At 45.7% G+C, this 72,089-nt stretch overlaps 2 protein-coding genes across 5 annotated transcripts; one reads left to right on the forward strand and one right to left on the reverse strand.

Moving 5' to 3' along the window:
- Nucleotides 1-13,007: 13,007 nt before the first annotated feature.
- LOC109748054 (uncharacterized) lies at nt 13,008-23,876 on the forward strand. Of its 4 annotated transcripts, XM_073511319.1 has the most exons (5): nt 13,008-13,574; nt 13,752-13,856; nt 19,011-23,296; nt 23,523-23,662; nt 23,739-23,876. In XM_073511319.1, exons 1-3 carry the CDS (start codon nt 13,224-13,226, stop codon nt 19,620-19,622), a joined length of 1,068 nt encoding a protein of 355 aa, XP_073367420.1. In that variant the 5' UTR covers nt 13,008-13,223; the 3' UTR covers nt 19,623-23,296; nt 23,523-23,662; nt 23,739-23,876. The 4 variants fall into 4 exon arrangements, with proteins under 4 accessions (XP_073367420.1, XP_073367419.1, XP_073367418.1 ...); XM_073511318.1 differs by having other exon boundaries at nt 23,523-23,876; XM_073511317.1 differs by lacking the exons at nt 13,008-13,574; nt 13,752-13,856 and having other exon boundaries at nt 18,204-23,296.
- A 1,406-nt stretch (nt 23,877-25,282) lies between these two features.
- LOC109748055 (small ribosomal subunit protein eS10z) lies at nt 25,283-27,652 on the reverse strand. The gene is made up of 5 exons (XM_020307111.3): nt 27,526-27,652; nt 27,388-27,436; nt 26,695-26,977; nt 26,071-26,206; nt 25,283-25,595 (listed from the first exon to the last, which is right to left on the reverse strand). Exons 1-5 carry the CDS (start codon nt 27,526-27,528, stop codon nt 25,518-25,520), a joined length of 549 nt encoding a protein of 182 aa, XP_020162700.1. The 5' UTR covers nt 27,529-27,652; the 3' UTR covers nt 25,283-25,517.
- Between the last annotated feature and the right edge of the window lie 44,437 nt (nt 27,653-72,089).

Genomic DNA, 72,089 nt, shown 5'->3' on the forward strand with positions numbered 1-72,089 from the left:
CTTATACAAATCCCCCCTGAAGCAACCTTCCATTGCAACCCGATTCCAGCTAGCTATGCTCGTGTCATGGTTGATGAAGTGGTGGCACGATATTCAGGGCTAGAGCTTGACATTCCTTGAGGTGACGACAAGCACACACTGGGAGAGGCCATACATCGTATCATTCTATGGATAAAGGATTGCATCATCTTTCCAAGGCCTCCGACACCGCGTCAGCCGACTCCTCCTCCAAGTCCGCCACCGCATCAAGAGACTGTCGCTCCTCCTAGTCATCAACCATCGCCTCAGCAGAGTCCTGCTCCTTCAAGTCCCCCAACGCGTCAGGCCACTCCTCCTTCTCCAAGTCCGGCACCGCGTCAGCCCACTCCTCCTCCTCCAAGTCCGGCAACACGTCAGCCCACTCCTCCTCCTCCAAGTCAGGCACCGTGTCAGCCGTCTCCGCCGCCTCAGCGGGCTACGCCGCCTAAGCAACAATGGAAGAGAGTCGCCGCAGCTATGGTGGCTAGCAGTACAAGTACAGGTACAGGAGGCAAGAGATTCCAATTTGGTCCAAGCCTAACGCCTCTTCCGAAGAGGCCTTACGACATGACCAACGAGGAAAACGAAGCCGAATGCAGGGCCCAATTGGACGCCCATTTTGGACCGAAACCACCACCGCCGCCAAAGGAGAAAGTGCCTGAGCATGTCGTTGACCACTTTATTCGTATGGCTAAAGCACCAGCTCCCAAGCCTATTGACTCAGACTATGAGCGCCAAATCAGGAAGGCATATAAAGCACAACAAAAGAAGGAGTCGAGCTCGAGCTCCAGCCAAGCAGCTGCCAAAAAAGCGGGAAAACTGTTCCCCAGCTGGGAGAACAGGCGGTGCAATCGACCCCCCCCGCTCATTGTACCAACACATGCGAGTACCGGCGCCGATCAGTTGGTAATAACCGACGATCATAGAAGGCAGGATGCAGAGATCGGTATCACTGTTTATCAACTCCTAGAGATCGAGCCCATGGATACGAATAGAGAGGAGGACATAAAACAGAAATATGCCCGCGGCGAACCTATGGTCAAGCCTGAGGAGGTCAAGAAGCTCCAACGAGAATGTATGAATTGATTCAATGGTACATGAAAATTGCCAAAACTACCAATCGAGAGTCCCTCATGGTGAAAGTCAAGCCAGAGTATTACTACCATGGGAATGATCTGTATGTTGAGTTTACAGAACTAGTTCAGTTATTCAATCAAGACGCACTCGACAAATCTATCGTCAGTTGCTATTGTCTGTAAGTGATTTCTTTCTGTAATTTAAGTCTCAAGCTGCTAGCGGTAGTGCTCGTTGATCATTACCTATAATTATCCTCACTATATTCTTTTCTGTGGTATTATGCAGGATGAAGATGTATGAAATGAAAAAAGCTGGACGCTATGGCATTGGGTTCATTGACCCAAATACCATTAATCAAGAGACATGGACGCATCCATGGGAACAAAAAGACACAGAGAAAAGCTTGCTAGAGTTCTTGAAGCTCCTAAATACCAATCGAGATATAATACTTCCTTACAACTTCGGGTGAGTCTCACACTGTCTTGTAGTACAAATTCTGTTTTTGCTTACGAGCTAGATGTTAATAAGTGTATAGGGTTTAGGATAGTTAATGAGTGTTAGTCACATGTCCGCTTAATTTATACATGCAAACGTGTGCGCATGCAGTTTCCACTGGATCTTGTTAAATATTCAAGTTGAAGATGAAAAAGTTGAAGTACTGGACTCACTACTTAAACCAGTTACTGAGTACAAAATCATGAAGGGGATAGTCAACAGGTAATTTCAATCATTATCAAACTATATATGTTGGCCTATTTAGTTCGTCATTTCCTGATATCAACTAATTAATAACTCATTTATTCATTTTCTTTGCCGGCGGGCAGGGCTTCGGAAAAGTTCATCAAACAGATTCCAGGCCAATGAAAACAACAGCTAAAATAATGTCGACCGAAGGTAATTAATTAAGTAGTACTAGCTAGCTACCATCTCTTTAATTCTAGTTTCAATACCATTAATTATCATGCTTGATTAATTATTATCTGATTGAATTCTATTCTCGTAAAGGCCCTGAAGCAGGCTCCGGGGACTGATTTATGTGCATACTACGTTTGCGAGAACATTCGCATGATGACGTCCGAAAGGAGTATATCTGATAGACAGCTATGGGTACGTTTGCCAGAACACTATTCACAATTTTTACATCATTATTGATATCTAATATATATACACACAACTAATACATGCATATTTGATCTCCTTCTTTAAAGTTCAACGAGATGCGGGATAAACTCCTACCAACGGATCGCGTACGAGCAATTCAAGAGGAAATAGCGGGGTTTTTGCTCGACCAGGTCATAGATCCCAAAGGAGAATTTCATTACCCGCTACTGCAGTAATGCCTCCATGTTGGAGAAATTGTATATACCAAATTTCATATGGTCGGTTCTACGAGAAATTCTATATATGCATAACGTGTACAATATGTAGTATCGTAAAATAGCAGCAAATGAAAGATAATTAAATGGAAAACACAAAATTAAAAAAATAAATCATAAACCCAAAAAACCCTAAACCTTTTAGTACCGGTTGGTGTTACCAACCGGTACTAAAGGTCTCCCATCCCTCGGCGCGGGCTCGTGCCACGTGGTGGACCTTTAGTGACGGACTGACGGTTCGTGTTGAACCGGAACTAAAGGGGGGCCCTTTAGTCCTCACCCTTTAGTGCCGGTTACAGAACTAGCACTAAAGGTCCTTTCGAACCGGGATTAAATCTCAGTTTTCTACTAGCACTAGTAGAAAACAGGGCTTTGGTTCGGGCAGGGCAAGCCCATTAGTCCCGGTTCAGTCATGAACTGGGACCCATGGGGGCATTCGTCCCGGTTCGTTAGCCCGGGGGGGGGGGCGGCCGGGGCCTTGTGGGCATTGGTCCCGGTTCGTGGGGATCCATTTGTCCCGGTTCTAGGCACGAACCGGGACCAATGTGCCTTGCTCCTGGCCCACAACCATTGGTCCTGGTTCTTGGCTTGAACCGGGACAGATGGCTGGGCTTTAGTCCCGGTTTCAGCCACGAACCGGGACAAATGAGCTTCCTATATATACCCCATCGCCACAGCAGAGCACTCCACAGTGCTCTGTTTTTTCTGGCCGGCGAGGGGAGGGCATTTGGGTGCTCTAGCTCACCTCCTATGCAAATGAGGTGTTCGATGAAATGTCTGAGCCACACTAGTTAATATTTCTCCTCTCGAAACTCGACCTCCGAGCTCCATTTTCCCCGAGATTTGTCCAGGTTTAGCGGTCTGTCACGTCCCGTCCCCGTCTTCACCGCCGTCGATCGCCCACGCCGATCTCGTCGCCGACACCACCGTGGTGAGCCTCTTGTTCTTATCTTCTTTCTGAAAGAAAAAAATTCTTACTTCAGATAGATACTTGTCTAATTTTCTTACTTTTATTATTCCTTGTTATTATATAGTGCGATGTTTTTGGTATCCGCCCCCGTCGGCCCTCGTCCTGTCTATGATTCGGATGTGGTATATATTATCTTTTTATAACTATTTGGTTCATTTATTGTTTATGACAATTATGCCGACCAACGTGACATATATTTTATTTATCTAGGAGGTGGTTGAACTGGAAATTCCAACCGACCCTATTGTCGAGAGGTTAAATTTAGTTGAAGAAGAAAACAATTACTTGAAGGAAAAAATAAAAAAATGAGGAGGAGAAGATGATATTGGAGTTGCATGTTGCGAATGTCGTCGATGATCACAAGATCAAGATGGATGCAATGCTGTTGAAGATTAGAAAGATTAGAAAATATGCCATTCATACCGAGGCTTGGTATCATTATGCAGTTCGATCAATTGTTACCTTGGTTGCGATTATGATCGCATTTCTTGTTGCATTGAAATGTTTTACATAATTTCAATGTATGGTTTAATTAGATGCTCCGGAGAGCTATATATGTTGTTCAATGAGAACTATGTATGTACTTTGGTTTTAATGTGATGATGAACTTCTATTAATTTGGTCACTTATCAATTTCAGGGTCTTGCAGCTCAAACTAATCAGTAAATGCATGAAAAATAACAAATGAAGTCAGAAAGGGTTGAAAATTATTGATGTGGCTTTGAATGGTGCATTTTGAACACAGAAAAACTCTGGAGTTCAAATAAATTAAAAAAATGAAATCCCTTTGTAACAGATGAGTTTCTGTATGAAACCCTCATACTTCGAAAGAGATTGTCCATTTTGTACACGAAGTGCATCCAGTTTTTGCCGTAACCCTATCTACTTTCTTGCACATGCTATGTGGGTCAAATGATGATACCATGCCAACTTTCAACCTTTTCAGAGTTCATTTGAAATGCTTTTCAATTTCAGGGTCTTATAGCTCAAAATAATCAGTAAATACATGAAAAATAACAAATGAAGTCAGAAAGGGTTGAAAATTGATGATGTGGCTTTGAATGGTGCATTTTGAATACAGAAAAACTATGGAGTTCAAATAAGTTCAAAAAAATGAAATCCCTTTGTAACAGACGAGTTTCCGTATGAAACCCTGATACTTCGAAAGAGATTGCCCGTTTTGTACACGAAGTGCATCCAGTTTTTGCCGTAACCCTCTCAACTTTCTTGCACATGCTATGTGGGTCAAATGATGATACCATGCCAACTTTCAACCTTTTAAGAGTTCATTTGAAATGCTTTTCAATTTCAGGGTCTTATAGCTCAAAATAATCAGTAAATGCATGAAAAATAACAAATGAAGTCAGAAAGGGTTGAAAATTGATGATGTGGCTTTGAATGGTGCATTTTGAACACACAAAAAGTCAGGAGTTCAAATAAGTTTTAAAAAATGAAATCCCTTTGTAACAGACGAGTTTCGTATGAAATCCTGATACTTCGAAAGAGATTGTCCGTTTTGTACACGAAGTGCATCCAGTTTTTGCCGTAACCCTCTCAACTTTCTTGCACATGCTATGTGGATGAAATGATGATATCATGCCAACTTTCAACCTTTTCAGAGTTCATTTAAAATGCTTTTCAATTTCAGAGACTTATAGCTCAAAATAATCAGTAAATGCATGAAAAATGGTGCATGAAAAATAACAAATAAAATAAATAAGTAATTAGAAACAAAATAATATAAACTTTAATAAAATATATAAGTAGAAACAAAATAAAATAAACTTTAATAACATTAATAAAATTTATGAAACTAAAATTATCAAAGTATTTTCTGTTCAAAACATTATAAGCAACCTCTAGTATTATTGAAACTAAAATTTTATAAAATTGATGCAACTAAAATTATCGAAGTATTTTCTATTCAAAATCATTAAAAGCAAAAAGAATTTTCATAAAGAACTTTTTTGTTAGAAACTTTAATAGTAAAAAATTTATCATAAAGTAAAATAAAAAATAATTAGAAACAAAACGAAAGAAAATAAATAAGTTTTTTGTTGTAAGTAGAAACAAAACAAAATTAATAAAGCAAAAAAGAAAACAAAAAAACAGGCAAAAATATAAAATATGCCACCTACTAGGCCACCACGGCCTGAATACAACTAGAAACCCATCGATGGGCCAGGATTCAGGCCCGCAGAAGGCCCAATAGGCCCATCAGGCATAGAAGTGACAATTAGGCCCGTAAGCCTGCAATGAGAGGAGCTCGAGAGGGGTGCGGCAGTGGGGCTTATAAACCACTGCGCGCCCCTCTCAACTAGCGAGGTGGGACTAAACTTTCGACGCGGGCATAGCAGCACAGGGCCTTTGGTCCCGGTTTGTGGCACCAACCGAGACTAAAGGGGTGCATTGGTACCGGTTCGTAGCACCAACCGGTACCAATGCCCCCCCTTAGTCCCGGTTCGTGCCACCGACCGGGACCAAAGGCCGCCGCTTCCCGCCCTTTAGGCTGCCGAGAACTGACTTTGGTCTCGGTTGGTGGCACCAACCGGGACTAAAGGGGGCATTGGTCCCGGTTGGTGGGACGAACCGGGACCAATGCTCTTGGTATATAAGTAGCACTTTGCAATTTTGCAGAGTTCATCCCCACAGTTGCCCCCGACGACGCCGAGCACATCGACGCCGCCAGGCTGCCCCGACGCTGCCCGCCGCCCCCGCCGTCGCCCGTGCCCGTCGGCGCCGTCGCCCGCGCCATCGCCATCGCCGTCGCCGAGCCGCGCGCCGTTCCTGCCCCGACGCGCGCCGCCCCTGCCCCGACACGCCGCCCCTGCCCCGCCGCACGCCGCTCCTGCCCCGACGCCGTCGCCGCGCCACTCCCCGCGCCCCTGCTCGCCCCGACGCCGCGCGCTCCTCCCTCTGTGAGCACCGCGCCTCTGCCGGCCCCGCCGCCGCCGTGCTATTTTTTTACATGTTTTTAGATTTTCATATATGTATGTATGTATTTTTTAGATATATGTATTTTTTTATGTATGTTCATATATGTATGTATTTTTTACATGTTTTTTGTATGTATGTATGTATTTTTTTTTCAATTGTAATGATGTTTTAAAAATACATACATGCAAAAGTTAGATTTTTAGTAAAGTTTTATCTATATATATGTTCTCTGATTTAGTACATTTTAGGTTAGTTTCATTTTTAGAAATTTTTTATATATTTAGGAAGAAGGAATAGAAGGAAGGAGAAGGAAGAAGAAAAAGTTATATATATGCAAAAGTTACATTTTTAGAACAGTTTTATATATCTAGCTAGGAAAGGAAGAAGAAGAAAAAGAATGAGAGGAAAAAGGAAAATAAGAAGAGGAAGAAAGGAGAAGAAGAGGAGAAATAAATAAGAAGAGGAAAAAAGAAGAAAAAGAAGAGGAGAAGAAGAAAGGAATAGAGGAGAAGAAGAGAAAATAGAAAAAAAAATCTATTTTCTCTTCTTCTCCTCTTTTTGTTTCTTCTTTTTTTCTTCGATCTTCTCCTCTATTACTTTCTTCTTCTCCTCTTTTTATTTCTTCTTCGTCTTCTTATTTTTTTATCGGGTATGTCGTTGTCGATATACCCCCTCCCGATAACTTCAACACGAGGGGGGGGGTCGATATACCCCCTCCCCGATAATATTATTTTCCCATGTATGTATGTCGTCGTATGTCGTCGTTGTCGATATAACCCCCTCTCGACCGTGATAACTTATACCACGGGAGCACCCCCCCAGCCCTCTCGCTCGACCAAAACTCTCGAGGATGTCCGTCTCCTACCCCCTCCCGCCGCGCCCCTACCCGACAAACTCTCTCGAGGCCACCCAAATTTACCAAGTGAAAAGAGCGTTGTCGTTGAGGCCACCCCAAACCCTTGAAGCGTTGTCGAGGCCACCCCAAACCCTTGAAGCGTTGTCGAGGCCACCCCAAACCCTTGAAGCGTTGCCGAGGCCACCCCAAACCCTAGAGAAGCAGCGTCGAGGCAACTAATATGATTCCTTATTGTGATTAGCTAGCTAGTTCTACGTTTGCCACTAATATATCCGTCTGTCATGTTTGAATAATAATTGCCATGTTGTAAATATTTGCAGAAACTATGGAGCACCCCCGAGACGAAGCAACAGAAGACGTGTTGGGGGACATAATTGCACAAGGAAGTTATGCCGTCTTGTCGTTTCTCAACAACACCGATGGTCTGGAAGGACAGGGTGAAGAAGCAGGCTACGGTGATCGAACAATTGAGGAGGAAGGACATGACTATGATGGCTCCGGTGACCCAATGCCGGTGCAAGGAGACCGTGATGACGGCTCCGGTGACCGAACCGAGTCCGGCCAGGTATATATATTAGTTAAGCATGTGCTGACTAGCTAATTGATGCATTCATTGTTTTGGTATGTACACATATTAATTAACTCTCGTCTTTCTTCTTTTTTCTAGCCCTCCGGATCGAGCACAACTTCGGTAAAGAGACGAGGCCCGAAGAAAAAGTTGCGCTCGGATGAAAGGTTTGAGATCACAGCAATCGCGCGCGATGGCATGCCGATTGAACCCATCCGGACGAAGGATGCATTTGCTGCTCAGTGCGGGGTTCTTGTTAGGGACAAGATCCCGATAAGCATCCACAAATGGTGTAAGCCTAAGAAGGAAGACCCAGAGGTGTCTTATGTCGATGATATGCAGAAAGATGATCTTTGGACCGCGCTGAAGGCAAATTTCACCCTACCGCCAGAGGAGGATCCGGAGAAGCCAGTTAAAGAGCAATTGATCAAGTCTCATGCTCTTAAGAAGATGGCAGAACTATTCAGGAGGTGGAAGAATGAGCTGAAAACATCGTTTGTCGACAAAGAAAAGACACCAGAATTCACCGGCCGGTATGAGAAGATCAGAGATCGCTAGCCTGCATTTGTGGCCCACAAGACATCGGACAAGAATAAGAAGATGTCAGCGACAAACAAGAAAAATGCTGCGAAGAAGAAGCTTCACCATCGCACGGGGTCAGGTGGCTACCTCAAAGCCCGACCGTTGTGGGCCAAGGCTGAGAGGGGCCTGCTTGATAAAGGGGTCCAACCAGAGACATTGAACTGGCCAGACCGTTGCCGGACTTGGTTCTTCGGGGCTGGCGGAACCTTGGACCCTATATCAGGGAAGTGCGTTTGGACGAACGAGCAACTGCAAATACCTGTCACAAAGCTTCAGCACTATATCGATGTTGCGCAGCAAGGGACGTTCGTTCCAGACAGAGTGAACGACGAGCTCACAATGGCCCTCGGGAATCCTGAGCACCCTGGACGGACACGAGGCACGCCAGGCTCCGTTCCGTGGAAGGCTGGGTTTCCGGACGCAGGCGGTTACAAATGCCATGAGAGGAGGAAGAAAGTGCAGCAGACCCAACTGGAGGCGCTGCACGCAAGGGTACAAGCGATAGAGGAACGAGAAGCAGTTCGCAGCAAGCGACCTGCCGAAGCTACCCCCGAAGCTACCCCACCATCTCAGCGGAGAAGCAGCGTGGCTTCCACCGAGCTGCTTCAGCAAGAGCCTGTCTTCACGGCTCCTGCTAGCTACCCCGTGGATGCTATCACGGAGTCTCAACATTGGCACCTTATGACGCAATGGCAGAACTTCAAAGTCAAGGCGGCTGTCGGCTCTGTTCAACCTCCTAAACCCGACGCAACTTTTCGCTGCCGTCCAATTCCAGAAGGATATGCTAGGGTGACAGTGGACGAAATAACGGAGAGATTTGAGGACCTCGAGCTTGACCACCCTACCGGTGAAGGGGAGACTCGGCTGGGTTCTTCTCTGAAGACTCTATGCCTATGGCGGAAGGAGCTCATCAACCTTCCGAACTGGACGCCTCCGCCTCCTCCTCCTCCTCCTCCGGCGAGTCCGGGCACTCCGCCTCCTCCTCCGCCTCCTCCTCCGGTGAGTGATCAGCCTCCTTCTCCGGCGCGTGGCGGCACTCCGCCTCCTTCTCCGCCTGCGCCGGCGCGCCCGAGCAGCCAGCCTCCTCCTTCTCCGCCTCGTCAGCAAGGGCGGAAGAGACCCGCCGCCGCTCCGACTGCTCCGGCGCGTCGTAGTCCTTCTCCTCCGCCTCGTAAGCAAGGAAAGAAGACAGCCGCAGCCGCTCCGTCTGCTCCGGCGTCTAGCAGTACAGGCAGAGGCGGGAGGCAACAATACAGATTCGGTCCATCTCTCAAGGCTGTAGAGAAGTTACCATATGAGAGGACCGTGGAGGAAAACGTGCCGATCGTTGAAGCCTATGTGAAGGACTTCTTTGAAACGCAAAGAGCTAAGAAACATCCACCTCCGTTGGAGAAGATAGATCCGGTGAAAGCGAAGCGCACTATAGATGCCCTAAAGAAACAACCGAAGTCTCCGCCGAAAGGCAACTATGAGCGCATTATTGAAAGATCATATATCGAAGCGGAGCGGTCGGGAAGTATTGTCAGTGATCAAAGGTTAGCAGAACGACGAGCTGGGAAAAAAATTGCCCAGCTCGGCGAACAAGAGAACCAATCGTGCACCCCGCTCAAGGTGTCTACCGATATCGTCACTAATCATCCGGAGATTTTGCCTGGTACCAATCGTGGAGATTACCTGCCCGACGATGTACATTATGATTTCTTGGAGGTGGAGGATTTCAGATACCATTATGGGAAGCCTCTCGTCAAAGATGGAACTATTCTAACAACGATGATGCGAAGATTGCATGATTGGTACATGAAAACCTGCAGAGAGTCTGGGAAAAGGATACTTTGACGCTGAGAGTTAAAGAGGAGCACGACCTCGTTGGAATTGAACTGTTGAGTCTTCCATTTGAGGAGATCTTCCAGTTATTCAATCAAAAGGCACTCGATAAATTAACGATCACTTGCTACTGTCTGTAAGTACTATACTTCTGTCATTAAGTCTCTATATATAGCTCAGCTCTTTCATTGCATGTATATATAATTATCCTCACTATATTATGCAGATTGAAGATCGTCGAATGCAAGAAAAGACAAGTCGGTGATATTGGGTTCATCAACACAAATCTCATAGATGAATTTATGGTTAAATATAATGCCAAAGAAACCGAGGCCAACTTGCTACGATCGTTGGTAAAAGATCAAAACAAAGCTATAATACTCTTTCCTTACAACTTCAAGTGAGTGTTACTGTCTTGTGCATATTCGGTTTCCCTTATTACTCGAGGTTAAGTATAGTAATGTAATTGATGAGTTATGCATATGCGTGCGCAGCTTCCACTATATTCTCCTAGAGATTAAGCTTGAGCGGGGACTAGTAACTGTCTTAGACTCGACACGAAAAAACCCCGAGGAATATGCGGACATGACTAACATGCTCCAAAAGTAAGTTCAATCGATCATTATCGCACCATGCATATCGGCAACTTTGTTCATTTCCTGATATCAAGTAATTGTTTTCTTTGTCTGGCAGGATTTGGAAAAAGTTCACCGCACAAACTCCGGGACTGCCGGGGGAGCTGCGATTTATCCACCCGAAATTAAGTACTATTAGCTAGTTCCGTGCATCTCCAGTGATTCTAGTGCTAATTTCATCAATACCATTTAGCATGCTTGCTTATCAGTTTGATTGACTTCTGTTTCTTGTAAAGTGGTTGTGGCAGGAACCCGGGACTAATTACTGTGGATACTACGTTTGCGAGTCCATCCGCCACACGACCTGTGAGCGGGGCTACTCTAAAAACAATATGAAGTGCGTAAGCAATAATATTCACAATTTTCTTTTATTACCATCATTTGTGTTGAGTTTCATTCATATATATGTATATTGACCCCCTTCTTGAAATTAGATGTGGCAGATGCGGGATGAACTCCTACCACAAGATCGCATGAAAGCAATTCAAGAGGAATTGGCGGGGTTCTTTCTTGACCATGTCATCGATAAAGCCGGAGAATACTATGTGGAATATGAGTTCAGAGGTTAATTAGGGGATTGTAATAGATCTTATATTGTATATATGTAGCCACTAGTAGCATCGGATAGATATACGAAAACTTGTTGTTCGACCAATCTCTCGGAGAAGGAGAGGTATATCACTTATCTCTGTATGCATATGTTCATGACGATCTTCTGTACTTAATGGTTTACTTCATTTGCTTACTAGCTAGCATGTCGAGTCCTCTCTATATGTATAGTACGTAGCGTCGACCAAGCACGGAGATAAGAGAGGACACTTCTCTCTATTAGCTAGCTAACACACCCTAAATTACCCCCTAAACCACCCCTTTCAGAAAAAAAAACCTCAGCTGCTGCTAGCAGCTGACGCGTGGATGCCTATTGGTCCCGGTTGGTGCCACCAACCGGGACCAAAGGCCCCCCTGCCTGGGCTCGCCGCACCGGCCACATGGAGGCCCATCTGTCCCGGTTCCTGTAAGAACCGGAACTAAAGGCCTAGGGCTTTAGTAACGACTCTTTAGTCTCGGTTCAAAAACCGGGACAAATGAGCCTTACGAACTGGGACAATAGGCCCTTTTTCTACTAGTGTAGTGTTGGTTAGGTGTCGCTTGGGAGACTCCGACAAGATTGTGGAGTTGAACCAAGAAGTTTGTAAGGGCAAGGAGATCGCCTACTTCGTGAAGACATACCCGAGTGAGGCAAGTCCTTCGTGGCGATGGCCATGGTGGGATAGACAAGGTTGTTTTTTCGTGGACCCTTCTTTGGTAGAGCCCTCCGTGGACTCGCGCAACTGTTACCCTTCGTGGGTTGAAGTCTCCATCAACGTGGATGTACGATAGCACCACCTATCGAAACCACGCCAAAAAAGTGTGTCATCATTGCGTTTGCACTCTCCAAACCCTTTGCTTTACCTTCATATGCAATGTTTTATTTTCCGCTGCTAAACTCTTAAAATTGCATGTGTAGCTTGATTGCTTGACTTGTGCTAATTGCTAAATTCTGCCCACAACTAAAATTGAAAAAAAAAGTTAATTTTTTTTATTTGATCAAGTAGTCTAATCATCCCCTCTAAACCTACTTTTGTTCCTACGCAGGTCTACATCAGGTTGCATCGCGAGAGCCACTAGATGCCTCTGTTGCATCGCTCGAGTCTGACTGGTTAGAAATAATTGATTTGAATGTTTCTATCGGGATTGGCTGAGCAATGCTTTAAACTTCATGCAGACCAATAACTAGATGCAGGCCAAGCAATCAAAAGAAGGATTTTTGCACTGCACGGGTCTGATTGGGCTAGAGCCTATCAAACATATCCTACGTATCCACCAGATGTGTCAACCATGGTTGCACATCCACACATTGGTTTTTCTCACACACAAAAAAGGAAAAAACCACAATGGTGTGCAACCCCAGTTGCACTTCTTCCGGCTGTGCGCAACTGCTCCTCCACCGTCCGCCCGTAAATGTAGTTACGTGTCTGGCAACCATGCAAAACTACTTTTACCTGGCATTTTAACCTCGATTGAAAAGTTGACAAAAAGTATTCAGGTGTTAGAAAATGTAAATCAAGGAAAAAAAGGTTTAAGAAAATAACATATAAATGAGAAAGGAACGTGTTCGGCATCCCTCTGCTCCTGGAGCGGCCGGAGCGGAGCGGAGCAGCCCGTGGCGCATTTTCCTAGAGTTGTAAAACTGGCGCTCCATCCGTTCCCGTATTATACAGAGCTGGAGAGCTGCCGAACAGGGCCTTAGCCACAACCATATACTCCCTCTCTAAACAAATATAAGAAGGTTTAGGTTTGAATCACTACTTTACAGAGGGAGTACAACTAATAGAGCCATATGAAACCCACGAGTTACAATATTGTAGCACTTCCCTTAGCTTCCGTCTCCTCTTTTCCTGCCCACGCTAGCTGCACCATGAACGATGAGATGGTTGACGTTACGAGTTCGAGCGCCGAAGGCGATCTGCAGCAGTGGGCGACTGGGTGGGGTATTGGGCGCGAGGCGGCCAAGCTTAACCATGTCCGGCGACACCTCAATTCGGTGCTCACCGAGGCGGAGGGGAAGGAGATCCATAACGCGCAGCTGGCGCGATCTCTCAAGGAAGCCCGTCATATGGCTTCGCACGGCGAGGACCTCTGGAGCGGGCTGGACTACTACCGCATCCAGGAACACCACCACGACGGCGCGGTGAGTGCCTTCTTCAATCTACTATCACTGTTTATAGGTAACTGATGAAGCAAGAGATTCACGTGATGGAAAAACCATGCATACAGGAGTATAGATTTTTCAATCGATCGGTGTAGATCCAGCTGTTGATTTTGCCCGATCGATCTTGATTTGTTTCCTGTGGTCTGCACCCGGCAGGAAGGTCGTCGGGTGGATGGATGGCATGGGGGAGAAGAGCCTCAAGATCTCTTGGCTGAGGAAGGTGGGGAATCGGGGACCGCAGTTGTCCACGACATGCAACAGGTGAGAGTGTCCTTGTGTCCTGTCCATCGCTGCTTTGTCGGCAAACCTGCCCCAGCCTATTATCTCCACTGGGTATTTTAGTTCCTTCATTAACATAATACTAATAATATAATAAAAAAATCCAAAGCATGCTTTGCATGTATCATGGTCTCTCTTTTTTTTTGCGGATGCCCGTATCATGGTCTCTCTCTCTTTTTTTTTGCGGATGCCCGTATCATGCTCATCTCCCCATATTGCAAGTACAACAGCTTTTCCCCTAAAAAAAGTACAACAACTTTTGGAGTAAATTTTCTCCCATGAGGTTCATGCAAGATCCAAGTTAAGGGCCTCTTTGCTTCGCAGGATTTTAAACCGTGGGATAGAAAAAAGATAGGATTGGAATGTCATGCTCATTTTAATCCTACATGATTTTGGGTTATTTGATTGCATCATAGAAAAACAAAAGGAGTATTTCAAAAAGGTTTGAGTGGATACTAGAAATCCTATAGGAAGTAGTTAAAAAATTCCTTAGGAAAAAAACACTATGGAACTCAATCTTATGAATTAAACAACCAACTAGAAAAAAATTCTAAGGACTCTAATCCTCCAAAATCACTATAAAAATCCTTTGAATCAAAGGAGCCCCAAGGAAAATTTGGACAGTAATTCGGGCTGAATTATGGGGAGGTCAGCATCATCTAGGTCATAAATCGTGGGGTCAGCTCAGCTGCCATGTAATCATAGGCCATTGTATTTAATTAAAGGAGGTGAGAGGGGAAGTTGTATGTTAGACTAGCTACAATGGAGAGTAACATACACTAGTAACATACACATATCCCTAGACTATATTACTACTTTCATAGTGGGTAGTAACATAAGACTACCCATAGTGGGAGTAACATAGGTAGTAACATCACACATATCTAGATAAAGTAGATGATGTGGCAAGCAATAAATGAAGAAAGAGAGGGGAGTGGTAACATAACTAGTTACTAGTAGTATGAGTAACATCATACATATCAAGGCAAGATGTGTCTATAGCCTAATAAATAAAGTGTTACATGTTACCACACATATGTTACTCCCCACTATAGAGGTAGTAACATAGACTAGTAACATGCACCATGTTACTAGTCTATCTTACTACCCATTGTGGCTAGTCTAAGTGTGGTGCCATGCAAAACTTCGTTTATTAGGTTATAGACTCATATTGCATTGGGACATGTAATGTTACGGTAACTAGCTAAGTTACTCAAACTACCTCTCTCCTCATTAACTCATTGCCACGTAAGCAAATTTGTTGAGTTGGACTCGATGTTACCGTTGAAGTTAATCCCACTTCTAAGCTCGCTTTTCTATGACGTGTAATCAATACCCTGATCCTCTGTAGCTTATTTTCCTAGTGTTCCTCTCCTTCCCATCTCGGTACAATTAGGTCACAATGTTACAAACATGATCGGATGATCCCTAAGAGCAACTAGTAGACTCGCCATATGGCCCCAATTACCATAATAACCATTCAATATGGCGATTTTGGGACAAAAACACACTCTAGCAGAGTCACCATACGGGCCTCGGTCGCCATAGTTTATGGAGGGCCGTCCATATCCAGCCGCAAGACTCCATATTTGAAGGCTGGGGGCATTGGTTTGAAGCATGCTCCATCCACCAATGGCTCGCACGGGAAGGCCTATTACCCCCCCCCCCCCCCCCACACACACACACCCCCACCCCCTGCTCATAACTAGAAAAAGACATGCTTCCCATCTAGCAACCCACACCCTCTACTTTCCTTCTAGTTGCCCTCAGCCTGCACAATCACCGCCGCCGAACTGGGTGATGTTCTTGGAGTGAATTCGATGTCGATTTTTGAATACGTGAGAAGCATGGAATCCATAGAGATTTCATGCTTCTCACATATTTAATCATCGTCGTCAGAATCAAATCGCCGCCATCAAAATTGAGTCACCCTCGCCGCGCGAATATCGATGATGTTGTATGAAACTATGATAAGCATTAGGTGGGACATCCGCGTGGATGTCTATTATAATGCTTATTATGATTTCGAGCATCGCCGTCGAATAGAGTCGCCGTTGCCGTAATCGGCACCCGAAGCTGAAATCGCCGCCGGATCGGTACCTGAAGCCAAACCACTGTCGGAATAGGTACCCGGTCGAAATCTTCCTATCCCTCGCCGCCCTGCTCATGGTCATCTAAGCCCTCGTCGTCGTGCTCGGGATTTAACTGAATGTTGTTGGTTTTTAAATAAATATGTATTGCAGATTGGAGGAAAAAATAATGTTACACTGACGAGTGGGTCCCTAGACATGGAGACCGCATTATAGCAACTCTATGTTTGCTCACAGCCGCCGCGGCGCTCCATATCATGGATGTTAATTGCCTAAACTTGATAAGAACGAGCAAGAAATCATAAGTTTTAACGACTGAAACTAAAGCGTATTGTGCTCTCGTACAAGATTCAACTACTTCACAATCACGAGGCAATCGAGCAGCCCAACAAGGCTTGGCAGGTGCGTGTGCCCGGGCACCTACATGCCCCTGCGAATTTCCGCCGGCACCCCATCAGGACCAGGCGCTTTGAGCTCTTCAATACAAACCAAAGCGTCTTCACTTGTTCCTCGGTCTATTGGCCACGCAACATTTTCTCCTCTTGGAATGATAGCTTGTAGGATGCCTTCATTATTTTGTCCAGCTCTAGAGGTGAAAAGGTTGTAAAAGTAGCATGCAATATGCTCTTTCGTTGGCTTACTTTTCTTAGGGCATCTTCAATGCTGACTCGTAAATTTGCTCTAGTATCCCTCCGCGGTGGGGAAACTAGTCCGCAAATACGGATGCAGAAGCCGTCCATCTAACATTGTTCGCATACATTTCAACCCTTGTTTCAACTAACCAGATGAAATTCATGCAAACACGACGGATTTCATTCAACTTCGGTCATAATTTACATTAAAAAAGTCGATATTTCGACCGTTTAACTAAGAACTAGAAGAAGAAGAAATCTAAACCCTATAACGGATGACCACCTCGTACGCGTCGCCGTCCTGCCATGCCGCACCGCCATCGTCGTCCCTGCCGTTGTCATCGTCATCATCATCGTCCCCGTACGTGGTCCCTCAAGCGGCGGAAAGGCGCTGAGGGCCGTGGGAGCCTTATCTGGTGGTGCCCGTCGCTCGGTAAGGAGCCACCCCGCCTCCTTCAGTGCAATGCGGAGGGTCAGTGCGGCCACTGCTGATGTAGCCTTTGGAGCCTTGGCGGCGGCCTTGTCACGACCGGAGTTGCCGGAGCAGCCGCTAAGCGACTGCACCTCGCTGATCTTGGCAAGCTCGCCGTCAAGGTAGCGGCGATGCCTGGCGGTTGCCTCCACAGTGGTGACGGAGCAATCGAGTGCCCACGCGACGGCCAAGTAGGGGGTCTTTGAGGGCCCAATCCGGCATGGTGTCTCTTTTGGCGAACGCAGAGCGGCTGTCGCACCGCGCCTGCTGCCTCGTCGCGCGCTCCTCGTCAGAGACGACGACCTCGGGGCCCAAGGGCCCGCCGACACTGCCTCCTAGGAGGTAGTGGAGAATGCAGCCCTGCACCTTCGCGATCACGGGCGGCAGCTCCACCTTGACGGTGCGGCGGTGGTCGCGGAAGCTAGGCAAGCCCGTCATTGCGGGCGTATCGACTATGCGGGGGGCGGGGGGGGGGGGGGGTGTGTGTTGGCGACGTTGGCTCGTCCTTGACACGATGTCCGATCTGGACGCTGCGGTAGTGCGGGGGCAATGCCGACTCTTCCTTGACTTGGCGTCCGATCTAGACGCCATGGTTGCGCTCGGACGATGTCGGCTCGTCCTTGACCAACCGGAGCTGGGACGCCGAGGATGGTGGCTCCTCCTTGACGCGAGCTGGCGATGGTGGTGACGTGCCCATGTAACGAAGTGAACGCTTCGTCAATAACTCGATCTAACGGATGAATTCTTCGTCCGTCACAGCGGCCTCCGAGAGGAGGCGGGGCCTATGCTACGACAGTTGTTGCTGCGGCATCTAGTCCTATGGCCAGAGGAGATGACGATCTCCTCCTTGCCGGAGGAGCCGGACAGCGTGTGCCGAGATGCAGACGTGGTCCTGGACGGACACGATGTCGTGCACGCTAAAGTTCATCTCGGTGCCGCCCTCATGGATGGTTGCCGAGGCATGGTCGCCGTCCCCGCCATGGGAGGAGGTCGTGCAGGCGCCTCCGGCCATGCAGCCACCGCAGGGGGCGCCTGCCCACTCTCAGAGGCGAATCCAGGATTTCTCAAAGCCTGGGGCTAAAACTAAGCGGCTATAAATAACGGTTCCGGGAAGATGGTGGCCAGGTCGGCGGCGGCGGGAAAAACGGCTCCTTCAGTTTTACAGTAGGATTTTCGGCGAGTGGCGGCGCGAGCGTCGGCGGCGGTGTAGGGGCATCCTCTCGTTGGCTGGAGATCTGAGGCACGCCTCCAACCTCCCTCCCAGCGTCGACCAGATCCAGCGGCCGCCGGATGTGGCGCTTCTGCCCCTTGTTGCCTCTTCCTCCCTTGGGTGGCCGGAGCGGCATCGGCAGTGGTTCTGGGCCTTCTCCTTCTTCGGCTCCAGCAGATCTAGGTGCGCCTCCGACCTTCCTCGGCCGCCTCAGTACCGTCGGCCGTTGTCCTCCTCTCTGGTGCGGCGGTGTCTCTTTGTGCGTGCGGCCATGTCCTTGCTAGTGCTCTGCTCGTGCAAGTGGTGTTGGCTCGACGCTCTGGTGGCTGGTGTCGTCTCTGCGCTGCTCGTTCTACTTCATTCTGTGTCGTCGTCGTCCTCGTGATTTACAATGGCGTCACGAGTTCATGCCCTGGATAGTTCTTGCTGTCTGTGTGTGTGTGTCTGTTTTTTTTTAGAAAACAGGCATTTTGGCCGGCCTTAAATTAACAATGGCAGAGTCGATTACACATCAAAGAAAAAGAAAAGGAGCCTGCCAGCAAGGCCTAGTCCTAATCCGCTGGAAGCGGCGCATCATCCGCCCTGCTATTTTCAAACCAATAAAAGTTGCACAATTTTGGTACAAGTACATGCCATACCTACGAATTATAGGGGGGATGTTTTTTTATTAAGTGTGATTTGCAACATTCCAAGACAGACATGTGCTTACTGGTTGTTATTGTATCTGCTCAGGTTGCCAAAGACACCACAGAAGAACATTCATCTTCAGCACTGGCTGCTCTTCAAATTGTGCCCTATGCCAATGTTTCCAACCCAATAGTCCCGTCCACCAGCAGCAACACTCGCCCGGAATGGCATCTTGGCGTATCACGTGAGATAGATGAACACGTTAAGGCCTGCATCAGGATGACCAGCAATCTGCAAGAGGCCCTTGTGTTAGAACATCTGGATGACCGTTATGTTATTGCGCAGAGCACAGGGGCGACTGATCCTCGGGAGACGTCATCTTGTCCCACCAAACCCAAAGTTTATGGTAGGGACCAAGATCGGGACCTTGTAATAAGCAAGTTAACAAGCAAGGAATCTGCTGCTGAGAAAAACCTCTCCGTCCTTGCCATAATCGGTTACGGAGGAATTGGGAAGACTACCCTGGCTAATGTGGTTTTCAATGACTCTGCTGTGTCAAATCATTTTGACGCGCGGTTATGGGTCTATGTTTCTGGCTATTTTGACCAAGCTAAGATTATGCACAGAATGCTCGAGTCCTTGACTGGGGACGACAGGCATGAAAACATCAAGGGTTTGAAGGAGCTGCAGGGCACCCTTGAATCTGCACTGAAATAAAAAAGGGTGCTACTTGTGTTGGATGACATGTGGGAAGATAGGCAACAGCAAAAATGGGATGAGCTGCTAACTCCACTGCTTTCCAGTGATGTTCCGGGGAATAAAATTCTCGTGACAACTCGAAAGCCATCTGTTGCAAAATTGATTAAAGCTACAGATCAGATTAGTCTGAATGGTATAAATGAAGACGACTTCTGGGATTTTTTTAAAGAATGTGCCTTTGGAGATGAGAACTACAAAGTTGAACCAAGGCTGAAGAAAATTGGAAAGGACATACTTGTCCAGTTAAAAGGTAATCCTTTAGCAGCAAAAAGTGTTGCCAAATTATTGAGAAAGAATCATACTGTTGATTTCTGGAGGAGAATTCTGAAAGATAGTGAATGGAAACAACAAGCAGATGACTACGATATCATGCCGGCCCTGATGATCAGCTACAAATATTTACCGGTGCACCTCCAGCGGTGCTTCTCATACTGTGCTGTTTTCCCAAAGTATTATAAGTATGAGAAAGAATGTTTGGTCAATATGTGGATAGCCCAAGGTTTGATATGTTCCACTGACAACATGCATAAACGAACGGAGGACATTGGAATTGAATTTTTCAGTGACCTAGTTGAATGGGGATTTCTTCAAAAGGAATTTGAACTTATGACCACACATATCATGCATGATCTCATTCATGATTTGGCACAGAAGGTTTCATCTCATGAAACCTTCACCATAGGGGACACTGAGTCTAGAAAGGCACCACAGCTTGTTCGTCATGTCAGTATAATTGCTGAGTGGGTGTATAAGACAGAAATAGATGGCACCGTGCATCCTAATGAGACTTTCCTCCGTGGATTTTTTAAATCATTTGGTGAGCTGCAACAAACTAGTAGTAACTTGAGCACATTGTTGCTGTTTGGTCCACATGACTTTGAATTTGCACACTCATTCCGCCAAGAATTCACTGAGGTGAAGTCAGTCCGTGTGTTGAAATTAGACATGGTGCTCTCTGATCTGGATTTAATGATCGGAAACATTTCCTCATTTATTAATCTTCGCTATCTGGAGTTGGGCTGCTTTTATAAGGGCCCCAGGTTGGAACTGCCAGAGGCTATATGTGTGCTTTATCATTTGGAAGTACTTGATATAAAGAAAAACTGGGGAAATAGCACAGTTTTACCAAGAGACATGAACAAGTTTGTTAAGTTACGCCATTTTATTGCCAGGGATGAGTTGCATGCAAAAATAGCGGGTGTTGGGGAGATGGTTTCCCTTCAAGAGCTCAAGGCATTTGATGTCCGAAAGGCAAGTGAGTTCAGCATAATGCAGTTCAGAAGATTGAATCAGCTCAGAGGATCAATTAGGATTTGCAATCTTGGTGATGTAGGAAGCAAAGACGAGGCCATCAACGCAAGAATCTCTGAGAAGGTCCACCTCACTGGTTTGCATTTATCGTGGAACACTGTGTCTGAGGATAGAGTTCATACTGAAAGTAATGTTGATATCCTCGAGGATCTGAAACCACATGCCGGACTTATAGATCTGGGAATCATAGCATACCGTCATCCTGTACCTTCATGGCTCAGCAACAATATTCACCTCACCTCATTGCGGTCACTTCATCTGGATAGCTGCTCTTACTGGAAAACGATTCCAACACCCCACCAATTGCCTCTGCTCCGTGAGTTGAGGTTGAGTAATATGGTTCGTGTTTCCAAAATAGAGATTGGCTGTTTGGAGATATTGGAACTACGCACTTTGCACCGTTTAACACAGTGCATAGTTTTGGACAAGGAGCAGTTATCTGTGAATCTGCGAGTTCTTGAGATAGATGACTGCATTAGATTGAAGGAATTCCCCTTGCTGTCTATCTCTAAAGATACGCTAATAAGTGATTGTCAGTTTACTCATCTTCACAGGCTTTGGGTTCGCGGTTGCTTTGTTCACATGAGCATCTCACAACTTCTGCACATGGATTCTTTATTGTATATAGATTTGTTCTTGAGGCCAAGTTTGGAGCAATTTCGACTTGTACCGATTGGCCAATCAGATGGGCTGCGCATGGAAATCAAAGGAACTGCGGAAGTTAAGAGCAAAGATGAAAAATTGTTCCCATTCAACAAACTCAGGGACTTGGAGGAGCTTGAAATAACAGATTATCCAGGTCTGATGTGCCTGCCATGGGAAGGCCTTCAAAAGTTGGCATCATTGAAAAAATTTAAGATGAGTAACTTCGGCAAACTATTTTCTTGCATATCTGGGCTCTATCTGCCTCCATCAGTCCAAGAACTTGAGTTTAATCGGTGCAACATCACAATGAAACAACTGTCGCATGTCCTGCTGAGCCTTCCGTTGCTCAAGAAATTCAGTTTAACTAGTTGTGAAGAGGTGACATCTTTACCTATAGGTCTGTTTACAGATGAACACAACCAAACAGTGGAAGGCTCCTGGCATATCCCTCCCAGCTTCTTGGCGACTCTGGAAAGCTTGGAGATCTCATTCAGAATGAGAGCGCATGCCAAAGAAAGCTCAGTGATGCAATTTTGGAGCAAGCAATGCTTGGGGAAGTTCACCTCTCTTAAGAAAGTTGTCATTGAATATTGCCCTGCTCTCCTATCTACTGTGATTTCAGGAGGAATGTCCCATATACCTCCATCTTCTCTGGCAACACTCCGTGTGGATTGCATCACAGACCGCCGTCTGCAATTATCAGAACTCTCTTCCCTCACCGATTTACATGTCATTGATTGCTCATCTTTGACATGTGTCAACTTGGATGGTTGCACTGCATTACGAGAGCTGTATATTTCAGGATGCGGCATGTTATCATCGCTTGAAGGTATGCAGTCATGTGAGGCATTGCGGCAGTTTAGCATCTATGATTGCAAGGCGCTTCGTTCGCTCAGAGTATCGCTCGGCAGCCTCGCAACACTGAGCATAGAGAGCAATCCCAATTTGGCATATGTAGACCTGAATTCTTGTACGGCGCTGCAGAAACTGTGCATCAAAGGCTGCGCTACAACAGCGTCGTGGGATGGTCTTAAATCCCTTGGTGCTCTCGGGGACTTGAAAGTTGAAAATTCTCCAGGCTTCACAAGGTCATGGCAATTAGCATCGGCAGAAGTTGAGAGCAAGCATAGCAGCTACTTCCCGCGAAGACTGCAAGTGCTTGATATTGATGACATTGGTGTCCTATGTGTGCCCATTTGCAGTCAGTTAACCTCTCTGAAGACACTCACCATTCATGGATCTATTTATTGTCGGCGTGACTATGTGGACGCTTTGACGGATGACCATGAGAGAGCACTGCTACTTGTCACCTCCTTGAGAGACCTCGAATTTGATCAGTTTAAGCATCTCCGGTCACTGCCTGCAGGGCTTGAATGCCTTACAACGCTGCAGAGGCTAACTGTTAGCAGATGTGAACTTATCACGTCCCTACCAGCGGGGGGTATCCCGGCATCGCTCAGGGACATGGAAATCCATGGTTGCAGCGAAGAGCTAACTGCACAATGCCGAGCAATGTGCAGAGATCGAAAGATATATTTTGGCGTTGGTGCTTATACCGTTGGCTCGATAGAAACAGATTAGCCTGAGTATCTGTATGTATCAAGATGCTGCCATATATAGCTCCACTTTCTGGCTCCAAATCTGGTTTGATCCTTGAGAGCTTCAGAATCAATCAGGTAGGGAATCATGTTTCAAATTTAAAAGTTGTCAGATTTCTGTTTATGCGATGTATTCCTCTGACTGACTGACTGATGTGCTAAAGCTCAGTCAGGAAGTTGTAATGTAGGAAAACATTAGGTAAAGTCTTGTTTTCCATGGCTTATTCCTCCATGGAATTTGTAGTGGGCTTCACGCTGATCTGTTTCTAGAATGTACTGACCAGACTTGTTTCAATTTTGACAGGATGTAACCGGTTCTTGCTGCTACAATCTTAATTGCCAAGAGTATTGAGAGAAGAGAACCTGTGTGTATTAAATGCATGTACATCAGGGTTCAGGTTCGAAACGACGGATGAAGAGATTTGCTAGATTTATCCTATCCAGGTAAAGGGATTTTGAGCACACTTAACAAATTCCAATTTACGGATTCGCCGATAGAAATGATCAGGCTGTTTTTTAGGGACTTGAAGAAAAAGACTGGAGAGCTGGAGGGATTTAAATCATTTGTTTTTATCTTATGATGATGCAGTTCACAGACTTATTGTTTTACTCTCCTTTTTCCACAATTGATAGTATCAATTCATTCAAGGCAATTCAATAGTGAGTCTACTAGTAGAATAATCCATGTAAATGAACTAAACCTTATATAGAATCTAAATAGAATTTAAGAAGCAGTCAAAATAACCAAATTCCTACAATTTACAAGTTCCACGACGTTAAGTTGTTGCAGAGCTCTTAACTGTAAAGGGTATTCACTTGGAAACCGTCAAAATCCATACAATTTTCATGCTACTACTGCATTGATTTGAGTAAATTACGTAAAATCACCACTTTAAGGGCTAGGTTTGTAGAAAACACTACGTTACATTTTTTTTCAGAAAACACCATGTCTACCGTAAACATTTTGCAAATTATATTGATCGGCAGATTTGGATCAGTTAAACATGTTTATGACAGTTGGGCCCTTTTTTGCTTACCTGGCCTAACATTTTTGTGTCAGATCAAATTTAATCTAGATTTACAAACCAGTCCTTAGATTTTACATAGAGACCCTGAATCAAAACGTAAAAAAGCAATTAGACACACGTGCATCCCACACCACTGGTTGGTGCGGTCAACGCTGGCGGCGCTGGGCATCTCCTTCGCGCAGCGGCGCAACCACGCACGAGCCACACCGGGGCAGCGGCGCGACATCCCTCTCCAGATCCGTATGGCACCCCATGCCTGCTCGTCTTGCGTGGCGGCTGACAGCCACGAACTCATCCCGCCGGACGGAGGGCCATTGGATCTGCGCTACGCGAGGGCCGCCGCGACCGAGGGCCACTGGATTTGTGCTGCGCGGCGCCGGCTGGGGCGGTCAACGTCGGCGGCACTGGGCATCTCTTTCGTGTAGGAGGCCAAACCGGGGCGGGCGGCGTGGTATCCCTCGCCGATTCCGGGTGAGGTGGCGGTGCTCAGGTCAGATCCGGGGCGCGTGAGGTGCTTGGGGCTCACCGACCAGAAGTTGAGGAGGTCAAGCGGCGGCGCGGCTCCTGCAGGGAAAACGCGACAGGCGAGGTCCAGGGGTTGGAGCTCCGGTGAACTCGGGCGGCTGCGCGGGCAAGGCTGACCAGGTGGCTGGACAAAGTCCAAGGACACAAGGGGCTTCGGCGGCACGATGAAGAATGTTGGGGCGTTTTCGCTTTTTGACCCATCTAGCGCTGACGTTAGCAAAACGTTAACTGAGCCAAATCCGTCCATAGACATACATGGTGACTTCTGCAAAAAAAAATGTAACATAGTGTTTTCTGCAAACCTAGCCCTCAAAGTAGTGATTTTATGCAATTTACTCAATTGATTTCTAACGTAAATAGAACTGTAAATAGTATCCCTTTGTATTCACCATTTCGTTGAGCAAGAGCTCTAGACTAATCTGGGACATTCCAGAAATCAAAAGGAAATGGAAGATGTTCCCAAGCCAGAAGCAACATCAAGCAACTCTTAAACACAGCACAGGAAACAAGATTAAATAGCAAGTTGACCATCTTTAGATTCTCAGTCGACCAACAGCTGTCTTAATATCAAAGAGCTCATTCTAACACAAACGAACCCATAAACCATGGTCTTAAGCTACAATCTCGATAAACAAAATCATCGCAGTGTTTGCAGAATTCAAACATCAACAGAGAGGACAGCACCCCACGCGCGCATTGGATCTGAAGACCTATTGGGTGCTCCCACTTGCTGAAGAGTCGCTTCTTCACTCCATGGTAGCTCCAGAACCAAAAGTGCCGCCGCCGCCTCCACGGCCAAAGGGCCTGGCAGCACCACCAGCACCCTGGAGAAACAATTATACATTGTACCAAATTAGATAACCATAAGTATGGAGTTATATATGTCCAATGAAGGAATGTTTTACATAGTACTCCCTCTGTCCCAAAATAAGTGACTCAACTTTGTACTAACTTTACACTAAAGTTAGTACAAAGTTTGGTCGCTTAATTTGGGACGGAGAGAGTACCAACACAAGAATTGAGCACTGTTTAACGTAGTACAAAAAACAGAACTGAGCACTGCCAAGCTAAGATCAAGCCTCATAGGAAACCGGAGCTGAATACTACTATCAATGATCAAGCAAAAAAGCAAACACAGTATCACAGTAGAACAGTTCAACATACAATGTGAGAAACAGAGTCTAGTTACCAACACTTGTTCAAATGCTAGACGCTAGAAACATAATCATGCCATGAAAGCAGACCTCAGTCGATGACAACAATCATATGGAATTTAACAACAGTAAGTGCAGCCCTTACCCTGAAAGCTGGCTGGTACTCAGCAGGAGCTCCACCCTTCTCACCAGCAAAATCCCCTGGAGCACCACGTGGGCCTCCTCTGTAACCATCCCTGTCACCATACCTGGGCCTGTCACCCTCAAAACGAGGAGGACCCCTGCCAAATTTAACAAAACCAATTAGTGAATAGGAATACATCAGTGTTCTTGATATATGAATGTAACATTAACAGAAAAGCTGGATACCATGGAACAATTGCATTTCATACTTTGCCAAATGTAACTACTTATGACTTTAACTACACAGCATTCCAGGGAGGAATTGCAAGTTCAATGATAGAATATATAAAGAATGCAAGCCTAATTCCCCTGTGTTCCCACAACTAAATCACATGGCGATATAACAGAAATGGAACAAGATTATTATTGAGCATTACTGTGGCATGGCAAGGTTCATCAAATAATTTAATCTTTGCTAAACAAATGTTGGATCAGGACTAAAATTATACTCATTCCAAGTCAACAGGCACCAAGACTGGACAGACTAATAAATATCCAGAGTATAACTACATGATCAATGAGGCACATCCTCACAAGATCTTATGCCCAAAACAGACAGACAGAATGATGAAGATACTTAGCTCACCTGGGGCGGTCACCCGGTGGGCCAGAGCCGAAGGGACGGGACGGGGGCTTGGCGGACTTCTTGAGGGTGTTGGGCACAATCTCAGACGGCAGGTTGAGGAAGGTGCGGAGGAACTCAATGCCGTCGTTGGTCAGGTACCAGTAGTAGTGCTGCCACGAGAAGGTCTCCCTGACGTACTCCTTGGACTTGAAGCTCTGCATGAGCTTGATGACCTCCAGGTTCGAGGCATCGACCTGGGGGTGCTTGGCCAGGTTGTAGTCCTTCTTGGCGTACAAGACTCCCTCTGCACACACACGCATCACAATAAATTCAGTCAAATCGTTCAGTCCGTCCAAAGGAGTAACATTCTTGCACACATCAAAAGTTGAAATTCGCAGCAAGGAATTCAGTTAAGATGCTCAGACTACTGTAATAGTCAGTAGAATTCTTCAAGATTGCAGCTTGCGCATGAACAAGATTCTTCGGTCAGGATGTCAGTGATATATTAACTGTCTATGCTCGAACCTTGCAGCAACCGCGCGTAAGAGCGAACTCGCCGCGGTCAATGGGTGCCAAGAACACTGACGGAGCAACCTGGCTAAAACCCTAGACTTGAATCGAACCCTACGGAAGAAGACTAACGAGATGGCATCTGGATCCTAACCACAGCCGGCAAGGTGCGAAAAATGGGCGAGGGAGGGGGGAGGGGCTCACCCTGGAAGAGGTACTTGCAGATCTCGCGGCGGTTCTTCTTGGAGATGATCTGCGGAGGGAGACAAGGGAGGTCAGATTAGGGAGTTCTACGACCGGAGCGACCAACGCGGAGAGCGGACTCGGCTGGGGGATGCTTACCATGGTGACGGGCGGCGGCGGGGACGGAGACGGCGTGCAGGGGAGCGGGAGGCGGAGCGCGGCTGCTGCGAGGGATGGATGGAGGGAGAAACCCTAGCCGTCTGGGGGGTCGGTATATGTAGGGAGCCGCCTGGGCCGCGAGGTGGGGGTGAGATGGGATGGGCTGGTGTGGTGGGCTTGCATCTGGGCTTGTTGTTCCTGGGGCAGGCTTTGCCACTTTGCTGTGTGGTTCTGTGCAGGCCCGGTCGAGAAGACACACGGTGGCCCACTCAGGTGCTCTTGGTAAACATTGAGATGACATGGGCTTGTGCTTCCCCTCTTCTCTTTTCAATTTTTCACACTCGCTTGAATTCCATGTTCGTTCAGACGTGCAAGCTTACTGGTTTCAGATAATGTTAACCATGTATATGAAATATGTTAAACCTGTATAAAAGATGTTTTGGATGTGCAATGTGTATGAATACAATAGGCATCAAAACATATGTTTCAAGAATTATGTTAATCGTATGTTTGAAGCAATGTTGAACATGCATTAAAATATGTTTTGGAACTGTGAGGAAAAAATGTACGATGTGTCTGAAAAAAAGTGGACATCAAAACATACACTGGAAAAAATGTGAATCATGTATATGAAAAATGCTAAACTTGTATAAACAAGTGTTTTAGATGTATACCAAAGATGTACAATGGGTATGAAAACAATAGACCTAAAAACATACATTTCAAAAAGAAAATCTTAATCAATTATTTGAGAAATTTTAAGTATTAAAAAATGTTTTAGTTACCAAAAATTAACAATATGTATGAAAAAAATTTACATCATAACCTATATTTGAAACAAATATTAATCATGTATTTGGAAAATGTTAAACGGGTATGAAAAAATATTATTGACGTATACAAAAAATGTACAACGTGTAACAAAAAATTTAGGGATATATTGAAAAAAGGAACAAACACAGAAAACCAAACAAAGAAAGCAGAAGAGAAAAAAAGAAATGAAAAAACAAAAGGAAAACTAGTGAAAAAATAAAAAGAAACAAAGAAAACAAGAAACCCGAGAAAGAAACAAAAAAACAAAGAAAACCGCCTCCAATCCAACTATGGGAGCAACTGAGCATGTGCACGAACCCAAAAAAAATGATTGTAAAGTCATGCAGTCCACACGACTGTGCCAGAAAACAAACAAAAACTGGTACACCGGGCCATCCGGTCCCATTTTTGGACACGTGTAAGCGAGTGCAATGCAGTTTTTGCAGTAACCAATATATAAATAAGTTTTTTTATAAATAAATAAATATATATATATATAATATATATATATATATATATATTCATATATATATATTTATATATATATAACTAAGCGAGTGCGCTCGTGCACAGGATGAGCACAACCGAGTACGTTCGTGGGCCACGGCCCAAGGTAATCACGTTCAGGCGTTTGGCGGAAAGAAAACAGAGTTGAAGAAACAACCATTCTCTCTCTCAATTTATTTTTGAAGAAACAACTAAATACAGATGCATGTCGTCTGACGGAAGATTGGGAATTACACGGGAGTCCACACTCACCTGAATGTTGTTCCACGGGTCTAAAAAAACCTGTCGTGATGCCAAAGTTGTTTGCTTCAGATCACACCTAGGATTCAGAACTAAGAATTTAGATGGGACCAACATGGCTCGGCTACACAAAATTCAGCTGACCAACATCGAGACCTCTCACGTATCTTTTATAAAAGATAAAAGCGCGCCAAATTTGAAGATGAGCTCAATCTCCAAATCTCCATGCCATATAGAGCTTGCTAAAACAAACGAATCTAAGCTCACCCAGAAAAAATCCTTCACAATTTGATCCAAGGATGGGGGCCAATGCCCCCCCATACAATTATCAGCATCCCACACTTTTTCATAGTACCGATAATTCTGCTTGAACTGCTCCATAGATCCAGTACTTTCGCTCTCTTCCTAAGCAGAATATCTTAAGCAGGCATCTCTTGAAAGTCAAACACGCACATGACCCAGGAACTAATGTTTAGGAGAAAAGAGCGCATAAGTGTAATGCTGCACAGGTACGCAAATGCACTGGACGTGGCATAACTGGCACAAGGTTCGTTCTCGCATAGGTCAAAACCGATGATGAACCAAGAAATGCACCTCACATGCTCGCTGAACTGACAAGAGCTGCTCCTATAACCTGTAAAAAACAATACCATGATGAGGAACAATAGAGAGAATGAAAATAAAAATAAAATAATCAAATCCATTTGACTACTTATAAATACTTCTATTCTACTCCCTCCATACCAAAATATAGGACATTTTTGCAGTGCAACAATGTCCTATATTTTGGTACAAAGATAGTAGTCTATTATTTGTTTGTCTTTAGCTACTGTTTATCAAAAAATATAAACAACTCACTGACTGCAAAAGGAGGCTGAAATCATTCCAAGTTCGTGATAAGGTGATGGTATATCCCCGAAAAGAGAGATTGTCTTTAGGTATAAAAGAAAAGCTTAGCAGCGAAGGTAAGTGCCCTTCTCTATTCAGAGGAAAATAAATGATAATGCGTATGTAATAGATCTTCCAAGCAACATATCTTTCTACCACCCAAGCAACATATCTTTCTACCACCTAGAATAAGTGCTCTATGAAGATAACTCATGGTCCAAGTTTAAACAACCAAGGGAGAATTATGAGCAACAACAGATAGAGAAAAATAAAATCAAAAATCAAATCCATCTGATTACTTCCAGATACTTATAGTCTAATCAACTAGTATTTCTTTGTCTTCTTAGCTTTAGCTACTGTTTTCTAGAGTCTTCTAGCTATGAGTAGAATGTTAAATCTTAAGTAACGGTTTCTAAAGTGTTCTAGCTATAAGTAGAAGTTAGGGTGTTAAGGCTTACCCAAAGCTCTATGTATAGATATAGGTCCACACCTCTAGTTTGCAACAAGATTTTGTACCCCACTGCCTATGATAGAACTTGGTGTTCTTATCTAAGATCATAAATTAGATCTTGTGCTCTATGAGTTTTGGACTGAACTCATGTTGCTGTATCGGCCTATATTCGCCTCTAGAGCGATATCTAGCACGGCATGTTGAAGTAGTTCCTTCAACACTACACATTGTAGCAACAAGTTGGAGTTGTTCCTCCACAACCTTGTGCCGCCTCACACCACTAACTCAAATACATTACTATGAGAAAAGAAACATTGAGAAGATTAGAATGCACACTTCCGCGATAGCAAGAGCCTGACTAAGCAAAGCATGATGTAGATGCGGCTTGACAAGCAGTGCGTACACATCCAGAAAAGCCAACAGCAGACTCCACAGACACATCACGCCAGAAGCAGCAAGAATAAAGCTGACCAAATGAATACCTCGTTAGTTTGATATCCAAAAGGAGCTAGGAGCAACGTGATTATTAGAATACAAGTAAAAAAATCTGACCTAGAGAAGGGAACATACGTGAAGCTGGTGCTGGCCATATGTCTGCTAGCCCACTGGCTCCACTGCCCCCCTCCACCTCCATTGGGATTTGGATTCATTAAGGATTTGGGTATGAACTAACTATTGTATGCATCGGTAGAGATTGTTAAACAAATAGAATATAAGCTCACCCCAAAAAAATCCTTTACAATTTGATCCAAGGGTGGGGGCCAATGCCCCCCCCCCCCGCCCCCAACTCGGTATGTGCGTAGCTCTACCTCCGATTCTATGTACAGTATCACACTGGCTCGCAAATTAGAACACTCAAAAGATAAAAAGTAGGGAACCAAAATATCACACCACATATAATAGCTACATAAAACTATAGGGAGAATACTACCGGTTGAATGAAAATGTAAAACCCCTTTCACATGTTTCTAACAAAGTAGTCAAACGAACAACTTTGTAGTTTCATGGTCAGCTTGATTACATCTTCCAGGGAAAAAAATGACATGTTGATTTCTTCAGTTATACAAGTAGAATTGAGCGAAACGTCCTTCCATGAACTAGTTCACGGTATGGGAAAAATTAACAGAAGTGGCATGTTGATTTCTTCAGATATACAAGTACAATTGAGCAAAACGTTCTTCCATGAACTAGCTCACATAATTAGGGCTCGATAAGACTTGCATAGAGGGAGAGGATGTGATATTGTACCAATATTTTGAACAACATTTATCGGCTTGGCACTGCTGGCTGTAGGCGTGAGGACCACAAGAGCGATGAGAATCCATTTTTTGTTTTCTTCTTGTTGCACCGGAATTTCTTCTCTCAACTTGTCTCCGAATGGAACTTGTCCTTTTCAGGGCTCTTCGGCTTAGTAGCGGTGTCGTGTGCCGTGCTTGATGGTACATTTTGGTTGAATCAAAATAGTTACTTCTTTTAAGTTCAATTTCTATGAGAGAACAATATGAATGTTATACATTGTTCTGTTAAAACACTCATTTTTTTGGTATAACTATAAACTTTTACATGGCTCCTTTTGTTTAGTGTCTCCTATTTTTTTTGGTTTATTAACCTTTTGTTTTCTTCTATCGGTATTCTGCTATTTTGCTATATAAGGGGCAGTAGGATTTATTGTATCTGAATCTACCACTTCAAGCACTACAAAGGAGCAGCGGAGAGAACTGCTACGAAGATAGCATCACAAATATTCACAAGTCTAAGTCTGAACCACTTCATACAGGTAGAAGTAGAATGTTCAACAAAACATATGTTTCAAAAGCTGACTTGTGCTACTAAAATACACAATGCACGAATTGGAAGTTCTACCCTCTTATATAAGCTCTACCAGCAGCATATGTTGATTATCTGACCACCTTGTTATCTCGGCAGTTGTAGGAAGCTCCAGAATTCAAATGACAAGGTTTTTTTGGTTGGGGTGTCACCCTATAAATATAGACAATGGAGCAAATCCTCGTTCATTTATCTAACGACATTTAGGTTCTCTTAGCGTCGTAGAGATCAATCTGCTCGATTGTATGAGAGCTTCCTCGTCAGGGCTTATTCTTGTTGTCTTCTATTGACTAAAACTGACACTTTTTTTAATAGTTGTCTGGTCATTGTGTGGACATTTAAACACAGTAGATGTTATCTATATGTGTAATGCATCTTGTGACTAGATATATAACTCACTGCCACTCCCCTAAGTTTTACTGGTTTAATGGATTCGCCCTGCCTTACTGTCATTTATTCAGAATTTTTTACTGGTTTGTTGATGTACAAAGTGTTGATCCAGTTCTTCTCATTTGATCAGAATATGCGTACACCATGATGGTCACTAAGAAATCTGACATACAGTTATGGCGTTGTGCTGTTGGAGCTGCTAGTAGGTAGTGCACCTGTGCAACAAATATAACTGGGAGGTGATCTCATAACATGGGCCAAAAATTACATCAGGGACAATTCTCTGGGCCCAGGGATCCTCGACACCAATCTGGATTTGGAAGATAAAGCCGCCGTCAATCATTGAGTTCTTGAAAATTGCTCTGCTATGTAGTTACCTGTCGCTGTGTGAGAGTCTGTTGATGCGGCATGTTGTATTTGTGTTAAGCGAGTCGAAAGGTCGGGCATGGGCGAGCTCCGCATCCTTGTCTGCTTCGGATCATTCTTCCAAGAAGGATAGCTCATGATGTATATTTATATAAGTTCAGTTAGTGAAGGCAATACCCCTTGTTCCATTTACCTTGTTATTACTTATGGTGGGGATTTGGGGAGCCTGCACTCATTCTTTCTATATTTTCTCACTTTAGCTATACTTTAGCTATACGTAAGTCGCCTGAAAATTACTTTTGGGTCAGTCACTTTTTTTCTAGTCTGGTCTATGTATTGTTTTGGGTTTTTTTTTTGACTGACCATATATTTGGGTCAGTTGATTCCTTAATGGGCCGAACCCATTACATGTGTGACCCAGCGTTCCCTTTTCTCCCTTTATTTCTCTGTTTTCTTTTATTATGCATTTTTGCTTTTGTTTTTTGTTTTTCTTTATTAGTTGGTTTTCAGTTTTTTCCTTTTGCGGCTATTTTGAGATGTTCGGTGAGTGTAAATGTATGCACAAAATAATTATACAATATGTGTCAAAATTGCATTATTATATGACTATTGTTTCATGTTACAAAAAGTGCTATTTCAGCGCAAACTTGTATGCAAGTTTTTTTTTGGAAAGTGCGTTATATCGACTAGAGGGGGGTGAATAGGCGATTTTTATGAATTCTTCACTGAGGAATTTGCGGGTGAGGAAATTTCTTAGCGAAAACTACTTGCAGCGGAATAAGTACTCAGAAGTAAACATAACAGAGCACAAGCATGGTCATCATGATGAAATGAAGACAGGCACAGAGTACAGAAAGCGTAAACACAGGATAACACAGGATGAAGACAAACAGACTGAAGAAATTGAACTGAGGAAATTGAGAAAGTCTTCAGTCAAAGTCTTCAAACAGATATGAACAAGCACACAACAACTGTAATGAGGAAATGGAAGAGTTGAGGAAATAGTGAAGGAAATATGCCCTAGAGGCAATAATAAAGTTATTATTTATTTCCTTATATCATGATAAATGTTTATTATTCATGCTAGAATTGTATTAACCAGAAACATAATACATGTGTGAATACATAGACAAACATAGTGTCACTAGTATGCCTCTACTTGACTAGCTCGTTGATCAAAGATGGTCATGTTTCCTAGCCATAGACATGAGTTGTCATTTGATTAACGGGATCACATCATTAGGAGAATGATGTGATTGAGTTGACCCATTCCGTTAGCTTAGCACACGATCGTTTAGTATGTTGCTATTGCTTTCTTCATGACTTATACATGTTCCTATGACTATGAGATTATGCAACTCCCGTTTACCGGAGGAACTCTTTGTGTGCTACCAAATGTCACAACGTAACTGGGTGATTATAAAGGTGCTCTACAGGTGTCTCCGAAGGTACTTGTTGGGTTGGCGTATTTCGAGATTAGGATTTGTCACTCCGATTGTCGGAGAGGTATCTCTGGGCCCACTTGGTAATGCACATCACTTAAAGCCTTGCAAGCATTGCAACTAATGAGTTAGTTGCGGGATGATGTATTACGGAACGAGTAAAGAAACTTGCCGGTAACGAGATTGAACTAGGTATTGAGATACCGACGATCGAATCTCGGGCAAGTAACATACCGATGACAAAGGGAACAACGTATGTTGTTATGCGGTTTGACCGATAAAGATCTTCGTAGAATATGTGGGAGCCAATATGAGCATCCAGGTTCCGCTATTGGTTATTGACCGGAGACGTGTCTCGGTCATGTCTACATAGTTCTCGAACCCGTAGGGTCCGCACGCTTAAAGTTAGATGACGGTTATATTATGAGTTTATGTGTTTTGATGTACCGAAGGAGTTCGGAGTCCCGTATGAGATCAGGGACATGACGAGGAGTCTCGAAATGGTCGAGACGTAAAGATCGATATATTGGACGACTATATGTGGACATCGGAAAGGTTCCGAGTGATTCGGGTATTTTTCGGAGTACCGGAGAGTTACGGGAATTCGTATTGGGCCTTAATGGGCCATACGGGAAAGGAGAGAAAGGCCCCAAAGGGTGGCCGCACCCCTCCCCATGGACTAGTCCGAATTGGACTAGGGAGGGGGGGCGCCCCCTTCCTTCCTTCTCCTTCTCCCTTCCCTTCTCCTACTCCAACAAGGAAAGGATGGGAGTAGGACTCCCCCCTTGGCGCGCCCTCCTCCTTGGCCGGCCGCCTCCCCCCTTGCTCCTTTATATACGGGGGCAGGGGGCACCCCAAAGACACAACAATTGATCTCTTAGCCGTGTGCGGTGCCCCCCTCCACCATAATCCACCTCGATAATATCGTAGCGGTGCTTAGGCGAAGCCCTGCGTCGGTAGAACACCATCATCGTCACCACGTCGTCGTGCTGATGGAACTCTCCCTCAAAGCTCGGCTGGATCGGAGTTCGAGGGACGTCATCGAGCTGAACGTGTGCTGAACTCGGAGGTGCCGTGCGTTCGGTACTTGATCGGTCGGATCGTGAAGACGTACGACTACATCAACCGCGTTGTGCTAACGCTTCCGCTTTCGGTCTACGAGGGTACGTGGACAACACTCTCCCCTCTCGTTGCTATGCATCACCATGATCCTGTGTGTGCGTAGGAATTTTTTTTGAAATCACTACGTTACCCAACAAATAGAACCAGTAAGCTTGGTGAAGACAATGATTTGGTAGACCAGTTCCAACTGCTGTCTCAGTTGTACATCTGGTTGGAGCGGCTAGGTATTTAAACCTGAGGACACATAGTCCCGGACACACAGTCCTCACCGTATTCTCCTTGAGCTAAGGTCACACAGACCTCGCCCAATCACTCGTGGTAAGTCTTCAGGTGACTTCCAAACCTTCACAAATTCGGTCACTCGGCGATCCACAATTCCTCTTGGATGCTCTAGACCATGACGCCTAACCGTCTGGAAGAAGCACAGTCTTCAAAGGTAACAAGCGTCGGATCCACGCAGGATCAATCTCTTTAGTGATGCTCAATCACTTTGGGTTTGTAGGTGTTTGGGTTTGGGTTTTTCCTCACTTGATGATTTTCGCTCAAAGTCCTCAGAGGATGGGATGCTCTCAAATGACAAGCGTCAGTTTCTCTCGGAGCAGCCAACCAGCTAGTGGTTGTAGGGGGTGGCTATTTATAGCCTAGGGAGCAGCCCGACATGATAAGACATAAATGCCCTTCAATAATATGACCGTTAGGTGGATAAGATATTTTGGGACAGCTAGCGCGTAGCACAGCAACGGAAATTTGAGGCTCAAATTCCTCAGGGCTATCATGTTCCTCACTGTGTAGGCAATCCGCACTGGCGAATTCCTAACTCCTCAGTCAGAACAAATTCCTCAGAGACCAGAAGAACTTCGTCTCTGTCACTGAAGAATATGACTGAACTGTATGAGATTTCCAATGGCTTCACTCGAAGGGATTGGTAGGTGTAGGATTTTGAGTTGAGCATCACATGAATTTTTTTCCTTAGTATTTCCTCGACCCCCTTTAACAGTACGATGTCTCCTATGACTCAAGAAAGAGAAAATGGAACTACGAAAACAAAAGTCTTCACGCTTCATGTTCCTCAAATGAATACCAAGTCTTCAAGGTCACACCAATTTCTTCACTTTCAAAGTCTTCAGAAAGTCTTCAGAAATCCAAAGTCTTCAGTCGAAGAACTTCATTTTTAGGGGTCGACTTTCTCTGTAAATATCAAACTCCTCATAGACTTATAGTCTTGTGTACACTCATAAACACATTAGTCCCTTAACCTATAAGTCTTCAATACACCAAAATCACTAAGGGGCACTAGATGCACTTACAATCTCCCCCTTTTTGGTGATTGATGACAATATAGGTTAAGTTTTCAACGGGGATAAACATATGAAGTGTAAATACTGATATTGAGGAATTTGATTGCAAGATATATAAGAACTCTCCCTGAAGATGTGCATAGTGGGGAATTTGCTTTTGAAGTAATGCACACTTGAAGAGTTGAATCATGGAGATCTCCCCCTATATCTTGTAATTCATACACGCATTTGACATAATATGAAGAATTTGAAATGCATGATGAAATATGGTGACTGATGTAATTTAGCATGCGTGCATAAACATTAATGAGGAATAAGCATGCAGAAAAACTACAGCAAAGGTATCAGGTCACCATAGAGTTTAAGTTTACAACTCGATCCAGCAAAGTCATCAGAAGAACGAAACTGAGGACTAACTCAAAACGCCCATATAAGATAGATCCGCTTGAAGACTAACTCAAATTTCTCCCCCTTTGTCATCGAATGACCAAAAGGATCGAAACTGAGGACTAACGCCCCTGAAGAATCTCAAGTTGATGAAGGAGCGCCAACGTTGTTGGGGTCGTGTGTTGATGTAGGGCCTGCCGCAGTGTCGTCCAAGTCTTCATGCTCATCGGTGTCGCGCGATGAAGAATAGGAGCTGGCCACCAAGGAAGGAACCTTGACCTTCTTGTATTTCTTCGGTGGAGGAGCAGACCAGTCAAAATCTTCCTTGAGACCCATTTTCTTCAGATCTTCTTCGCTATAAATGTGAGACAGAACAACCCAGGTGCGGTTGAGGGTTTCATGAAGGTAGTAATGGTTTTTCTTCACTGCATTGTGGGTAGCAGTCATGTTGTGAAGAATGGAACCAAACTGACGCTTGACCCATTTGTGATTGCGATCAACCTTCTGGTGAAGACTGAGGAGAAGCTCACGATCAGTCATCACCCTGGGAGCTGTGCCTTGAGGATTTGGCTTGGTTGCGTTGGTGGCAGAGTCATGAGTGGCAGAGTCATCATTGGTGGAGTAGGATGCAGCCTTGCGAAATTGACCATCCAATGGACGAATGCCTTCATCAATAACAGCAGTAGCCTTGCCCTTGTCATTAGCTGAGGAATACATCCGCTTGAGGACTTCGATTGGGGGCAAGTAGCTGAGGTGATTCTGAAAATCAGCTTTGTAGTTGAGTGAAGACCTTGTTCTGATGAATCTCATAATCCACGGAGCATAAGGCTTCAACTCAAATGGTGACATTGCGACATTGGCCAGAGTCCTCATGAAGAAATCATGGAAGTTGACGGGAACGCCATGCATGATATTGAAAAGCAGATTCTTCATGATGCCAACGACTTCTTCTTCATTCGAGTCGTGGCCCTTAATAGGACTCAATGTCTTCGTCAGAATGCGATAGACAGTCCGAGGCACATATAGTAATTCCTTCACGAGGAATTTTGTTCTTGGGGCCTGACCTGGCTTCAATGGCTTCATCAACACTTGCATATAGTGATCTGTAAGCTCAGGCTCTTGGTACATGCAACGAGCAGCTTCAAGGGGAGGACTGAGAGGCAGAGCACGAAGCAATTCAGTAGCTGGTGCCTTATAGTGAGTATTTTCAGTCATCCAGTCCAGCACCCATGAATTCACATCTTCAGAGTCTCCGGTGATGTGCAGCGTTGCATAGAATTGAAGAATGAGTTCTTCATTCCAATCACAGATGTCAGTGCAGAAATTTAACAGTCCAGCGTCATGAAGAACACTGAGGACTGGCGCGAAGCACGGCAGAGATTCCATATCCATGGGAGGAATGTGCTCATGATCGAAGACTTTGTCTTTGTTGAACAGCACTGAGGAATAACAATTTGCCTGGCTGGCTGTCCAGAAACGCCTCTTCCTAATGCGAGCAGAGTCATAGGGGTTGTAGTCAGTGAAGAATACATGCTCGCCGAAGAAATCATCAGTCTTGAATTTTTGCTTCCTTGAGAATGGATCCTTTGGCTTGGGTTGAGGAGTGTCAGTCAGTTGCATCACAACCTCTGGAATCGCAATCTCAGGTTCTTCAGGCTGAGGAATTTCTGGTTCCTCTTCCGTGGCAGTCTGTGTCTTCAATGAATCAGCAGCAGCAGTTTCTTCAGCACTACACTACAAAAAAAGACACATCCGTGACATTTTGGGCCGAACGAATTTTTTTTTCTGTCATACTTATGACACTTCTATGACGATAATTGTGACAAAACCCGGTATCATCATAGATGTGGTGGGGTCCTACTTCTATGACAAAAAATCATGACAGAAAATGGGCTTTTCGTCCTGGGCGGGCCGGAGACGCAGCTGCATGACATTCTTTCGGCCGTCCATGACGGAAAAAACCATGGTAGAAGCGAGAGCGAGGAAAATATCGGGGTGTTCCCGGTTACGGTGGGTGCTCGGGGCCGAGCGATGCGTGTTTCTCTCATACACGCACGTGCGTGGGTGCGAGGCGTTGGGCTCTAACTGAACCCGAGCGAGGCGTTGGGCTCTAACTGAACCCGAGTGATTGCACTGCAGGCTACGTGTTACTGAACCCGAGCGATCGATCGATGGCTGTTAACTGAACCCGATCGAGCGATTCCTTCGCTACTGCTGCTAACTGAAGCCGATCGATGCTGCCTCTGGATGAACAGTGAGCATTGCTGGGGGGGGGGGTTTGGATGAACAGTTCCCGGTGGGGGTGGATGAACAGGACCCCGTGGTGTTGCCTCTGGATGAACAGGACCCCGATTGATCGAGCCGGTTGGGGCTGGATGAACAGGACCCCGTGGAGGGCAGGATGAACAGGACCACCCCGTGGAGGGCAGAATGAACAGTAGACGGTGGAGGGCTGGATGAACAGTAGCCCATGGAGGGGTGGTTGAACAGGAGCCCGTGGAGAGGGCTGGTTGAACAGTAGCCGGTGGAGTAGCGCGTGGTGGAGGCTGATGAGCAGGAGCCCGTGGATGAACAGTCGCAGGTGGAGGCTGGAGGAGGTCGACGGTGGATGAACAGTAGCCCGTGGAGGCTGGAGGGGGTCGATGGTGGAGATGAACAGTATCCCGTGGAGTCCCGTTTTGCGGTACGCCACACCCCTCCCGATGAACAGGACCCCCGTTTCGACCGTAGCGCTCCAACACAAGTCCGTTTCCTCCGTTTTGCGGTACGCCACACCCCCCCGATCAACAGGACCCCCGTTTCGACCGTAGGAGGTCCGTTTCCTCCGTTTTGCGGTACGCCAGACCCCTCCCGATGAACAGGATCCCGTTTCAAACGTGGTCGGTCGAACACAAGGCCGTTTCCTCCGTTCTGCGGTACGCCAGGCCTCGTTTCCATCGGCTGTTCCGTCCAAGCCCTCCCAATGAACACGACGACGCATTCCGTTCCGACCCAGCCGGTTGGCTCCCCATGAACACGACGACGACGTTGTTTCTCCGTTTCGACCCAGCTATGTACACGAGCCCTGGCCGTACGTATGCGCGAGTAGGCGTTCGAGACCCTGCCCGTATGTACGTACGTGGCCGTATTTTCTTTCTTGCACACTGGCCGCTGTACGTACGTGTACATGCTACGTGCGCGCCTCTACTACGACACGTGCGCGCCTCTACATCGACCAGTATGTACGTACACGTTCGCGACCAGAATGACAATGCTACGTACGCTTCGACCAGGTGGGTCCCGACTGTCAGGCACTTCCTTGCCTGCGAAGATGTAGCTGGTGGGTCGTAGCAGTCAGGGGTGCGAATCGTTTTTTTGCCCGGACGCACTTCCTTGCGTGCGAAGATGTAGCTGGTGGGTCCCCGCAGTCAGGGGAAACTTTTTTTCATGAAATACGGTGGCCCGTTCGGTGGGTCCCCGCTGTCAGGTGGAGGAATAATTATTTTACGCGTAATAAGGAGGCACTTCCTTGCTGCGGCTGTGGACCCAGCTGTCAGCCTCTCCATGTACAGTCCACGTTCGATGGAAGCCATTCCTTGACCACGTTGACCACGCCGCGCCAAGAGCACCAGGGCGGTGGACGACGGCGAGGCCTAGGAAGGGGATGACGCGGAGCCAGGGAAGACGCGGCAGTGGAAGCCCGCGCGGAGAGGAGTACGAGGGTTCACTGGTTCGGCTGCGGTGTGAGGCTGCCGTCGCCGCAGGGCCTGGCCAGCGGTGGGAATAGTAGGGGGCGGTGAGTTCTCCGCGGCAGCACAGCCGGCCACGGGAGGCAGGAGCATGCGACACGACCGGCGCTGCTTTGGGCAGCTGGAGCAACAAGACGAGAGGTTGAAGAAGCACTACGGCCGTTGGATGGACATCATACGGTCACTGGAGCTAGAATCGTGCATATTGACTAAGTTGACAAAGCCCTCCGTCCCCTCAACTTAGTAGGCCCACAAGTCAGCCTGCCACTATACTGGGTCCCAGCTAGCAGGGGGAGTATTCATTTTTTGTGCGTAATAAGGACGCACTTCCTTGCGTGCGAAGATATAGCTGGTGGGTCCGAGCTGTCAGCGGCGGTAACGTTTTTTTCACGAAATACAGAGGCCCTTTCGGTGGGTCCCAGATGTCAGGTGGAGGAATCATTATTTTGCGCGTAATAAGGAGGCATTTCCTTGCGTGCGGCCGTGGACCCAGCTGTCAGCCTCTCCACGTACAGTGCACTTCAGATGCATGTCGGTCGTTGACCACGTTGACCAGGCCGCGCCGGGAGCACCAGGGCGGTGGACGACGACGAGGCCTAGGAAGGGAACGACACGGAGGCAGGGAACACTCGGCAGTTGTTTCCCACGCGGAGGGGAGTACAACTATACGAGGGTTTACTGGTTCATCTGCCGTCGCCGGAGAATAACAACAGGTGTGGGTGAGTAGAGGGATGGCTAGGCCAGCGATGGGAGTACGGTGGGGCGGTGAAGCCTGCGCGGCAGCACAGCCAGCCGCGGGGAGGAGGGAGCAGGCAGTCTCACCGGCGCTTGTTTGAGCGTCTAGAGCAGGAAGAGCAGAGATTGAAGAAGCACGACGGCCATTGGATGGACATCCAACAATCATTGCTTGTGCGTCAACCTTTTTTTAGGAAAGCCTCAAATCTGTGAAAAACAGCATACAACTCATCTGCCATTATTTCTAATAATTTACAGCCCATTTGCTAATTCTGAAGGTTTTTTTGAGCCCATATTCTTTTTGTTAGCATTACAGCCCATATTGTGGCCACGGTTAAAAAATTATACGAAATGTTGCATATTTCGGTGCGGTCCGAACTGTTTTTAATCCCGAAATTTCGAGTCACATTCAAACTGATTTTAAAAATAAATGTATATCAATATAAAATCCAACAAATTGTCCACGCATAAAAATTAATGCAATTTAAAATCTTGAAATGAAAAAAAGAAATTTGAAAGTAATTGCTTGTTTGATGTGTTTTAAAAATGTACAGCCCATTTCTCATTACTGATAGGCCATTTTCTCGTCCAGCCGAATGAAGCTCTCCTCGTCTTGAAAGATTTGCAGCCCAATAGGCCTGACAAAGCGACTTACTTGGCAAATCACAAAAAAACTGGGCTAGCCATTTCCAGAAAGAAAAAAAAACTACTGGGCTGGTCTGTGGTAAACATAAAAGAGAAGGTTGTCTAGACATGCCAGAGTGCCCCGCACAGCCCAGTTGACACTCTGCTTCCGTCTCAAAAACAAATTAGATAAATGCCACAACAACTATGGCGATTCATAAAAATGCCACTGCAATTTCCAAACTTTGAAAAATGCCACTGCAATTTTTGCAAACTTTGGAAAACGCCACTGCAATTTGCAAACTTTGAAAAACGCCACTCCAGACTTCGAAAAATGCCACTGGGGATGGCATGAAATGGCATTTTTCAAAGTTTGGAAATTGCAATGGCATTTCTTAGAAACATCAGATTTGGAGTGGCATTTATCAAATTAACCCAAAACAAAAATAACTGGGCAAGCTCCTGGGTCCCTGATGTCAGCCGCTCGTTGTGCAACTCTCTCGTTTATTGACTACGTTGACAATGGCATGGGACCCAGATGTCAGATATCCATTAGAGGAGCCATTTTTTTATTGGATTGAAATAAGGAGGCACTTTGCTTGCGTACTGCCATGACCTTGGCGGGTCCCTGCTGTCATCCTCTCTACGTACAATCATCTCCTGTACGCGTCAACTTGGTAGGCCCACAAGTCAGCCTCTAAACCCGTGGAGGACAAATACAACCCATTAAAAAAAAGCCCATTCCATATGTTCAAACGGAAAGTTCAACATTCAGAGCAAAGTAACAGGTCTGATCCACATATAGAGTACTGAACTTCCATGTTGACAACCATCATAGCCAAGTTAACTATCTACTTCCACTAATACTCTAGTAGCGTACAAGTACTAACTTACTCTTAGCTAACTAGACGATGCCGGCCGCCATCTGCGGTACACGCTAAACGCCCGCACCGGCGTCCTCCGCCTTGCCTCGGACTTGTCAGGTGGGTCCCAGCAGTCAGGGGGCAAACGTTTTTTTCGCAAAATACGGTGGCCCGTCTAGTGGGTCCCTGTTGTCAGTTGGAGGAATCATTATTTTCCGTGTAATAAGGAGGCACTTACTTGCTGCGGCCGTGGACCCAGCTGAGACTCTCCACGTACAGTATACTTCCGATGGAAGTCGTTCCTTGACCACGTTGACCTCACCGCGTTCCGTTGCATGCATGCGTCCATGGGCGTGGTGCGTACCCACTGTCAGCCTCTCACGTACAGTCATCTTCCGATGACTCTCGGTTGTTGACCACGTTGACCACACCGTGTCGAGCGCACCCAGACTGGAACGACCCGGAGATGGGGAAGACGGGGCAGTGGAGTCGCAGATGGAGAGGAGTGGGAAACTTCACTGGTTCGGGTGCGTGGCAGCACAGCCGCGGTGCCGCCCACGGGAGACAGGAGCAAGAACAGAGGTTGAAGAAGGAGCACGGCTGTTGGATTAACATCCAACGGTCTAGCTGCTAGAATCATTTGTTGATTAAGTTGACAAAGCCGTGCGTACACGTCCGCTTAGTAGGCCCACAAGTCAGTCACCAAATCTGACGGGTCCCAGCTGTCAACGGGATGAATAATTTTTTTCGCAAAACAAGGAGGCACTTCCTTCCGTGCGAAGATACAGCCGGTGGGTCCCAGCTGTCAGGTGGAGGAAACATTTTTTCAGCTTAATAAGGAGGAATTTTCCTTGCGTGCGACCATGGACCTCGTGGGTCCCAACCATCAGGCTCTCCACGTACAGTCCTCTTCCGATGACTCTCGTTTGTTGACCACGCCGCACGGAACGCAGCGAGGCGGTGGACGACGGCGAGGCCCCGGACGGGAACGACTCGGAGATGGGAAAACGCGGCAGTGGAGTCGCAGATTGAGAGGAGGAGAAGTGTTATAACTGGTTCTGTTGCAGCGTGGGGCTGTAGTCTGTGGAGAATAACAGGAGGTGTCGAGGGGTGGAGGGATAGCCTGGCCGGCGGTGGGGTAGCGCTTCGCAGCGATGCGTGCTAAGCAGAGCCGCTAGCCGCCGGAGGCCGGACCAGGCGGTACCGGCGACGCTGGAGGAAGAAGACGAGAGATTGAAGGTGCATGCCGGCCGTTGGATATAAATCCAATGGCTGTGGATGACACAATCATTTGTTGACCAAGTTGACAACGCCCTGCGTAGGCTTCGACCAACATTCACTATCAACAACTCAAAAGATTCATATATACACAAGCTCAGCATATCTATGCATCCAAATGATTGATAGATCACACAACAATATTCATACATAATTCACAAAAAGATTCAGATATACACATGTTCAGTATGTTTATGCATCCAAATGATTGAGATCACAGCAAATATGATCCATGGACGAACTTTAATTACCTAGGGTACAGACTGGTAAATGGTGTTCAATCGGAGGTACTTCTTGCTAAAATTAGTTCTTGTACGAGTAAACTTTCGAGTACATAAGAGGCAGCACAGGCAATCTGAACTTTGCTTGTAGGTTTATCCTCAAATAGTGGCCTCGTGCCGAGGGAGGTTTGAGCAACTTGGCCACTACTTTCATCCAACTAGTTTACTGGCTCATCTTGGTCCTGTATCTCGCCAAAATTCTACATTGCAGACGAGAAAGGAGGTGGTTGAGAAAATGAACCACCCAAATTTTTTGTGCAGTTCAACTGAAATGGAGCATCCTTGGCGTGCAGACTGATTAAGTGCCAGATGAATATACGCATCAACCAACTTGTCTGGAATCTTTAGACTCCATGCCATATAGTTCGCTACCATATGTGCCGATAACCAAAAGGCACAAGTTGGGACCAAAGACTGGACTGCGTTTTTCTGGGCTATGCACCAAGCAATATTTGGAGTTTGACAATTGGTTGACGCCGGTTGATATTCGAATGAATATAGGCACTTCTTGTCAACATCGATGCTTGTCTGAGTGAACTTTGGAGTACATAGCAGCAGCATAAGTACCTGTCCATCTGATCATTTTGTGCAGTTCTACTGAAATCACCCGATGTAATGATTTGCCTGCGAGTTCAGGCTCCAAATTACTCCTTTATGAAATCGGCAAACAGTAGCACAATACCAAATTACCAATACATATGATAGGCACAATAATCAGGATAAAGACCAGTACCAACCTGTGTGAGGTACCATATCAATTACTATTTCCTTTGACTGGAAGCCGAGATAAGCCAAGCGACTGACAGCAAAGGAAGAAAGCAAGCGGAGATTAGCGACTGACAGGAAAGGACGGAAGCTGTCGAGGCAATGAAGCACCCAAAGTTTTTGTGCAGTTCCATCAAAATCGAGCATCCCTGTTGGCGCATATATTGAGAGAGTGAGATTACTGTAATAGTGGGACTAGTTGATGAAACATACACTAACAAATAGAAGCACCCTCATTATCTTAATGGGTAAAGTTAGCAACATAGTAGTCTTGCTTAAAGAGAGGTATTAGTTTATTTAATCAGTGCCAATTAGCTCAACTCAACACTCAAAGCATTGCCATTTATCATAGGTTGCAAAACTTTAACGTGCAAAGATAAAGGAGTTTCTCATGACAGTAACACGATACAAATAGAGATGACAGCAAACTAATATGGATGAAGGCCTTAGGCCCGTACCAACCTGAGAAAAAAAGCTTATTCATGTAGTCCCATAAGAGATGATAAAGCACTCACTGGAATCACACAATAGTATATATTTTTATGCACTTCAAATGTATGGTTGAAATCACTCTTGTTTACCAGTGCTGAGATTATATCGAAAGATTATCAAGAACTTCCAGCAGAGTTAAAGCACTGGCTGGGATATAGTTCATTGTATTGTCTTGTGTAGTTCCACTAAAATGTATGATTGGCACAACATGATCCCTGTTTGCACAAGTAGGAACAAGGTGAAACCTTCATTAGCTTAGTGAGAAAGGATAGGAAGACATTAGCATATTACTCAAACAGTAGCATCAAATTCATGATGGAAAATACGCAAAACATTGCCTCATTGAACCAATGGCAATAAATTGACATGCAAAACAATATCACTATTGTGTCATGACACTAATAATATTCCCTCCCTGCTCCACCACATGATTCACCTCCATAGACAAACATACACACGTACATGATTCAGCATAGGGTCCTACTAAAGATTTGTTTAACTCCAACAGGAAAATTAGGCAGTAATAAATTAGTGGTACTTAAGTACTCCTAATTAATTAAGTGAGACAGCAGAAGTGGAAGGGCTCCCTGGAGGATCGTCTCACATGTAAGGTAGTCATTGCCGGAGCCCTTGAATGGCCTCGACTGAGGCCTCTGGCTTCAGCAAGATCGCCTTGGCACTGTTTATTCTTCTTCTTCTTCCTCTTCATGCTCTGTTTCTCTTTCTCCTCACCAGTTGGTGAAACCAAGTACATGATTGGCCTTCTAATTCAGAATTGGTTTTGTCAGTGAGGGAGTACAAGTGTACTAGTAAAAAAACAGCATTATTTTCTCATAGCAGTCGGAAAATAGAGATGAACACCTGCATTAAATATCATTCTTACCTAAAGGAAGGTTATGGCGCCAATATGGATGATGAGGATTGGAACACAGATCTCCCTTTGTGCAGTTCCACCAAAATGAACCAACTGTTCCATTCTGACATTCCAGTTAAACAGCACAAAAGTCACTTCTTTTAAGAAGAGTTTTGTGCAGTGCACCAAAAGGTCACAACAACAACCAGGTGAATTGGATATCCTGTTTGCACAAAAAGGCACAGAGGAAACAGTCAGAGTCTCAAACAATTACAGGCAAAAACATTTGGCTAAACTTGTCATGGCTTATAACAGTGGCATGGCTTCATTTTTACCAGGGACATTAGATTAAGAACAACTATCATGACCTTTTGGTGCACTGCAAGTATTTGGTATAAGGGCATGGGACAGTGGGTGCACCAGCAGTCCAGCACCATGTACGTAAACAGGGGCATAAAGTGGTGATTCATAGTTTGTTGCCCCGAGAAACAAACATCCAAGAAACATATCTGGGTTGGTCCCATTTTTGTTCACTCTAGCTTAGCAAATCTAGTCCTGGTCATACCACTGTGTACAGTGTTACTCCTATATTTCCTTTTTCGACCAAGAGACCGGTTGGATGACCAGTCTGTACTACTTTCACCCCCTTTCCTTCCTGTTTGTACCAAGTCCGATGTACATACTAAATTCCCCCACCCCCACTTTATTTCTTGTTTGAACCAAGTACTCCCTCCGTCCGGAATTACTTGTCATCAAAATGGATGTGTCTAGAACCAAAATACATCTAGATACATCCATTTCAATGACAAGTATTTTCGGACGGAGGGAGTGCAAGATTCGACTCCATGAAGTAGCTTTACCTCTAACAATAGAAGAAAAAATGTGACGTTGGACCATCCGATCGAGAGGGGCTGAGAGGTAGAAAATGATGCACATGCAGCGATGTAGCGAGCTGGGGAAGTAGAGCTAAGGCGGTTTCGAACGAAGATATACCTGAAGGTCGTCGGGATGTGGATAGGTGGGCGGTGGGAGGCCGGATCCGCCCATAGGCAATGACGAAGGGATCGGAGGACCTCCCGCGCCGGCGCTCGGCCAGAGATAACGGTGCGGCCGGCAGTGGGTCTCCTCCCTCGCTGTCGACGACGGCCTAAATGCTGCCCCTCCTCCCCTTCACCGGCGGAGGGGGATACGTCCAGATCTGTAACCAGCGGTGAGGATAGAAAGCCAGTGTTTTTTGAAGGGAGAAAGACAGTGTTACTACCCCTATCTTGTTTAGATCTGGAGAGGATGAGAGTGTGTGAATAGAGCAACCCAAGCAAGCAAGCGCGGAGGCTCCGGCCTATATATACGTAGTGGGGTAGTTTTCCCTTTTCACTCCATCAAAACAATCGTTTAAAATTGTGTACTACTACATGCCAGGTCGCGGTTTTTTTAGTTGTTGATTGTTTTTGGAGATAGCTACCCGCTTGTTCCAAGTGGTGTTACGGTGTGCCAGGTCGCACTTTGTATCGTTCAAGTCTGGTACTACAAGTCCCTCCATTAAATGAACAACCACCCCCTCGTAAAAATTGTGAACAAGCCCACGGCTAAAATTAGCGGAAACGTGGGTTGCCCCAACATGCATTATTATTTATATTTTCTACTCCCTCCGTTCCTAAATATAAGTCTTTTTTATTAGCCACACCTAAGACAAGAATTTTTTTATTAGCAGTGAACCCCACATGTCATAGACACAAAAATTGTGGCAAGATTCCCTTAGGCAAGCCAAAGTGTGTCTAACAATTTGAGCAACTCAGGTTTGGCAAGTGTGGCAAGTGTGGGAAAAATAATGTGGCAACATAAGACAAACATAGTCACAATCCAAACAGCCCCGTAATTTTTTGTGACATGCATGAAAATTTGGTTAGTTAAATTTATAGTCAAAATTTGGCAAGGTGCATCAAATCAACACATGCAAGTATCAAAAGGAAAGTCACGGCATGCATGCATGCGTTGTACTCCCTCCGTTTCCAAATATAAGTCTTTTTAGAGATTGCAACAAGTGACTACATACGAAGCAGAATATGTCTACTCCTACATACAAAGTAGCCCATTTGAAATGTGTAAAAAGACTTATATCGAGTGCAGTGCTTTGATGTGTCGCGTCAACTCGTACAAGACCGAGAAATTTGATTACTACAACGCCCTCTCCCTCGCGGACTGAGCTCCGGTGCCTTAACTGCACCTGCCTTTGGCTGCATGACAGGAGGGCCAACCACCTGTTGGGCCCACCTGTCATAGACGCAAAAGGCAGGAGCAGTAAGTAGGAGCTTTCGCTACACGCTATCCCCCCCGCACGAGGTGGACGGGCATGCAGCAGTGGATTCGATACTGTAGAAGTAGGAGTAACATCATTGTTCGTCTTCTCGAAGAGGCGAAGAGCCAAGCGCAACCCGAACGTGGCAGTTGCGAACGCTCGCGTGGTGCGGTTCCTTGGAGTACTAGCCAGACTCTTGCATGAGACAAAATTCCGATGTCGATTCCGATGTCGCGGTCAGTCCTGTGGACATCGCCCCAGAAATCGATTCCCATGCCGCTGTCCGTGCTGTGGTCATTGCCCGAGAGATCGATGACAAGAAATAGTTGGTTGCGCTAATCCTTCAGGGTAGTTTGCATTGCCCTGTGTTTAATTACCAGAACGATGCGTGTTATCAAACCATCTTAGGGCTAGTGCACTGTCTTGTGTGGGCGGATCTTGCTACTTTTGTTTGATAGTGAATCATGCGAACCCTCTCCGAGTTATGGAAACAGATGTATCCTCACCAGCTTTTGATGTAATATATGGCATGCTTAGATGTAAGTTTGAACTGTTTATCATATCAGCAGGGCTTGTTTGATGATTCTTGGTGTTAGTAGGCTAGCTACTGTGCGAGCTATAGTACTTGCAAAACACTCACCGAAGAGAAACGTTGGGACTGATGAGCTCGTGGTACGCTTATACTTATCCCTCGTCGATTGACCAATAGCCCTAGCTCCTAAAATTGTAGGCTTAGCGATCGATCAGACAATAGTCGACATACATTCAGGCCTCATTTGGTTCATAGGGTAGGAAAATCGTAGCAAAAGTACTGAGAACGTGCAACACAAAATCATATCAGTGCAGAGACGTACTCCCTCCGTTCCAAAATAGATGACCTAGGCGGGCTAGTTTAGCCTAGTGGGTTTCAGTGATATGACGTGGTACAGTGTCATCCAGTCTTCGCGTGTGGTAGCAGTATTGCGGGTACAGTAAGTTTTCTTGAAGAAGCAGAATTCAACGAAGTCATGATGGTTCCTTCGTCCGAACAACTTACAGTGGGAAAGGTTGGGCCTGCGATACGACCGGGGTAGACCAGGATAATTTTGTGCATGGCAGGTGGACCAGGATGGTCGACGTCCCACATGTCGGCGAATGAAAGTATTCTTTCCGATATAGAGGACGAGCAACGAGTATTCATTGTTTATTTTTGATGAAAGCTATTGTCTCCACTGTTACGACGGAGGAGTGTGAAACACGACAGCCCAGTGAACTTGGCATGTGCACCACTCCCTCCTTCCTCATGTAATGCCCAGGTTACAGCTTTTTCTCACTTTCTCTCTATCTATTTCCTCTCAAATGTTTTTTACCTTTCTTTTTTAAGACACAATTGTTTTTTATGCCTTTTTTTAGAATTAGTTTTTTTATACCTAGGAGCACGTGTAGAGACGGGCTCTTGCAGAGCCCACTCCTTGACTTTGTCAATGCCTCTCTCTCCTCCACATAAGGAGTACTACTTGCTATGCATGCATGCAGCGGGCAGCTGGAGTCTTGAGGGGCCAGGGCGGTGAGAGCGGGCTCCGGAAGCGGTCCGGACTCCAGCATGGCCCACCTCACATTATCACCATATATTTCTTGGAGTCCGTGCGCGGCGGGCGGGCGATCTCTTCTCCCTCCCCCGTTTCTCTCTTCTCAGCCGACGCCCGCCGAGCGATTAGATTTCGGCTATCGATGGTTTATTCAATTACGGTCCCACATATCAGTTAGGGCATCTCCAGCGCTGGCCCAGAAATTTACACCGGCATCTGTCCGAGGACACTGATGGATGCCATCCGATGTTGCCCGCATAACTTTTGACAACTATATGAACTAACCGGACGAAATTCGTGCAAACAAAGCAAATTTCAAATTAACCGGATGAAATTCATTACATTTCGAAAACTTTTCCTACAAACTGGACGAAATTCATTACATATTTCGCACAAACCATACTAAAACCTACTGTAAACCTAATCTAAACGATCGCCGGCGCCCGACCACCATGTCCGGCCATGAACCCGAGAAAGCCGGCCATTGCCTTTGCCTCCTCCTCATCCGCCTCGATAACCTCCTCCTCCAGAGCGGCGGCGACCTACCGTGTACTACTCTTCCTCGCTGCCGGCTGCGCCCGCGCACGCGCGCCGGCTTCGTGGTCGTGGCGGCGGAGGGCGGCCGGGGGGGGGGGGGGGGTGCCGGCGATCTCCTTCGTTTGCTCCTGCGACAGTATGTCGAAGAGAGCTTTGGAGCGCGCCCGGAGCGGAGCCGCCGATGTCCCTCGTCTGCTCCTGCGACAGTACGTCCAAGAGAGCTTCGGAGCGCCAGGAGGCCATGGTTGAAGTGGTGCCGACAGAAGGAAGGGACCGGAGGAGAATAAGTGCGGGTCTTTGGCTATGGCTGGGAGCTGGGGCTCAAGTTAATATAGCGGGCGAATGGCAATGAGCCGCGGCAGACGGATGGACAACTGGCGCCGGAGTAGGTTCGTCGGCCGTGAATGCGAACGCTGCTTCAGTGACTTAACTGCAGATGCGTTTGGGTTACTGACATGTGGGCCCAACGGGCATCTGGCCCGCATGTCAGTGACGCACCAATTGCACCTGCAGTTAAGTCCGGTGAATGCGGCATTGACATTCTGGAGAGACGGTGACCGTTTCAGGCGGGAAGCGCGCGCTAGCGATGGAAGGGGTTTCGGTGTGCAGTGGCACTAAGATCGGTCGCTCACAATAGTACATACTCCGTACCATACTACCATAGTACCCTCTCTAGCTTAGGCTGTTTTATAGATTGTCGTTGTGATGGACGATATACATGAGCAAGGTGGTCCGAGTATGACAGTTGGTGTTGAGCCAGGTGAATACATGCTCGGCGTTCGCGTAGGCCTCCATCAAACGTCTAAACAGTAATGTCAGGCACCGCCGGGGCGCGCAGGTGATGGGCTCGCCGTTTGCGTTGCGCCATGAGCAGGAATTTGATTTAGAGGGCGACGTGCATGCATTAGCATGCTTTGACAGCATGAGCGTGAGTGTCTGACGGGAAGTATTTCATTTTCATTTGGCTGACGAGGGTGCGTTGCAGCGACGAGTCCGTGGTTTGATTCCCCACATACGCATAATTTTGGTTTTTACAGTATTTCTTTCTCCATTGACAGGTAGGCCCGCGTAGATAGATAAAGAACACGAGCTGATGAGGCGCATGCGGACTGTTTGACTAGTCAACCAGACAAATACAGAGCTATACGCTGAGCCAGTGACCGTATAATCACCATATCTCGTATACAATGATCAAAGTGAGCTATCAAGACAAGTTCGATGACCGCCAATGCATTTTACTCGGTAATAAATGACCAGGATTGAAGGGGAATCCAAATTTGCTTCGTCTTCTGTCCTTGAGCTCTTGAAAAACCAATGCACTATACGGTTGTCCGGCCACTCCACCCCAGAGCTCTCACCAAGCGTCGTTCATGCCACCGCGCCGCACACTAACCGGTAAGGCAGCGATGGCATCCCGCCGCGCCGAGTTCCTCGCCGCCCACGACCGCACACAAAATGGTAGGGAAGCGATGGCATCCCGCCGTGCCGAGTTCATCGCCGCTCGCGACCTCACAACTATGTGGGAGGAATTTGAAGATCCCAAGGCCGAATGGGCGGTAGAGAAAGAGGCGGCCAAAGCCGCACAGAGGGAGCGGAAAAGTCAGAAAGCACTCAAGAAAAGAGAGGCCCGCCGCCGCAAGAAAGAAAAGGACGCACGCGCTGCTGCGGAGAGGTCGGCGGAGATCCAAGCACGGTGGGGTGTCGCCGACAAAGCCGGGAAGGAGAACGACGGCGTCTGGCCAGCATGTGAGAAGTAGTAGTACTAGTAGTTAGTGTGTGTGTCTGTGTCTGAGTACGAGCATGTACCAATACTACTAGTAACTACTGTAGTTTTTAGAGCAAATTACCAGTACATTAGCCTAGACTAAATGGAAAAATTCCTATCCTAAGCATCAAATGGCATCTCTTTCTCTATAGGAATTGAGATGCATGTCATCTCACTTCCTATGATCTTCATATTCCTATCCTATGAACGAAAGGAGGCCTCTGTTGGAGTAACTACTGTAGCTAGCAATACTGCTGGTACAGTAGTTTTCTTCAAGAAGCGGAATTCAACGAAGTCATGATGATTCCTTCGTCCGAGCAACTTCAAAGTGGGAAGTGGGCCTGTGATTTGACGGCTCATTAGTCATTGTTACTGCGGCGCGACGACCTGGGTGACTCTCCCTTGGAGTTCTGCGTGCATGGCAAGTGGACCAGGATGGTCGACGTCCCACATGTTGGCGAACGGAAGTATTCTTTTCGATATCGAGGAGCAAGGAAACCGCGTGGTATAGTATCACTGCTGATTGGTTCGCAAAAAAAATAGTATCACTGCCGATTTATAATTATTTTTATTTCTGATGAATGCTAGCGTTTCAACTCTTACGACGAAGGGTGCCAAACACGGCACGTGCTGGATGTCCCACACGTCAGCGAAAGGAGTGGGACATGAACAGCGTGGTAGAGCCCAGCGTAAAAAAAACAGCGTGGTAGAGCGTCTCCACTTCTTCCACTTCTGGGTTGGAGACCACACGTAGTAGTACTTAGTGGTATGAACGATACAAAGTGCGACCTGGAGAGAAAGACACGTCTAGTTGGAAGGTCTCGGGGCATACACGTAAACAAATATAAAAGTTAATATGTGCCTCCAACTAATATAGTAGTAGTAGAGTACTTAGGCACGTACTCCATAACATCACCGTGCATTGCACGTGCAACATTTAGTGGTAGTACGTAGTAAGAGACAAATGCCGCCCAAGAGTTCCCTTCTCGACCTACTTTTGGGTGTTTGGTAGAGTGTATGGAGGGTGCATGAGTCCACACTAGTTTAGCACAAATACACTAGAAGCATGCATGAAGAGGGGTGTTGAGTTGAGCATGCATAAAGAGGGAACAACTATGCTGAGACGAGAACGCAACCAAACACACCCTATATGCCACGCATGTTCATACCATTTGTGCCTTTCTACTTCACTTACTGCGCTACATTACTCAGGTTCGTACGTCCACTCCTGGGTACATGTCCGTCTCGTAGTTCCAGTCCCACGTGTTCTTCATATAGATGGAACGATCCTTGCATAACACGTGCACCTTGATGCTAGATGTCTCGCGTGTTGGCAAAAGGATGAACAAAGCTCACTAAAAAAAATAGAGTGGAAGAACATAGATTCCGGACGACCGAGAAGGAGCAAGGAACCTCGTGGTGGAGCGTCTGCACTCATAATATTTAATATTATTCAGCGATATAAAATTAACCAATCATCTCCACAGTGGACTGGAAGAGTACGAAACATGGCAGCCCAGTGTAGTTACATCATACTAGTACATGGCTAACCCACGCTATCACCATATTTCTTGGCTTCCGTGCGACACCTATCTCTAGTAATCCAGCAGCTTGTATCGCTTCTCCCTCCTCGTCTCTATCAAAGTGCGGCGGGCTGGCGTTTCTGCCGTCTATTGAGGTCGGTTAACTATCACATGTTAGCGACATGCCAAGAGCATTCTAAAAAAAATTCCTTTCACGTTCCATTTTCAAAAGAAAAAAATCCTTTCACGTACGAATTTGCCTGTATGCTTTGAGCAACTTGCATGTCCTATACTGCTCCTGTTTGATACTCTAACTTAGCTAGAGGTTAGACTAACTCATGACTAACCCTGAACTAACTGTAGCCAAAGAGGTGTTTGGGTGACAGGGTTAGATTGACAATAAATTCACTTCATGGAGAGAGAAAAGTGATTTTTCAGTGGTCCCAATGAGAACTATCTCCAGTTAGCACCTCTTGGGTGGGATAGTTTTTTTTTGGTGGGTTCGGTGCAACTTGCTCCAATTTAAACCCTCATGCTTGGATACTTTAGGGCTATTTGAGCCCCAACTAGCTCAAACTAACTCTAACCCATGGATCCAAACAGGGCCTATGGCCAGTCTCGATGTGGAGCAGTCGCGTGCACCGGGAAGCGGCGCTCTCTCGGCCGTCGCGCCACTTCAAAGCCGGCGCCAGTGAGAGGTCACCTCCGCTCTGGCCGGGCATTAATGCGGCACTGACGCTCCAGGGCGACGCTGACCGTTTCACGCGGGAAGCGCGCGCTGGCAAGGGAGTATAGGTTTTGAACCGTTTCAGGTGTAGTACTGGTAGTTTGCAAAACTACTCAATTATTGCACTCAGTTTCCTAAGAAATTGTGGTAAAAAACGTTACTCCACAGCCGGCTTCCCTTCTCCTTCCTCTTCCACTGCCCGCGCACGTCCGCGGGAAGCGACCGGTCAACCCTTATATAGGAGTGCTAGCACAAAAAGATGCATGCATGACCACTAAAATTTCCATATTAAAGTGCCGCTCCGGCGGGAGTATGGCGTATGTTGTTACCTTCGGCCGGCCCATGGCTACCGGGCGACGGCGACCAGAGAAGAGGCGGCGGGAGGGGAATGAATGCAGCTACTATTTGGGTTCGCCTTCCGGCTTAAATAAATGCGCAGCATCACGTGTACCTGCGGGTGCACAAATTGTAACATACGTGTCTGCTTAAGTGGGCGTCACGTAACTGGTGTGTGAGAGAGATTCTGAGAGACAGAGTGCGTGTGTGCGACTCTACTCTTCGGACATGTACTCAATATTTTGCATCGGGATACAAGTATAATGGTATTTACTTTAGCTAGTAATTTACGTGGCCATGTTAACGTGGTTGTGTCAAAAAATGTCACTTCCTGCTCGTGATTTGCGTTATATAATTACAAGCAAGATTCTCGTGCATTGCACGGAACATCAATATGCATTTTTTTACAGAACACCTGTTGTGATTGACCCATGCAGGAGTAATCCCATGTGTAAAAACTAATGATATCTCGAGAATTTTATCGGAAAACCGGTATCTCGAGAATGTCGTCGAAAAAATGAAAGATGAGAGATAAGGCGAGGAGGAGTAGAGCGTGGTGGTGACTGGTGGTCGGAATGGGCGGAGACATGGGGATGGACGGCGCCGGCAGGCGGCAGCGGCCATCATGCATGCTAGATTGTTCCAGAGACTTATTCCTTTTTTAATTGCTGAGCAATGAGGTTGCAGGAGATAATGATGTGGAGAGAGGTGCGGGTATCTTTTGTAAAATTATCATAGTTTGCTTTCTATCCTCAGATATAGATCATACGGTCTGTATTACAAGATGGCAGACACACCATCACCGCCAACTCGTTTTTTTTATAAGGGTACAGATGATAAGTTTGCTGACTACTAAAGTAAAGTGGAATTTGTCCATGTTATGCAAGTAAATAAAGGTGATTGTTTATCATACGGGTAAGGTTGGATGAAGGGTGGTAGGAACAAATGCTCCACCTAGAGCATGTGTGTGTGAGATGGAGTCTTAGTGTGTGGGGGGGGGGGTGTGTGAGAGAGAGAGAGAGGAGAGAGAGAGAGATGGAGTCTTAGTTTGTGTGTGTGTGTGAGAGAGAGAGATGGAGTCTTAGTGTGTGTGTGTGGGGGGGGGTGTGCGTGCGTGCATGTGTGTGTTTGTGTGTGTGTGTGTGAGAGAGAGAGATGGAGTCTTAGTGTGTGTGGGGGGGGTGCGTGTGTGTGTGTGTGTGTGTCGCGGGGTCCTCTGTGGCGGATGTAATTTAAGTGTGCATGGATTCATCATAGAGAGGTGATGTGTATGGCAGAGGCCACCAACGATGGGGTGCGAGAGAGAAAATGCCCGTAGAGAAGGAAGAGAAGGTGTGTGCGCGTGAGAGGAGTCGACATCGAGAGAACGTGTTTGTTCGAGAGACACCGAGGAAGACTACTATATATCGATGGTGCATGTAGGCGGGAATTAAACAAAGGGATGGTCTTATTGGTTTCGGGGATATAGGGGAAGAGTGAGAGGCGGGGGGGGGGGGGGTAGCTAGAAGGAGATTGTTAAGTGTGAGTGTGTGTTTTACCCATCCAGGCGGAAGTTATGTGCACAAAAGAGGAGAACTAGTCGATGTGGCATTAGGATTGAGGGTAATTAACTACGTATGGAGACATAGAGACCTTGAACGTGCATGTGTGAGAGGTATACATGTATACGTGGGATGTGTGTGTGTGCGCGCGCGCATGATCGAGATAAAAGAAAGAAGACATAAGTCATAAGATCAACGACATGGGAGAGACGGATCAGTATGACAATATGCATGCATGTGAGAATGCAGGGAAGAAGGCCCGACAATTGAGCATGTGTTTTTGTCTTTAAGAGATAGTGGCGTGGGCTGGAGCATGCATCTATGGCGAGCAGAGGGAGTGAGGCGCAACGATTGTGCAAAAGAGACCAACCTATAAATGCATATGTATGGAGAGACATATATAGTGTGGGTGATAGGAAGCAAGACTCCGTGCGAGAAAGAAATGTTGACGGAGAAACTACAGATAGATATAGAGATGGAGATGCTAGCTAGAGGGACATCCGCTAGTTTGGGTGTTGGAGATGACCGTCGGGTGGTTCAAAGGGTGAAGTTATATATGTGTGTGAGAGGGCACTTGACTGCATGTAGAGAAACATATGTAGTGTGCGTGATAGGAATCAAGAGTGAGGGCGAGAAAGAAGGTTGATGGAGAAACAGATAAATAGAAAGATAAAGATGCTAGCTAGTGTGCGTTAGAGATAGGAGTCGAGTGGATCAGAAGGCTGGGTTATGTGTGTGGGTGTGAGAGAGATAGAGAGAGGGTGCATGTGAGTCACATACAAATAGGTATCAGAGAGAAATGAGATCCAGAGAGACGGAGTTTTGTGTCTGCGAGAGAGAAAGATATTTCACAACGAGAGTGATAGCTAGAGAGACATACGAGGGAACGCAAGATATCTCTAGGGAGAGAGGGTGTGTGTGAGCGACATACAAGAGAACAATGGAGAAATATGAGACCCTGGGAGACAGAGTTTGTGTTTGTGTGTGAGAAAGAGATATTGAAGAGGAAGAGTCGTAGGTTCTCATATCTAAGGAGCGAAAGACATCTCTGTATGAGGGGTGTGCGAGTGGCACACATGGGAATAGTAGAGAGAAATGAGACCCCGGGAGACAAAGTTTTGTGTTTGTGTGAGAGAAAGAGATTCCACATGGAGAATCATAGTTAGAGACACATAGCAGGGAGCGAGATATACTTAGAGAGAGATAGAGTGATGAAGGTCGAGGGAGAGAGTACCGTCAGTGTGTTACGAAGATAAAAGATCATTGTCGACATACAGGTAGCACGAGAGATACCTGAGAAACGATGAACGCGTATAGGTCCAGAGAGATAGTCCTATATAAGCATGAGTGATAGCTATATGAGACGAATATCTGGATTAAAGGGGATTCAAATATTTAAACTGGAGATCACGACATCGATAATATCATAACGGAAATTGGCATATCAAACATGCATATTCATTTGAATTTGGGCACACGTGTAATGTTATATAGTTTATCAATATTGGTGATCCATAGATTCTTCAATTACAAACAATGCATGGTTTATATGCAATTAATGTCTAAATGGGATTACACTATATGTTGCGTGTGTGAAACACATTATACATGTTTGAGAAGTAAAAAAACCCGCATGAAACACACATTAATTGGAGACAGTTAGCGAGGAATGCATACATTGGATTTCAACATAAAGTGGTTTCAAATATTTGAAAATCCAAATTGATGGATACAACCTTATGAATCTGAGATCATGCCATTTGTAAACCATATTTATGTATAAATGGTGTTGTGCTTTTGAAAGTATATATAAAAAAATGATGTATATAGAATGTAATTCCAATTGAAAATGGATCCCGCCCGAAAAAAATAGAATACAAACGGGATTCGAATTGAGTTGGCACGGTAAACGTGCACTCTGCAAAATTTGAACGAAGCGGGGAAAGTCGCAGTAACCGCCCAAAACCAAAATCTGCGAGATGGAAATCACTACTGCCTATCCCTGCCACGCAAAGCCTATCTGCTGGATTTCTATAGGTTTCGATAGGGGTAGGTTTGTAATTTCACCCAAACGTGACGTAACCGCCTCTCACCCGGATTCATACACGGCGGGGGCCAAAACATAGTGTGTCCTCGGCTGAAATCGACTCCCTCCCCGATTCATATTCATACACGGTGGGCGCCAAAAACAAACTCTCGTCGGCAAATATTCGGTGTATGCGAGATTACCGTCCTATCCCCAACCGACTAATGTTGCTGTGATGTAGTAGAAATTTGAAACGGGGGCTAAGTTTGTAAATTTCCTTGCATTTGAGGCAAGCGCGCCCTGAATACATGGTTCCCCCTTCCTCTCTACCTTCCTTTTCCCCATTCGTACTCCGTGGGCGCCAAAACACCCTCTCCACCCCACCCTCCTCCGTCCGCCGCCGTCCGCCACCCCATCCACCGCTGTCCTCCTCCACCATGCCGGAGCTGATACCCCGACGCCGCCGTCCATTACAAGAGATCGGCCTCTCTCATCCACGGCTTCGGACCGGGATCCTTGCATCCCGTCCTCTCGCTTCATCCCCGCCGTCGTCCACCTTGCCGGCGCTGCTCCTATGACCGTCTCGTCCACCGCGCCCCGCCGCCACTGTCTACCCTCCTAGATCTGCTTCCACGCCGCCGACAGCCATCGCTACCGCAACACCGTCAAATTCTCAGCAGATGCGTACACGGCGCCGCACCAGAGGCGGTACTCTTTCGTATCTGCTCAACTTATTTATCGCAGCAAGAAAATAGATCGCCACTGCTTTACTCTGATTTCTTGTCTTGGTTGCGAAGTTGCCTTTGTCCGGTTTGCACCTTCAGATCCGCCATGGCACGCTCAACACTATACTCCCAATGCTTATGGTTTTCCCCTTTTATATTCCACACTAGTTAAATCACAGTAGACTAAATTTCAAAATTGGGTCAGTCGATTTTTCAGAGCTCGCCGGAGTTCGCCGGTGCGATCGAAGGGGCTCGGGTGGTTGTGGGGCCTCGCCGAACGAAGAAAACTCGATGCGGGTGGGGGTTGGGGCGGGGGTGGGGGGGTGGGGGTGGCGGAGGAACACAGGCGGTGGGGGCCGGTGGCCCGTGCGGTGTTCTGTATGGGAAGAATCAGAGACGAGGAAGAAGAAGGGTTAGGAGACGTAGGATCTTCATCCAACCGCCTGAAATGGTCGAGAGACAGCTGGGAGTTGCATTCTTAATGCGCTCTGGTTCATCATGTGTGGGCACTACGCAACCAACATTTTATTATCCAAAATCTGCTTGCTCTTCTTTACCATGTTCCTCTTCCGTTCTTCTTTAATATGTACTCTCTCCGTTCCTAAATACAAGTCTTTTTATAGATTCCACCATGGACTACATATGGAGCAAAATGAGTGAATCTACACTCTAGAATGTATCTGGATACATCTGTATGTGATCCATAGTGGAAATCTCTACCAAGACTTATATTTTGGAACGGAGGGAGTATGATAGTAGTACAGTATGTTCCTTGTACTGAAGATGAGCAGGGACATTTGCAATGTAGAGGTCTATACGGTCGGTTGTGATGGACACTTTGAGCCTCTTTGATTCGTAGGATCTTGTAAACATAGGAATAGGATTTGTAGTGGCCTGCCCACTTGAATCCTACAAGAATAGCAAGGAAATGCGGGGAGCTGTGCCGCCGTTGAGAGTTACACTGATATTAACAGTACCGCACCTTCACTTGAAGAGAGATGGTATCCGAAGCCTTTCTAGCCGTACCGACAATACTAGCACATATATTCCAGCAAGTTCCACTTTGCTGATTTTACTCTGATGCTTAAGGTTTTCCCGTTATATCTACACTATGATCTGTGTAGCTGCTTTGTGTCGCACTAGCAGTAGTCCACTCTTGAAGCTAAACACTGCAATGACTTACAAAATTGGCACCAAGGCATTGAGTGCCATTCTGGATGCAATGAAACTCATACGCTCCCCACCTGTTGATTCTTGTTCAGAATATGATCCTAATGACTATTCTAACCTCGAGGAGTCAAAGGCAGATGGCATGTCCTGTTCACCCATCAAGGTGCCTGTTCTAATTTGGCAATTTTTTATTGATTGCGGGTATCTTGCATATGTTGTCTTGCATTTCTTCTACTTTGTTGCACCGCCATCTACTTAGTTTACTCATCATATATGTCGAGATGCCATGCCCATCCATTATCAATACATATTCCATCTGTCATCATACCATGTTTTTTCACTCAAATGTTGTTCTTGTGCATCAGACATCAAAAAGGAAGAGGGTGATTGCCGAACCTGAAGGAGCACCAGCAAAGTCCTTGAAAAACGTGGTGGTGCCGGAGAAATCAGACAGCACCCCACTTATATTGGCTGTACAACCAGTGACACAAAACGTAGGACCTACTCCAGCAGACTGTACCCATACTTCACTGGCCACACCACTAGCCCCACCACACAGGACCTGCACTCCAGCAAAAGGTATACCGATTTCATTTGCCATAGCACCAGCTGTACCACAGAAAAATCCCACTCCAGCAAAAAGTACAGCAAGTCCACCGGCCGAAGACCTATCCCAACTGCAGAGACGGCCAATTCCTGCAGATTGGAACCCCATTCCATTTATTCCCAGTTTAAAAGACAATGCTTTCAATGTTGTTAGGGACTACGTGCATATATTCCCATCATGGGAAGATTATTGTGAAGACAAACGCCATTTTCACATCTTCCTGTCCAACTTACGTGTAAGTGCTATTATTCATGGTTATTATTTTCCTGTTTTCTGCTGATTGAACACATCAATGATTTACATTACATTGTTGTAACTAGGCGAGGGTCAATCTGGATAGTCATGACAAGCAAAGCTTGCTTGTGCTTTTCAAGGAAGCATTGCAGCAGTATCGGTGTTATCTGAGGAAATCACACTTTGATGGCAAGTCTATAAACGAATTTCCGGTGAAGTCTCCTGTGCTAAATTTAGAAGACATTGAATGGAAAAACCTTGTTATGCACTGGTCTCGTTGCCCGGATGAGGTACTGTCTATGAAATCACATGACAATTTGAACTTCTACTTTTCCACATGTGCCTTACGGATCTTTTTTGCAGGAAATCTGCTCGAAGAAGAATTCCGGTTTGACAAGAACGACAGGATATCGCAAATATGTTGCCCGCTGCTTTGCTCTTGTTAGTACTGTTGTCCTGTATCACTGTACTTGCATACATACCTGGTTCATTATGTGACAGTAGTATGCATGATAGCTTGCTTATCAATTGTTCGCTCCAAATTATCTGATCTGTATGAATGGTTACATTAGTGTAGAATATATCCAATGCCAATGTTTTTTTAGCTCTGCATTGTTCTTGTAAGTACATGCTGTCCTTTATCAGTGTACTTATAATGACAGGTAGTTGTTCATGTACCATCACTCTGCAGCTTATTTTCCTTTGCCCTCCATTTTCTACACATCAGATCTATATTTACTCTTACCATAAGGTTGGTACTAAAGAAGTTTAGCTGTGCATTGCTCTTGGCTGTACCTTTTGCCTGTATCGCTGCACTTACATTTATAGCTACTTGGTTATGTAGCATCACTCTTCATCTTATCTTAAATATTCTCCATTTTTTCGTATATTATCACATCTATATTTACTCTTAACAAAATGTAGAATCAAGGCAATGCTTTTGAAGAAGATTATGTGGTAAACTTCTTGAATTGCCCCCCCATCAGCATGGACAAGGCCTTTATAGAGCCTGTCTTCACCAATAATGTAAGTTTGTCCATCTCAAGCCTTCAAACTTTGTTGTATATATTTGGTTAGGCATGACTGCAACAGCTGTTTATTTTTGGTGTTTGCATCAAATTGCTTGTTTAAAGTTTATTATGTAGTTCATAAACAAAAGTTTGTCCTTTCTCAATTTAAGTTTTCTGTTGTACAACCAAGTTCCTTCTTCATACCATGTAAATTAAACTATACAGAGCAAGTGATCTTCTTTTGCACTGCATGTATGCTTCTATTCTTCATCTGTAATCCAGTGGTGTGGTGAACCTACCCACTACAGCACAATGTCATATTCTGCAATGTCTTAACTATGAACAATGTCATATCATTCTACTATTATTTAAACCGTCTCTTTATTTGCCAATCTGAAATGGTATAAATTGACACCACACTAACCATTGATACTTATGAGTTCTTGATCTGTAATCCAGTGGTGTCGTGAAGTTGCCAACTCCTTCACAATGTCATTTCCTGCCATGTCTTGACCTGAACAATACCATATTGTGTTAATGCAATTTTAAACTGTGTCACTTTATTCGTCAGTAAGAACTGTGATGAATTGTCAGCACTGATACTTTTATGTGCAAAACCTGTCATCTGTCTACTTGTTTATCTTTCAGAGTGAGGAAGATATAAGTGTTGAACAAGCGCAGTCTCATCATCTTGCTCAGCTGCTTGCGCTGCAGCTCCCCAGCAGGGCTAACCTTTCTTGAACTCTATTGAAGTGCTGTCGGTTTTGTATATTATTTTGTCGGCGTGTTTATTTGCACTGGTGGCGATCTTTGATGCCCAGTGTATGTAATCTGCTGTCTGCTTGTGCTTTATTATCATAATGGCAAACTTTGATGCCCAGTGGATGTAATATGCCGTAATTTCTTTATTGTATAGTCTAGGTTTTTTCTTATTCACGATGCTGCAGTTATTTTACTGTATATATATCCTGTCTTCGCAGTAAACCGGCCAAACCGTAAAATTACGGTACATAATCGGGCCATCATGCAATCATGATGTAGGTTGGGCCTGAAACGTGCCGAACAGCTCACGGCCCGACAGCAGCCCGAAATGAACCCCGGCCCATGATTGTGCGAATCAAATCACGAGCTTTTAACAGGCCAAAATTGTCTCGGTCCTTGTTTGGCCCAATCAGATATCGGCTACGAGCAGGCCGGATGCAAACCGGGCCGTAGTTAGACCCAACTATATGACGGGCTTTTAACAGGACGAAATTAATATAGGGCCGAAATGTTAAACGGGCCCTTAACAGGCCAAAACTAATATCAGGCCAAATTACTAAGTGGGCCTTTAGCAAGTGGGCCCAAAAGCATGGTGTCCAGTTGACGGGCCGAATCTGATATGGGCCATAACTGAGCCCAAAGCCTCTTAAAGGGCCGGACCTGATCTGGGCCGTAATTTGGCCCAGAACGTGGTAGGCTTTCAACGGGCCGGATCTCATATGGGCCACTATTAGGCCCGGAGCGTGGCAGGCCATTAATGGACCGGATCAAATGTGGGCCGGCATTTGGCCCAAAACATGGCAGCTAGTTAATGGGCCGGCCTACTAGGGTCCTCAAAATCTTGTGGGCCTATAGCTGGGCCGGCCCATTAATGTCGGCGAAATCTCGTGGGCCTTTAGTTGGGCCGGCCCATTATGATCCGCAAGAATCTTGTGGGCCTTTACCTGGGCCGGCCCATTATGGCACACAAAAATCTTGTGGGCCTTTACCTGGGCCGACCCATTATGGCCCGCAAAATCTTGTGGGCCTTTAGCTGGGCCAGCCCATTATGGTCCGTAAAATCTCATGGGCCTTTAGCTGGGCCGACCCATTATGGTCCGCAAAATCTTGTGGGCCTTCAGTTGGGCCGGCCCATTTAAACTTGATGGGCCGGTCCACGTGTCAACATATCATAGGCGCGTCTCGCCCATTGGATGAGTGACACCTGTGCCAACGCGGACCTGACACGTGTCTCCTCCAGCCAATGATGATTTTACACGTGGAAAATCCCCATTGGTCGGGGCTGTTAACGGGTTGTCGGATCCAAAACCCGACCCGGTAGCTTAACGGCGTTCCGTTACGGTGGATGCCACGCGTCGGTCACCCTTGATGAAAGCACTTCTGTGACGCGCGATTTATCGTCATGGAAGTGGACACTTCCGTGATGATAATTTTGGTAATGTCATGGAACACTTCCGTGATGATAATTTTGGTAATGTCATGGAACACTTCTACGACAGCACAGGTATGACTATCTTGATTCTGTCATAAATTTGTCATGGACGTACATGCATGACAAAAAACGCGACCTACTGTGACAAACACGTATCATCACAGAAGTGTATTTTTTTGTAGTGCTAGTGACTGGAATTTCTTCATGAACAGATGCAGTGGGTTGATTTTCTTCAGAGCCCAATGGAACAGTTTGTGCAGGGGACTGAGGGATTTGTTGCAATGGCGTGAACAGAGGGGAGTTGGGATGCTGACTATCCCAAAAATCATCATTCATCAATGGAGTAGTACTCCCAATGTCCACGTCAGAATTTTGTTCATCCAATTCGTCAATGCCGGCCTCTTCAGCAGTGAACTGAGGCATGGGCGAGGAGACAATTGGAGTTGAAGGGATTGCGTCCGCTTCAATTTTTTCATCCATCTACTCTGAGGAAGCAGCAGAGGGAATGTCTTCATCAGATCCGCTAGGGATCACATATTCTTCACCGAAAGGGATGATTTCCTTTGATGGCATGCTGGAAACAGGAACATCATCAATTGGATTTGCAAATGAGCTTGTCAATTTCTTCATCTTCTTCGGTGCTGAAGAATCTGATGAAGCTGATGCCTTCCTTTTCTTCATAGCTGCACGCTCTGCAGCCTTGGTTTTCTTCACATCTGATGCAGATGGAAGGATCGAAGTTGGAGTAGGCGCAGGAGGAGCAGAGGAATTTGGTTGAGTTTCTTCAGGCACAACTGATACAGTTGCCCTGACTTCTTCATTTTCTTCAGGCGCACCACTAGTGGATGCCCTAGCAATTTCTTCAGCGGCTGGAATGCAGTCATTAGCCCTGGAACTCACATTTTCTTCAGCAACTTGATTTTCATCAGCGATGCTGGCGTGCTCTTCTGTTGGTTGAGCAGATGCTTCGGCTTGAGGGATTTCTGGTTGCGATGGAGCTGCAACCTTTGAAGTGAATTTCTCAGTCAGTTTTACAAACCTGACCTTGGCTCCTTGCCAATCAGCATAGTAAGCATTGAAGTCATCACTGAGGCCTTTGATTTCAGCCTGGATCTTCACTAGTTCTTCAGTTGTCATAGAGACAATGTTTTTCTTCAGGAAGCGCTCCTTCCTGTACTGAGCTTTCTTCAGCTGCCTGGCCTTCTCAAACTTCCATTTTTCTTCAGCAATGAAAGCTGACAACATATGACTTTGACCAGGAGAGAGATTCAGTTCTGGCAAGGGAGTGTTTGGATATTTGTGCCACAGATCAATGTAATCCAGGATCTTCTTTGGATCCAGCAAAAGAGGCATAGCACTGCCCTTGGCACTAGCAGCCCGGTGCTACCTGTCCCTGATGATTTCGGCTAGTTCTTCATCATCAGCCTCATCATCATCAGAGGGCACTTGGAAGGCGACCTGCTTCTTGTGAGGACTTGGGCGAGGACCTCGTCCAGCAGCAGACTTTTTCTTCAGCAGACAGGGGCCAACTGAGGAACTTGGAGCAGCTGAGGAACTTGCAGAGGCTCCTGAGGCAATAGATATGCCTGCAGTCCTTTGGCACGTGGCGAGATGCCAAGTGCTGAGGATTTGGTCGGAGCAGCCGAAGACTTTGGCGGAGGGGCTGAGGACTTTGGTGGAGCAGGAGCAGTTTGAGGATTTGGCCGTGAGGGCTTTGAGGAATCTGGCCGTGAGGGCATTGAAGGTGAATCACTTGGCTTATGTGTAGGCTTCTTTGCCATGGCCTTCTTAGGCTTGACAGCAGAGGCCTCAGCAAAGGCAGCAGCAGCAGTAGCAGAGTCCTCGTTGAATTTCCTCACTGCATCTTTTGCCTGTTTGGCCAACTTGGCCTGGCGCTTGGCCCATTCTTCAGGATAGGTCTCACCGCGCTTAAGGCTGGTGGGATCAGCTACTTGGCCAGGTGCCAATGGAGGTCTTGAGCATGGAGGATTTAGAGAGAATTTCTTCATGTACTTTGGAGTAACATATCTGTACTCCCTCCACTCTCTTGCCCATCTCCTCTCAATCTTTTGAATGCGCACCTTGCGCTGATTTTTATCTTCCTCAGGGGGTGTGCAGTACCCAGCATAGATGTCCTTAGGGATTTCAAAAGCAGTGTTGAACTCAGGCCTCTTTCCTCCTTTCTGTGGTTTCTTTCCATCAGCCATTTTCTTCAGATGAGGAATTTGAATGATGGAATTTTCTGAAGATGTATGCAACTTTTCTTCGAGGAATGCTGCAAATGAGTTAAGTTGATGAGAACCTAGTGATTCAGAAGCGGACATGAGTACCTGTGAACAGAGTATAGTTGCGAGGAATTTGGAGAGGTCATATGCGTTCTCAGAAGGTTTTGTAAAACGAACAAGTTTGAGGAATTTGACCAGATGAGTCTTGAAGAATCAAGAACAGATGACATGCGAGGTGTTTAGTGTGTGAAGATTTGAAGAAAAACACCTTCGAAGATTTTGTAGAAATCATTTGAATCAAAGAGGGCAGTAAAAGTAACTTTTAATTACCCTGGACGAGGAACACGACGAACTGGGATGTGGAGATGTGAAGTTCGTCAGTGCAGATTTCCACGCCCTAACTCGGCAGAGGAAGACGGCTATGGCGGTGGCGGAGTGAAGAAATCCACAGCTGGCGTGAGTACGACGGCGACGAGGTCGAGACAGTGAAGCTCTTCCTCACCGGCGACGATGAAGTAGTGGCGGCACTAGGGTTTGAGAAGCTCGAGCTGGAGAGAGGTCGAGTGGAGTAAAGGAGAAGTGAGGAAGGGAAGGGGTATTTATAGCCACGGTGAAAAACTGTTCGCCCGAAGAAATTGGACGAACGTGCCCCTGACCCTTCTCATTCACTTGACATGTGTCACCCACGTACTGAGAAGTGGAGATCGTGTGAGATCGTGGGTGAATAGATAAGTGTTTTCGTGGGATGCGGAACGGTTTGAGCGGCAAAGCCGAAAATTTAGATAAGATAAGTTAAAAGTCCCGTTCGCAAATTCTTCAGCTGACAAGGACACTGTGAAGATTTTGAACGAGTTTCAAATAGAACACACATGAAGAATTTGTGAATAGAATGGGTTGAGTTTAGCATAGAGGGGGAAGGGTCCGATCACATTCACTTAGCAGAAAAAGCAACTTGAAGAAATAGCAATAAGTGAATGCTGTAGAGGACATAAACTCATATATATATATATATATATATATATATATATATATATATATATATATATATATATATATATATATATATATATAGCCAATGAAGAAAAACGATAGAAATGGTGAAGACAATGCAAAGTTGAAGAACATGAACAACTGAGGAATTTCAAAACTAAAAAATCTCAAATTGAAGATTTTCAACTTTGGTGGTGACGTGACCCACCGTATAAGAATGATGATTTCAGACACCGCGTACAATTGTCGTAGGGTTCTGAGAATCAAATTCTTCGTTAATTTCTTCACACTTAGAGTGTTATTCTTCATTGATTGAAGAAAAACGTTTCTTCATGTGTTGCACATCTAAGTCATCAATTTTGCATAAGTGTTAGGATGAGTGTCCTTTTCAAAGAACATTATAAGATTCTAAGATATTTAGCTCACACCGCAACTTGCTAAATCTCTTCTCATCCAAGGGTTTTGTGAAGATATCGGCTAGCTGTTCTTCAGTCTTCACATGCTCAATAGAAATGTCGCCCTTCAACACATGATCATGAAGAAAATGATGACGGATCTGAATGTGCTTTGTCTTCGAGTGCTGAACTGGGTTGTGAGCAATCTTGATGGCACTCTCATTGTCACAGAAGAGAGGCACATTCTTCACGTTGACGCCGCAGTCCTTGAGAGTTTGCTTCATCCACAGCAATTGAGCACAGCAAGAACCAGCAGCAGTGTACTCAGCTTCAGCAGTAGACAGTGATACGCAGTTCTGTTTCTTCGAGGACCAACAGACCAAAGATCGTTCGAGGAAATGGCATGTGCCAGATGTTGACTTGCGGTCCACACGATCACCAGCATAGTCAGAATCTGAATATCTAATGAGATCAAACGCCGAGCCCTTGGGGTACCATAATCCAAGTGTTGGTGTGTGAGCTAGATATCGAAGAATATGTTTCACAACCTTATCGTGTGATTCCTTCGGTGTAGCTTGAAATCGGGCACACATGCAAACACTAAGCATTATATCTGGCCTAGATGCACATAAGTACAATAAAGAACCAATCTTGGAGCGGTATACCTTATGATCGAAGTATATACCATTTTCATCAGTGCACGGATGGCCATTTGTGGGCATAGGAATTTTGACGCCTTTGCAATCTTGCATGCCGAATTTCCTCAGTACATCCTTGAGGTATTTCTCCTGAGATATGAATATGCCATTGCGTTGTTGACGAATTTGAAGACCTAAGAAGAATTTCAATTCTCCCATCATAGACATTTGATATTCTTCACTCATCATATAAGCAAATTCATCACTATAACGTTGGTCAGTACAGGCAAAGATAATATCATCAACATATATTTGGCACACAAACAATTCACCATCATAAGATTTAGTGAAAAGAGTAGGGTCGAGTGAACCGGGTTTGAAGCCTTTCTTCATGAGGAATTCCTTCAAAGTATCATACCACGCCCGAGGCGCCTGCTTGAGGCCATAGAGGGCCTTATTGAGTCTGAAGACTTTGTCAGGATGCTTTGGATCTTCAAAACCTGGGGGTTGAGAAACATATACTTCTTCCTCAAGCTTACCATTGAGGAATGCACTTTTCACATCCATTTGATATAAAGTGATATCATGATGGTTAGCATAAGCAAGTAATATGCGAATATCCTCAAGTCTAGCAACAGGTGCAAAAGTTTCATCGAAATCAATTCTTTCAACCTGTGTGTAGCCTTGAGCTACTAGCCGTGCCTTATTCCTCACCACAAGGCCATTTTCATCTTGCTTGTTGCGGTAGATCCACTTTGTGCCAATGATGTTGTGCTTGCGAGGATCTGGACGTTTGACCAGTTCCCAGACGTTGTTGAGCTCGAATTGATGTAATTCTTCTTGCATGGCCTGAATCCACTCAGGCTCCATAAACGCTTCATCTACCTTAGTGGGCTCTGTAATAGAGACGAAAGCAAAGTGCCCACAAAAGTTAGATAAATGTGAAGCTCTTGAGCGTGTGAGAGGACCTGGTGCTTCAATGTCATCGATGATCTTCTCAATTTGCACTTCTTTTGCAACGCGAGGATGAGCTGGTTATCATCGAGGAATTTGATCAGCATTTTCTTCAGCACCATTTTTTCAGCATTTTCTTCAGGTGCATTAGCTCGACGTTCTTCACGTTCTGGAATGAATTCTTCGGCAGATTCTTAGGTCGGAATGACATCCTCAGTAGCCTTGAACTTGATAGTTTCCTCAGGTGACTGTTCATCTAACACAGAAGGTAGGTGCTCTCTTTGCGAGCCATTAGTTTCATCGAACCGCACATCTACAGTTTCAACAACTTTGTGATGAACGTTGTTGAAGACTCTGTAGGTGTGCGAGTCCTTTCCGTAACCAAGCATAAAACCTTCATGTGCTTTCGGTGCAAATTTTGAGTTGTGATGAGGATCTCTAATCCAGCATTTAGCACCGAAGACTTTGAAATAACTCACATTGGGTTTCTTGTGAGTGAGGAGTTCATAGGCAGTCTTCTTGAAGAATTTGTGAAGATATACTCTGTTGATGATGTGGCACGCAGTATCAATTGCATCAATCCAGAAGCGACGAGGCGTTTTGTATTCATCAAGCATAGTGCAAGCCATCTCAGCAAGAGTCTTGTTCTTGCGCTCCACGACGCCATTCTGCTGAGGAGTATAAGGAGCAGATAACTCATGAGTAATACCAAGTTCATCAAGATAGTCATCAAGACCAGAATTCTTGAACTCAGTTCCATTGTCACTTCTGATGTGCTTGATCTTCACACCAAAGTTGGTTGAAGCCCTCGAGGAAAATCGTTTGAAGACTTCCTGCATTTCATGTTTGTAAGTAACAATGTGTACCCATGTGTATCGAGAGTAATCATCAACAATAACAAAGCCATATTGAGATGCATCATTTGAAACTGCAGAATAATGGTTAGGACCGAAGAGATCCATGTGAAGCAATTCAAATGGTCGAGTAGTAGTCATGATAGTCTTCGCGGGATGCTTAGCCTTTGTCATCTTCCCAGCTTCACAGGCTCCGCATAAGTGATCCTTGAGGAATTTGACATTCTCAATGCCAATGACATGCTTCTTCTTCGCAAGCGTGTGCAAATTCCTCATGCCTGCATGACCAAGTCGTCGATGCCATAGCCAGCCTTCTGAAGCTTTTGCAAGTAGGCACACGGCTGGTTGTGGTCCTGTAGAGAAATCAACAATATACAAGTCTCCTCTCCTAAAGCCTTCAAAGACTTTGGAATTGTCAGCTTCCATGATCACAACACAATGATACTTGCCAAAGACAACAACCATATCAAGATCGCAAAGCATTGAGACAGACATGAGGTTGTAACCTAAGGACTCGACAAGCATGACTTTGTCCATGTGTTGATCCTTTGAGATCGCAACCTTACCTAGACCCAATATCTGACTTTTGTCTTTGTCAGCGAAGATGATATGCTTCAGATGCGATGGTGATAAGGGAGCATCCATCAATAGATTCTTGTCACCAGTCATGTGATTTGTACATCCATTATCGAGGACCCACTCAGTGGCTTTGGGTTGATCATCCTGCAGATGAATTAGTGCAACTTACAAACTTCATATACTTCATCAGTGAAGAATATGACATCAATTCATTAGATCAATTTCATCAAGCAATGCAACAGATAAAGCAGTATGAGGACGTGAGAAATGAAAGTTCATTTCTTCATGATTAGCCTGCGTCCTTTCAGGCACTTTTCAGG

The sequence above is a fragment of the Aegilops tauschii genome, chromosome 3 (assembly GCF_002575655.3).
Source record: "Aegilops tauschii subsp. strangulata cultivar AL8/78 chromosome 3, Aet v6.0, whole genome shotgun sequence".
Classification (NCBI taxonomy): domain Eukaryota; kingdom Viridiplantae; phylum Streptophyta; class Magnoliopsida; order Poales; family Poaceae; genus Aegilops; species Aegilops tauschii.

Coding starts and splice junctions, on each gene's coding strand:
- LOC109748054 (XM_073511317.1), top strand. CDS start 19,650: ATGTGGGAAGATAGGCAACAGCAAAAATGGGATGAGCTGCTAACTCCA.
- LOC109748055 (XM_020307111.3), bottom strand. Junction 26,978..27,387: donor CTGCAAGTACCTCTTCCAGG/GTGAGCCCCTCC, acceptor GTGTGTGTGCAG/AGGGAGTCTTGTACGCCAAG. Junction 26,207..26,694: donor CCACCGGGTGACCGCCCCAG/GTGAGCTAAGTA, acceptor TAAATTTGGCAG/GGGTCCTCCTCGTTTTGAGG.